The sequence below is a fragment of the Pseudorasbora parva genome, chromosome 15 (assembly GCF_024679245.1).
Source record: "Pseudorasbora parva isolate DD20220531a chromosome 15, ASM2467924v1, whole genome shotgun sequence".
NCBI classification, from domain to species: Eukaryota; Metazoa; Chordata; class Actinopteri; order Cypriniformes; family Gobionidae; genus Pseudorasbora; species Pseudorasbora parva.
In genome coordinates this window covers 9,581,027-9,636,385 of record NC_090186.1, presented here as the reverse complement: position 1 = coordinate 9,636,385, position 55,359 = coordinate 9,581,027, and the positions used below count along the sequence as shown (strand labels likewise).

General features: G+C 37.2%; 2 protein-coding genes and 1 long non-coding RNA gene across 8 annotated transcripts; 1 reads left to right on the top strand and 2 right to left on the bottom strand.

Annotated features, from left to right (window-relative positions):
• Positions 1-11,003: 11,003 nt before the first annotated feature.
• Positions 11,004-30,719, top strand: chrna2b (cholinergic receptor, nicotinic, alpha 2b (neuronal)). Of its 5 annotated transcripts, none has more exons than XM_067417040.1 (6): positions 11,004-11,662; positions 19,918-20,069; positions 22,650-22,694; positions 22,812-22,921; positions 27,959-29,111; positions 30,270-30,719. In XM_067417040.1, the coding sequence occupies exons 1-6, from the start codon at positions 11,593-11,595 to the stop codon at positions 30,393-30,395; spliced, it is 1,656 nt and encodes a 551-aa protein (XP_067273141.1). In that variant the 5' UTR covers positions 11,004-11,592; the 3' UTR covers positions 30,396-30,719. The 5 variants fall into 5 exon arrangements, with proteins under 5 accessions (XP_067273141.1, XP_067273142.1, XP_067273144.1 ...); XM_067417041.1 differs by having other exon boundaries at positions 11,013-11,653; XM_067417043.1 differs by lacking the exon at positions 11,004-11,662 and adding an exon at positions 17,899-17,945.
• On the bottom strand, positions 16,393-18,281 carry LOC137041097 (uncharacterized). The gene is made up of 3 exons (XR_010898024.1): positions 18,153-18,281; positions 18,006-18,061; positions 16,393-17,073 (listed from the first exon to the last, which is right to left on the bottom strand). It is a non-coding gene; the product is annotated as an uncharacterized lncRNA (long non-coding RNA).
• A 135-nt stretch (positions 30,720-30,854) lies between the features above and the next one.
• On the bottom strand, positions 30,855-52,811 carry ptk2bb (protein tyrosine kinase 2 beta, b). Of its 2 annotated transcripts, none has more exons than XM_067417038.1 (31): positions 52,707-52,811; positions 49,459-49,702; positions 49,173-49,351; positions 48,991-49,078; positions 48,826-48,905; positions 48,572-48,634; positions 48,434-48,488; positions 47,816-47,956; positions 47,629-47,703; positions 46,260-46,361; positions 46,035-46,164; positions 45,775-45,814; positions 45,559-45,587; positions 45,418-45,465; positions 45,208-45,302; positions 44,639-44,720; positions 43,349-43,449; positions 42,673-42,788; positions 40,019-40,119; positions 39,724-39,813; positions 37,494-37,698; positions 37,231-37,339; positions 37,074-37,133; positions 36,069-36,191; positions 35,768-35,917; positions 35,630-35,665; positions 35,430-35,454; positions 35,212-35,258; positions 34,931-35,065; positions 33,041-33,121; positions 30,855-31,786 (listed from the first exon to the last, which is right to left on the bottom strand). In XM_067417038.1, exons 2-31 carry the CDS (start codon positions 49,648-49,650, stop codon positions 31,550-31,552), a joined length of 3,015 nt encoding a protein of 1,004 aa, XP_067273139.1. In that variant the 5' UTR covers positions 49,651-49,702; positions 52,707-52,811; the 3' UTR covers positions 30,855-31,549. The 2 variants fall into 2 exon arrangements, with proteins under 2 accessions (XP_067273139.1, XP_067273140.1); XM_067417039.1 differs by lacking the exon at positions 52,707-52,811 and adding an exon at positions 52,283-52,403.
• Positions 52,812-55,359: the final 2,548 nt, after the last annotated feature.

Sequence of the window (55,359 nt, the reverse complement as noted above, 5' to 3'; positions counted from 1 at the left end):
TTGGATTCCCCGTGTCATGCCGAATCTGGCGATACCGGATATGTCAGGATTGGATGAACCACGTGACCGCCATTTTGAATTTTGTCATAAACTGCTATATCTTTTGAAATATTGGACATATCTGCACAAAATCTCGTATGCTTGACCGATAGCATGTCCCAAACGTACCTGAGAAGTTTCAGAATAGCGCCACCTAGTGTTCCAGAGATATAAGATTTTTTGCTAAAACATTTATAACTTTTGAAACCTTTGTCCAAATTTGATGCAATTTATGTCATTTTGTTCCCTGGTTTATGCAGATTCCGCCAATGTCTCATTTGTCATTTTCCAAACATGTGACTGTCCACCATATTAAAACTAATGGAAAACAGTTTTTTCGCTACTCCTCCTTCAAAATCTGTCCAATTCTGTCCAAAATTGGCTCAGATGATCTTCAGACCGAGCCGCACAGAAATGACTGAACGGATTTTTGATATTCGCTACCGTTTCTGAGAAATCAGTCTCTGAAGTTGACCTTGTCTGTGTTTTTGTCTTTATGCTAGTTAGCTTAGCATGCTAATTGGTTAGCAGACCTCTGCAGGTTTGTAAAAGAGTGCCTCCCCAGTGGCGCAACAGGATAAGCGACAGACTCCGGACCCAGAGATATAGGGTTCGAATCCCATGGAGGGGAATTTTATAAAATTTTGTGCAATGTGTTATTTCGATTCCTTTATTATCAGAGTAAGTGTTGTACTTATCTTTCTTCCTCTTGGATTAGAAATAAGTGCGTTTTTAATAATTTTGTTCATCTGAACTTCTGTTAATTTTTAGTTCATCCTAACTATACTTCTGAACCTATCTATTACTCAAGTACATTCTATTTCTGCCATTTTTTTTCCTTCTGGCTCTGCATTGCGCTACTGCCGCATCTTAGGCTTGGCCCCGCAATCGCTGCTTGCAGCTATATTTATTATTATTATTATTCTTCCTCCCCACTGGGTTCCTATGGCAGCCCTATGAACCATAAGTAGGAAAATGATGAAAATTAGCACACTTGTAAAGATGCTCATTAAAAATAATTGGACCAAATTTGGAGTCTCTACACCAACTCCATAGCGCCACCACCAGTTCAAAAATACAACATTGAAACTGCTATAACTTTTGAACCCTTTGTAGTAGGAAAATGAAACTTAGTACAATAGATTCCTCTCATTATTTTGATCTCAGTCTATGTCTTACATTAAGGCTCCGCCCATTACAGTAACGGCCATTTTGAAAAGTACAGTATTTAGTTTTTCCTCTACTCCTCCTTCAAAGTTTGTCCACTTTTGTTCAAATTTGAAAGAAATGATCTTTGGACTGAGCCAAATAGAAATGACAAAACAGATTTTTTTTATTCATCTTTGTTCAAAAGTTATGATGTTATGAACTTAACAAGGTCGACCCAAATTTGGTTCAGAGACTGTATCTCGGCCAAACTTTGACCAATCAAAATGAAAATTTGTACGCTTCATCAGACCCATGATCTGAGGGTCCATGCCAAAGTTGGGAACAGCGCCACCTAGGGGTCATGAGATATGAAAAAAGGCTATTTTTGCCCATAACTTCTGAACGCATTGTCAGAAAATCATAATCCTGGTGTCTTTGGATTCCCCGTGTCATGCCGAATCTGGCGATACCGGATATGTCAGGATTGGATGAACCACGTGACCACCATTTTGAATTTTGTCATAAATTGCTATATCTTTTGAAATATTGGACATATCTGCACAAAATTTGGTATGCGTGACCGATAGCATGTCCCAAACGTACCTGACAAGTTTCAGAATAGCGCCACCTAGTGTTCCAGAGATATAAGATTTTTTGCTAAAACATTTATAACTTTTGAAACCTTTGTCCAAATTTGATGTAATTTATGTCATTTTGTTCCCTGGTTTATGCAGATTCCGCCAATGTCTCATTTGTCATTTTCCAAACATGTGACTGTCCACCATATTAAAACTAATGGAAAACAGTTTTTTCGCTACTCCTCCTTCAAAATCTGTCCAATTCTGTCCAAAATTGGCTCAGATGATCTTCAGACCGAGCCGCACAGAAATGACTGAACGGATTTTTGATATTCGCTAGCGTTTCTGAGAAATCAGTCTCTGAAGTTGACCTTGTCTGTGTTTTTGTCTTTATGCTAGTTAGCTTAGCATGCTAATTGGTTAGCAGACCTCTGCAGGTTTGTAAAAGAGTGCCTCCCCAGTAGCGCAACAGGATAAGCGACAGACTCCGGACCCAGAGATATAGGATTCGAATCCCGTGGAGGGGAATTTTATAAAATTTTGTGCAATGTGTTATTTCGATTCCTTTATTATCAGAGTAAGTGTTGTACTTATCTTTCTTCCTCTTGGATTAGAAATAAGTGCGTGTTTGTTAATTTTGTTCATCTGAACTTCTGTTCATTTTTAGTTCATCCTGACTATACTTCTGAACCTATCTGTTACTCAAGTACATTCTATTTCTGCCATTTTTTTTCCTTCTGGCTCTGCATTGCGCTACTGCCGCATCTTTGGCTTGGCCCCGCAATCGCTGCTTGCAGCTATATTTATTATTATTATTACTATGGGAGTCAATGGCAGCCCTATGAACCGTAAGTAGGAAAATGATGAAATTTGGCATAGTCATAGATATGTTCATCAATAGTCAATATGCCAAATTTGGAGTCTCTAAGACCAACTCCATAGCGCCACCACCAGTCCAAAAATTCAACATTTAAACGTTTATAACTTTTGAACCCTTTGGAATAGAGAAATCAAACTTAGTTCATCTGATTCCTCTCATCATGCTGATCAAATTTAGCATCTTACATTAATGCTCCGCCCATTACAGTAATGGCCATTTTGAAAAGTACAGTATTCAGTTTTTTTGCTACTCCTCCTTCAAAATTTGTCCAATTCTCACAAAATTTGGTAGACATAATATTTGGACAGAGCCGCATAGAAATGACTGAACAGATTTTTTTTATTCATCTTTGTTCAAAAGTTATGCTGTCGTAAACTTAAGGAGGTCGACCCAAATTTGGTTAAGAGGCTGTATCTCGGCCAAACTTTGACCAATCAAAACGAAAATTGGTATGCTTCATCAGACCCATGATTTGAGGGTACGTGCCAAAGTTGGGAACAGCGCCACCTAGGGGTCGTGAGATATGAAAAAAGGCTATTTTTGCCCATAACTTCCGAACGCTTTGTCGGAAAATCATATTATTGGTATCTATGGATTCCTCGTGACATGCCGAATCCGAGGATACCAGATATGTCAGGATCGGATGAACCACGTGACCGCCATTTTGAATTTTGTCATAAAATGTGATATCTTTTGAAATATTTGACATATCTGTACAAAATTTGGTATGCGTGACCGACGGCATGTCCCGGACGTATCTGAGAAGTTTCAGAACAGCGCCACCTAGCGTTCCAGAGATATAAGATTTTTTGCTAAAACGTTTATAATTTTTGAACACTTTGTCCAAATTTGATATAATTTATGTCATTTTGTTCCCTGGCTTATGCAGATTCCGACGATATATAATTTGTCATTTTCCAAACATGTTACTGTCCACCATATTGAAACAAGTGAAAAACAGTTTTTTCGCTACTCCTCCTACAAATTTTGTCAAATTTTGTCCAAATTTGGCTCAGACGATCTTCGGACCGAGCCGCACAGAAATGACTGAACGGATTTTTGATATTCGCTACCGTTTCTGAGAAATCCGTCTCTGAAGTTGACCTTGCCTGTATTCGTGTCTTTATGCTAGTTAGCTTAGCATTCTAAATGGTTATTTGCAAAAAATTTCTTCCATTCCAGACATGAATTACTTCTGAGAATGATTTAAACCAAATTTTAAAAATATATAATGTTGTTCATTAAATCAAAAATTCTTCATTTTGAGTCGATTTCTAATTTAAACTATGGACATACGGCATGCCGAGGAACACGTGTCTTCCATGTGGCGCAATGAGATGAGCGTCGGACGCCAGATCGTGAGGTTATGGGTTCGAGCCCCGTGGGGGACGGCTTTATAAAGTTGTGTCATTTAGTGGCAAAAGCTGCGGTTCTGCCTTTAAAAACTTAAGCGTTTATAAAATTAAACAAGCCATTGAATGAGTGGCATGCTGTTTAAAGCAACCGGCTAAAGCTTTGAAACTTGGTCCGCTTCAGTGGAACCATGCTCTCAGGATCCATACCGATGTTGAGCCAGAATGGGTTCTGAGGCTGTATCTCAGTCAAACGTTGATCAATCGAAAGTAAACTCGGTCCGCTTCAGCTGACCCATACTTTCAGGATCCATGCCATAGTTGGGAACAGCACCAATTACAGGTCAAATCCAGTGTTTATTAAGCTTTAAACCGTTTGAACTGTATAATGAAATTCATGATGAAAAAAAAAAAACATGCATCCAAATTATCCAAATAGCCTAAGACAAAAGCCGCAGGGGCTTGGCCCCTAAATAGCTGCTAGCAGCTATTATGGTCTAGTTATTATTATTATTCTTCCTCCCTATGGGAGTCAATGGCAGCCCTATGAACCGTAAGTAGGAAAATGATGAAATTTGGCACACTTGTAGAGATAGTCATCAATAGTAAATGGACCAAATTTGGAGTCTCTAAGACCAACTCCATAGCGCCACCACCAGTCCAAAAATTAAACATTGAAACTGTTATAACTTTTGAACCCTTTGAGGTAGAAAAATGCCACTTAGTACACCTGATTCCTCTCATCATGCTGATCAAATTTAATATCTTACATTAAGACTCCGCCCATTACAGTAATGGCCATTTTAAAAAGTACAGTATTCAGTTTTTTCGCTACTCCTCCTTCAAAATTTGTCTAATTTTGTCCAAACTTGGCAGAGAGAATATTTGGACTGAGCCGCACAGAAATGACTGAACAGAATTTTTTGGACCCTTGGAAAAAAAAAAAGTTATGATGTCTCGAAGTTAACGAGGTTGACCCAAAATTGGTTCTGAGGCTGTATCTCGGCCAAACTTTGACCAATCGAAACGAAAATTGGTATGCTTCATCAGACCCATGATCTGAGGATCCGTGCCAAAGTTGGGAACAGCGCCACCTAGGGGTCATGAGATATGAAAAAAGGCTATTTTTGCCCATAACATCCGAACGGTTTGTCAGAAAATCATAATATTGGTGTCTATGGATTCCTCGTGTCATGCTGAATCTGGTGATATAAGATATGTTAGGATCGGATGAACCACGTGACCGCCATTTTGAATTTTGTCATAAAATGTGATATCTTTTATAATATTTGACATATCTGCACACAATTTGGTAGGCATGACCGTCATCATGTCCCGAATGTACATGAAAAGTTTCAGAATAGCGCCACCTAGTGTTACGGAGATATACGATTTTTTGCTAAAACGTTTATAACTTTTGAAAACATTATCTATATTCTATATAATGTATGTCATTTTGTTCTCTGGGTTTTGCAGATTTCGACGATGTCTCATTTGTCATTTTCCAAACATGTGACTGTGCGCCATATTGAATCAAGTGAAAAACAGTTTTTTCGCTACTCCTCCTTCAAATTTTGTCCAATTTTGTTCAAAATTGGCTCACATTAAATATGGAGTGAGCCGCACAGAAATGACTGAACAGATTTTTGATATTCGCTACCGTTCCGGAGAAATCCACCTCTGAAGTTGAACTTGCCTGTGTTTGTGTCTTTATGCTAATTAGCTTAGCATTCTAAATGATTATTTGCAAAAATGTTCTTCCGTTCCAGACATTAATTACTTCTAAGAATGATTTCATCCAATTTTTCACAAAAAAATATATAATGTTGTTCATTAAATCCAAAAATCTTCATTTTGAGTTAATTTCTAATTTTAACTATGGACCTATGGCATGTCAATGAACGCATGTCTTCCCTGTGGCGCAATGAGATGAGTGTCAGACACCGGATTGTGAGGTTATGGGTTCGAGTCCCATGGGGGACAGCTTTATAAAAATGTGTGTAATGTTGTCATTTAGTGGCAAAAGCTGCAGTTCTGCCTTCGAAATCTCAAGCCTTTATAAAATTAAACAAACCAAAGTATGAGTGGTCTGCTGTTTAAAGCAACAGGCTAAAGCTTTGAAGATTGATTGGTCAAATTCAATGTGTAGTAAGTAAAGTTAAGTTATGTTGTTTAAGCATGTGAATTAGGCAATGTAAAAAAGTTTCCTAATAATATCCAAAGTCCAAAAAAAGCCAAGAAGAGCCATAATGGGCTTGGCCCCGCAATTGCTGCTAGCAGCTATATTTAATATTGTTATTAATATGACCAAATTTGTTCCAGTTATATAATATACAATATTAAATATTCTAAAGAATTTAAATAAAAATAAGTTTAAATGTTAAAGCAATTCAAATATATTTATTATTATTTGTTTTATTGTCATACCACAATTAGCATCAAAAAAATATATAATCCTTATTCTCAGTAAATGAAGATTACTTATTAAAAGAAAACATTTTAAAAAATGTTTCACAACCACTCAATAGGTGGCGATGTGCACTAAGTAGGTAATGTAAATCGGCATTAAACAAAAGAAGAAGAGGAAGTATAATGCGCTCTTCTTAAGACTTTAACATACTCCGCAAGAACAAAGAAAAAAGTTTTTGCTCCCAGGGCTCCGAGAACAATGACGTCATTTTGTTCTCGCAGCCGTGGTTTGGAAGTTCTCGCAGCTTGTTCTCGACACATCGCCTGAGCAGAACTTTTTACATGCAGGTGTCCGAGAACTATTGTGTGATTGGTCATATATTTAAAGTGGGCGTGGTTAATGCGGAGAAACGCAGATGCTCGGCACCAGGGGCGGAGCGGGGGGGTGGCTAATGGGGCTTAAGCCCCGAATGTTTTGTCAAAAGCCCCGAATCTTTTAGTAAAAAAAAAAAAAAAAAAAAAAAAAAATTCTTTTCCTCTCAGTCTTTCAGACTGGAGCAGCAAAAAATGAAACAAAAGCTCCTTTACCGTGTGTGTGGCGGTCGGCAATGCGTCGCACACATAGACTGTTGCAAAATCCCCAGCTTGTTTGCCAATGCCAACTGCCAATAAAAACTAACGAAGAAGAATATACATCTTCTTCTTCGTCGTTGTCATCAGGGATTGGCGGGCTTTTGTATTTCACCGGCGTCGTAGTGAACTATAGTTAACATGGACACTCCACATTTTTTTTTTAAAGGAACACTAAACCTCACCGGCCAGAGAGAGATTCTGCGTCAGACGAGCGTGTTACAGGTTTGTGAATCTGCTGTTGTAACACTTGAGTTAAATGACTGTACTGCTGGCTAGCTAGAGTTACGTTGAAGATTAACGTTAGGTTTTACTTATTAAGGCGAGACACGACAGGTGAAAACAAAGTCAATTTTGAGATTTTGGGCCAGTTTACTCCCTTAACATGTAAGCTTTCATGTCACAATAAAAAAAAGGCAACATTACACATTTAAGGGTGTTATTTCATTATATTTTGTCACCGTGCGCCTTTAGATTTCTACCTGAAATCATCCAAAGTTATTCTAACGCGAGCTCCCGTGCCGTCTCCATTCACAGAAACATGCCATGCCTGGTATCATTATAAAGCTCTGTCTCACACACAGCGCTGTCTAATCCAAATATGGGCATTTCCTTTGTAGAACTAACCAACCGCGAAAGTTTGCAGCCGAAAACACCATCTGATTGGTCATGGATTCTGATGTATCAAATCTGTCAGCTAAGCACAAAGTAAACCAAACTGAACTCTAAAGATTAGTAATGATGTTTACACCAAATTCCAATTTCACCTATGCAGGCTAACTTAAAAATAGTCAGATAATGGTTGCCTTTTTTATTTGCCAGGGGTTAAAATTAGTCATCCTTAACATGTTTGGTGTTTTGGATTCACTACAGCTGGAGAACAGTTAAATACCAAACAGGTTGTAGGCTCTACTGGGTGAATTTTTTTTTTTTTTTTTACTAACTTATTTTCCCAGATAGTATATAGATTTTTAGGCATTCTATTATCTCAAACAGCCTGAAAAATAGTGCATTTAGCTGATGTAAATGGAAAAAAATCTCCCCGGGGGAGTATACCCCCGGACCCCCCTAGGTTTGGGCTAAGCCCCGAATGTTTACACCGTCTGGCTCCGCCCCTGCTCGGCACCTGCTTTTCTCGTGAAGAATGTCCTGGCCAGAACGAACTTTGTTCTTGTTCTTGCCACCTTGAGAAAACAAACAAATTTCTTTGTTCTTGCAGAGTATGTTCCAAGCTTAAGCGTCTTACTGCGTCTCAATTCGCCTACTTATTCTACGTCCTAAAAGTATGTTCTCTTTTTGTGAAGAAAAAGTACATACTTTAGAATGTGTAGCAGAAAAGTATGCAAGCTTCAGGACATACTATTTTGTCATCTTTAACGGACGCTTTGTTGCTTAGTTACGTGCATCCCATCACCATTTAAACTACCCTTTCAATCGTCAGATTCGTCATAGTTAAAATCCTCCACATTCAGTTTTATTTCCTACTGTATCCGAGAGAAATGTAGCCGCACGTTGATTTGCCATGTGTGGATCTTTAATGCAGAGACTCTCCTCGTGTTTTCAGTTTAAATATAATGATGCATTTAAAAGTTAATGGCCAAACGTGTCATTACAAAAGTTCACAATGGATAGCACTGAATAAATCTAATTTTGTCAGGTTAAATACTGATAATTGATCGCTAAAACCTTTATCTAAACCTTTCAACTTAACCGCCGGACTCGCACAGTCGTCATGTTTGTAGTTTTCTATCACTTTTTATCCGCGTTTTTAGTTCTAATCTAATCCTCGTCCAACTTTCAATGGGTTGTGGGCAATATCAGCCGTTAGAGTGCGCATCGATCCGCACTTCGAATTCTGACTGGAAATAGTAAACTACGATTTGGGACATGATTCTTATTTCAAATACTATTTAGTATGGATAGTATGCGAATTGGGACGCAGGGTCTGTTTCCATGGGGAATCACCGATTCGTCGCTCTGTTAAGAATGTCTTGTGTGTTAACCAGGGAGCATACTCCGAGTTGTCTAAACTTACTCCCGGACGTGTTTTTGGAACCAGCATACCTCGAGTAAGCAAGGTTTGGGTTAATCAACCGAGAGTTCAAGGTATATGTGACGGTAAGTTAACCTTGCTTTCTGGAATACAACCCTGCAAAAAGCGGACTATCTGGATAGCATCGTAAATGCTAATATTGTTGTCAGTGCATTTGACTACATATAAAGTTGGTTTTAATCATAGACCGTAAAAAAATATGGACGACTCGACATCATCCGTTTCCGCTTGGCAGATTTGAAGCTTTTAGGCGGCCTGCACGGCGCTGACATCTTGGGACCGAGTCTGCGCAGTAGCGATTTCGGGACCGGAGTTGCGCAGTAGAGCGCAGGAAGTAGAGCAGGAAGTACAGTCGCGATATCAAAAGCCCGCCCACACTCTCGCAGATGCAGAGCAATTAATTATGTTGGTGTGAAATAAACAGTTATGGAAATGTAGAAATTAAAGCTAAAGCTCCAATCTGCTCCCAAAAATTCAGAAAAAAGTCAGTTAGTGCCTCAGTGACAACTTCACTCAGAGAAGCCGTCAGTCTGAGCTGTCAATCATGACGTCACACCCCCCGTTTTTATAGCATCAGATAACTAACTCAAACTAAACTTATTTTAAAAACGAACACTTGAAATGAAATCATCGTGATGATAACTGCCTTCAGTGACATAAACTAACTTTGGGGAAAAAATATTTGAAGTGTAATTTTATTATTTAGTTTGCCTCGCGTCCATTAGAAAACACAGAGGGGCGGCTATACTGGGACCGGTCACCGGGGGGCGATCGAGGCGCGAAAGCTTCAGTAAATGAGAGGGAGACTGCAGGCTTGGTTTTAATAAGATTTTTCCAATAAATAGGCAAGAAAAAACATGGTGTCCTCCATTCCGACAACAAATTATTGTATCCATTATTATTGTAATGTTATGTGTTTTTGAGACATATGTTAATATATTGCGGTCTCTCCTCTTGTGACGCTTTGCAGACTCTGCTGTGCTTGTTCGTGTGTTTTGAAGGAGGCATTGCTTTGTGGAGCGCTCTGAAGAGAGGGTGGGATTGCATGCTTTCAAAGCTAGTTTACTATTGCTAGCCTCTCCGAAATTGCCTGACCTACCTTTAGAAAAAATTGAAAAAGGTAATGGAAACTTCTATAGCCAATAAACATTTCTTATTCTTCAGTGTAAATTGCTCTTTGTGTGTACGCAAACTCTTTAAAATTGATTAAGAATAAAAATCAGATATCACAAACGACTGAAGCCATTTGTCACAAGGTATGAGATCCCTGAAATGAAACTAATTGTAAGCTGCTTGTATTAACGTTATGTAAAAATGGCAATGAGACAGATTACTGCCAACGTGTTGGCAATAAAATAAGGCAAAACATTTTTTTTTTTTTTTAAATACAGTAGGCCTATAACCAACATACACATGTGGGCCAGTTAAATGATAAAAAGTAGCCCAATGTCCTGGTTATGCTCCTTTCTGTTTGCTTTTATTTTGACATTGTTATACGTTATTTTTTACTATTATTATTCCTGAGATCCTGCATGTGTTTAATCAGCATAAACGTTATTATGAATAAATTCTAATAGAGACTCTGTCTCTAAAAAACTGTTTATCTGAGTTCTCGCTTAGCCTTCAGCATTTATTCCGCTACCCTGACCTCTATCGCTCATAAGATGCCATAACAATTTAATAACTTTACTCAATATGTTTGGCCCCGAAAGCCCTCCCCCCAAGGTTTGTTGCTACCGTTTGAGTTCGCGCACTGTCCATTAAATGTGTGTTCATCATTACACTGTTTATATAGGCTAAACAAGAAAAAGGTGACATTTAGATTGGTTGCTAATTGAATTTGAAATCGGGTCAAGCTCGTGAACTTGTGATGAGGTCCCTCCCTCCTCTTTCTGCCTGACAGGAAAGTGGATGAGCAGAGAGAGAGAGAGAGAGAGAGAGAGAGAGAGAGAGAGAGAGAGAGAGAGAGAGAGAGAGAGAGATGCTCAGTCTGGAGTAAACCCTGGAAACAGCAGGAGCTAGGTCATGAGTGCGTCTATGTTCTTTTTGACTCAAATGGAGTTATTCTGGGATATATCTGCTTCTAAAAATCCTTGTTTTTGGATGCATATGGACATAAATAACTCTGTTGCAGCACGGCATCTGAGTTCCTGATCTTAAGCCGAACAGGTGCGCAAAACTTAAGCTTATCATCGTGCCTTTTCACGGAGAGAGCAGGAAACTTCGAGTTCGGAGAAATTTGGATAAACACTGGATTTATGCAACTTAAATAGAAACTTATTTATGAAAAGCGCCTATCCCAGCACTTAAAATACATGATAAAAAAACGAACTTACTTGAGGAGAACATCCCAGCGCATACAACCAGCCCCAGTAGTATGACACTAGAAGAGAAAACACAGATGCCATTAAAAAATACTGAATTATATGGAAACTGTCGCGAGGAATAGGCTACAGCTGGGAGAGAGAAAAAATAGAAATGTGTAGAAACTAATCGTCTGTGATGGAGCGCTTTGAGAAGCAGCGGTTCTTCCTGCGGATTACTCTTCTCTGCACTATCCTATGTGAGTCAAGTAAGTTTCACTTCTGTTTTTCTCTTTTTCCATAAACATTGCTAAACTGTCAAAACTGGTTTTGGCTGGTCAAAAAGTTGACATTTGCCCAAAATGTCATCAGGTGTATCTTTGCTGTTGGTCTTTGGTCTGTCAGTTTAAACCAGATAATGGACCAGAAACACAAAGTTCATATTTGTTTGCTTCGTGCGTTTCTGATTTAGGCATTATTAACATGACTTTGATACATTTTATTTATTTGCTTGCTCTGCTTTTTAATTTTTTTTAAGATGGTTGATGCTGGTTAGACTTAGACCATGCATGCTTAAGACCTGGAGGACACTATATTTGGCTTTCACATCCACATTCAGAGATGTGTTGTATAGGCATTAGAATGGCACGCACGATTGCCATTAAAATGAAACGTCCTCTCCACGGCCAAGTCTTCGTGCATGGCGCTTAAATCAAGGCAGATTTATTGGGCTTGCTCATCACTCTGCGTTTACGCGCGCACTCTCCACGAGCGTCTCTTCATTTATGTGGCCGCTCGCTGTCAGCATCCGCTGGACTCCTGATGAATGAATATCACTGCGGGCATCTGACACCTCCCGCGTGCGCTCGAGCTGCAGCTGGATGCACTTTAGCGCCGCTATTTGAATCGGATTTGCTTAAGAACATCCCGAGCTCTGGAAAGTTTCCAGAGTTGAAAGGAGATAGGCTACACAAAGAAGCGGGCTGCCATCCACTTTCAGGTCGAGGCTTTGTTAGACTGTGGTCAAATCCGTCCACCTGTGACTGAGAACAGACGCGCTGTTTAAGAGGCTGCGTAACTGACGCTTAACATAACCCTATGTGTATGGAGCTAGAAATATGACTAAATGATCTGAATTTGAATTGTATAAATCTGAATTATTGACAAGTGTAATCTAACAAAATTGAATATTATGTTGCATTTTACATAGTTCTGAATTTTAATTTTTTAAAATGTTGAATATAGAACCTTTGAAATTGAACACATCTGAAATGCTTTTGTGTCGAAATTGTTTAGACATGTATTTTCAAACAGCAGATATTTTGTTCTGAATTAATCGACTGGAAATATTCAGTTTTTGAAAATACAGATTCAAGATTTCAGATGAAAAAGAAATTCAGATCATCAAATTCAATATTCTAAAATACAGATCATCAAATTCAATATTCTAAAATTCAGATCATCAAATTCAATATTCTAAAATTCAGATCATCAAATTCAATATTCTAAAATTCAGTTCATCAAATTCAATGTTCTAAAATTCAGATCATCAAATTCAATGTTCTAAAATTCAGATCATCAAATTCAATATTCTAAAATTCAGATCGCAGAAATTCAGATCTTACAGAAAGTAGGCCAGAGGTCATCAGGGAAGAGTAAAGGATGTCAGAAAAATCCAACGGAGCACCATATCTGATCATTTAATTTCCTATTTGTAATGGAATAAAGAGAAAAGATCAAACAACCCCTTTATACTTTTTTGTTTATTTTAGATTAATGCACAGAAAAAGAGATTTCGGCTAGATTTCTCATTTTTTCGTGTGGTTTACCGCACAATTAAATAAGGTTGGGTACTGATTAATATTTTATATATCAGATAAACTTTTTTTTCTGTGAAACAGGTTAAGTTGCACAGAAAAGTTGCCTGATCTAGGACCTGCCCAGTACAGTTTAAGAAGCGGTAGTCTTCTACTGCTATAAGACTACTATTTTGTTGAACAGACCTGGGCTGAATCTGAAATCGCCTCCTATACCCTCAATACCTACAAACAAGTTTCAAAATCCGGCCTATCAGGTAGAGTACAGAGTAAATTGTATGTACTGTACAGTGTATTGGGGGGATTTTTGGTGGTATAAATATATTGATTTTGTAGTAATATTCTCATCAGTGTTCTATCAGCTTTTACATAGGCCTAATTAAATCTGCATATTTGTGATGTTTACCCCAGGGCGTTATGTCATTTTATAAAGGCCATTTTTTAAATCTTATTAAATGTATGCATTTCATGTTCAATTCTTACATTTGATTAATAAATGCAGTTATATTAGTAAGACACTAGGGCTTTTACCAATCAAATTAATTAATTTAAACTGCAAAAATAAAACGGCAATAAATAATGTTATGAGATTGATGTTCTAAATGTTTGAATATACAAATAAAAAAATGCAATGATACTTTTAAACATGAAACTAAACCGCCAATAGGTGGCAGCAAGTGATCGTCTTAATGAGTGAGTCATTGAGTCGTTCATTCAAATGATTCATTCAAAACGCTGATTCATTCAGTTCAAAACACCGCGCTGAGTGTTGTTCCTTTGGAACTATATTCGTCGGTGAAATCATAGTTGAAATAGAAAAAAAAAAGGTTTTTGAGTCTAAAATGTAAGTACCTAATAATGAATTATGCTACACAATTCACGATTGCAATGTAGCTATTTGAAATCGTTTAGATTGCTGCTCACTTGTTTTGATTTCTCCACGAATGTCTCACAAAGAGATAGGCAGCGCCAGCCTCAACGCGACTTTGTTACCAGAGATACACTCCATTATCAGTCGCTGTTTACATTGAATATAATAATAAATAAATTATCTGGTTATTTTAATGTTTTATTTGTCCTGTCGGGAAAGTAAAACCCTCTTTGATTTGTCCCAGACAAAGATAATGTGGAGCCCTTACAGTCAGCCCTGTGTGTTTATTCATGGTTTCTCTCGTGCTGTAAAGCGGAGGTGATTGGTTCATGTCATGAGCGCTGCCTTTTGCTTGAACTGAGGGCTACAGTTATCTGTGACTGTCACGCCATAGACTGTTAAAAAATAGGTCACGAATCATTAGAGCATTTCCCATTATTATTGTTAACAACTTCACCCCCCACCCCCAAAAGAAAACTCATTCATTCACTTGTTCGAGTTAACTGTATTAGTGGACTAAAGTAGGGAATAGTGAGGGTTTAGGGGGGCGATTTTGGATTCAACCCTGGAGAACGACAGATGACGTCAAACGCTTAGATTTTCTTCACTAATCAGCGATTTGTAAATCACGCACGAAAAATGAGAAATCTAGCCGAAATCTCTTTTTCTGTGCATTAATCTAAAATAAACAAAAAAGTATAAAGGGGTTGTTTGATCTTTTCTCTTTCTTCCATTACAAATAGTAAATGAAATGATCAGATATGGTGCTCCGTTGGATTTTTCTGACATCCTTTACTCTTCCCTGATGACCTCTGGCCTACTTTCTGTAAGATCTGAATTTCTGCGATCTGAATTTTAGAACATTGAATTTGATGATCTGAATTTTAGAACATTGAATTTGATGATCTGAATTTTAGAATATTGAATTTGATGATCTGAATTTTAGAATATTGAATTTGATGATCTGAATTTTAGAATATTGAATTTGATGATCTGAATTTTAGAACATTGAATTTGATGATCTGAATTTTAGAATATTGAATTTGATGATCTGAATTTTAGAATATTGAATTTGATGATCTGTATTTTAGAATATTGAATTTGATGATCTGAATTTCTTCTTCATCTGAAATCTTGAATCTGTATTTTCAAAAACTGAATATTTCCAGTCGATTAATTCAGAACAAAATATCTGCTGTTTGAAAAAACATGTCTAAACAATTTCAACATAAAAACATATCAGATGTGTTCAATTTCAAAGGTTCTATATTCAACATTTTAAAAAATTCAAATTCAGAACTATGTAAAATGCAACATAATATTCAGTTTTGTTAGATTACACTTGTCAATAATTCAGATTTATACAATTCAAATTCAGATCATTTTGTCATATTTCTAGCTCCATATATGTGACGCATTGTGTTCTAACCATGAACAAAAAATATTACATGAAATAGCTTAAACCCAAAAAGGAAAAACAAAACAAAAGGGGAACATGGCAACGCTGTACCACAGAGGGCTTTAACCATGATACTAGGGACCCACTGTCCTGCAAAGTGTATTTCTGTCCTGCAAAGTGTATTTTTAACAAGTGATCCTGAAGAGCTTGATCAGCTTCACCTGTCTTTGATAATTTTGGAGCTAAACTCTGCAGGACAGTGGGTCCCCAGGAGCTGGGTTGAAGACATCTGCTGTACCACAATAGAAAATGGCCATAAAAGTAGTCTTTTTTTTTTAAATCAAATTATTTTTATTTTCTCTTTAAATGCACATTTATTTCAGAAAATTATAGATGTATGTACTTTGGGACTCATTTAATCCCTAACAGTCCCTATAATTAGGCTAACTCATCCTCACTCTCGTCACATGAGCTAACACTATACTCTTCCTATTGCCCTTTCTGTAAAATATTGTTGTATTAATTTTCTGAAAGGAATAAATAATTTTGTTATTCATACATAAACACAATTGCTATAATAGACACTTTAAATAAAGAAATAACAATTATTGTTGATGCTACTATGTATAAAAAATCCCAAAGGAGAAATACATTATTGCAATTCTGCTGTGGTACAGAGTTGCAAAATGACAACATGCCCATTTTTCCTTAGTGGTACAGTGTTGCCGTTTGGCAACATTGACATTTTCTCAATTTACAGTAAAACTATGTTAGATAAAGTTGATTTGTAAATAAAAGATGCTGCAAAAAAAACAAACAAAAAAACTTGAGATGCGAGGAAACATTTTAACAAGAGGGATGTACTGACAAAAAGTTATTCAAAAAATGAAAACAGTGTAAAAGGACTCTCAATCTTCCTTCATTTTGTTTATTTCTATGAAAATGATAAGTAATAAGTAGTTAACACTTTTCCTGTGTTGTTAAAAAATAATGTTAAAAACATCTGCACATTAAACCATATTGCTGGTTGGTTATGAACACCTATTTTATTTTAAGGTAGCCTATAATTTAATCATTTGGGTCATATGGGCTGTTTGCTTTTTAAAAATAAAATTTCCCAGCCTCACAGTAATAATAGCTTTGAACCGCATGGTCTGTCCATAATATGCTTAAAAAAAGCAAGAAATGTGCCAGAGGTGACAAAATATTTTCCTCCCCATCTGCAGGCCACAGGCTGTATTCGTTAGCTGTGCTTGGGTTTCACATCATGTCCCACTGTGCTAATGCCCTGTGGTGCAGACCCTAAATCTGACTCATTAATGGCATGTTGTCATTCGCCCAGAGTGTGACTCATTGTGCCAGCATGACCCAAGGGAGCTCACTTCACCACACAGCAAATGACTGCGCTCAGAGAGCAACTCCAGCCACGCTACAGCACTCAAATAGCAGGCCTGACACATAGCATGTGCAAACACTGTCCTCGGGGTTCTGGTAATGCCTCCTCAGCTCAGAGCTGGCCGGCTTAATGGTGTCTAGGCTCTGTCCAGCATAGGTGTCAACCAAAGGTGCAGAGATTAGCAGGGCATCTCCTCCCTGAAAAAGAAAAGAATCAATCAGCATTCACACATATCATTATCCACACATATCATTAAAACAGGCTTTTTGGGTCACTGAATCATTTTCTCAACTGTTTTGTTAAAACACCATTCATTCAGGAATTAAACACCTGCTGTGTTTTAACCCGCGAGCATCACATGTGCTTCAGTCAGTGTGTGTGTGTGTGTGTGGTAAATTAAACCATTTATCCACACAGAGATATTCAGAACATGCAGGTTTCATATTTAAATAGTCTTTTGTGGTTTAATATTCACAGACACTAGTTGGCTACAGTGCACCTAGTAATAAAAGTCAGTCTGAAGTCGTGTGCTAAGATCATAGACCGTAAAAATATATAGACGACGCTACTTCATTCGTTTCCACTGAAGAAAAGTGAAGTTTCTGGAGGTCTGAATATGGAGCGGACATCTTGCGCAGTTTTGGGACAGTCTGTAGTGTTGTCACGATACCAAAATTATGACTTTAATAAAATACCTCGATACCAATACTGAATCAATACCACAGCAAAAAAACTAAAAAGTAACCTAGGCCTACTAAGTAACTTACTATTCACTGTTATGCCTAATAAAAATAAATAAATAAAAAAAGCATTGTATTGCAGATTACTAATGACAGAGACTAACTTTTTTTTTTGGGGGGGGGGGGGGTATTTGAAGTGTAATTTGATTGTTTAGTTTGTCTCACGTCGATTAGAGAATATGAATATGAACTACCGGTATTAGAATACACTGAGGGGTTGGGGTTATGATGACCTATACTGGGACAAAACACCAGGGGGCGATCGAGGCGTGTAGGCTTCAGTTTTTTTAAACATGAATGCTACAGGCATGGTTAATGCTACGTTCCAGGTAACCCGTAATCCGTGTTGTTCAACCTTCTATCTGTAAAAATTGCACAGTCAAACTTACCTGTGACTTTCCACCCGTGAACTCGTACTAGAGCGATGTCCTCCCAGTTACGAGCTCTGAAGTCACATAGCCAGCGAAACAACAATGGCAGCTCCTAATACGGATATACACACAAAGTAATATAAAATGTATAACAGCTTTTCTTACCTTATGCACCGTTTTTTCTCTTTCGTTTCCCTCAAATAAATAAGGAGTAAGCACCTTTGGCGACAGAAATAATAGTAAATAAGCATAAGCCCTGTATGTTAACATCTAGCAAACTTGCGCTCAGGCAGTTTGGCGCGACTGTGCCTGCTGTAACGCTACAAAGTGGCGTTCCAATCGTAACTTACAGGCTCAAAAAACCAGCCTGGGATGCAGCATTACTCACGGACACGTTTTTGGAACCAGCCATGTATTTGAGTAAGCAAGGTTTGGGTTTATCAGCCGGGAGTTCAAGGGATATGTGACGGTAAGTTAACTTAGCCTTTTAGAATACTGGTAGGCCTACTCCCTGGTGATTATCCGTAGGCTAGGTAAGAGTGGGGTAAGATGAGCCAGTGACCAAGTTGACCAACCTTTTTATCTTGGCAGAAACCTATTTCCCTTAAACCGTGAACCTATTTTCCTTAAAACCTTAAACTTAAAAACTACTTTTTGGTTTGTCAAAGTAAAATTTTAGCATAACAGATGAAATGGCTGCTACAGCAAATTAGTAGGCCTACAGGTCTAAAAATATGTATGATCCACATGGCGATTTAGCAATGTATAATTTATATTCAGGCTAATATATAATAATATAAATATTAGCCTGAATTGGCTTGCTAGGTCTGTTTTTGGGAAGGTTACCTTTAGTGAAGAAATATGACTATAAATTGTGCCACATGAACACTTTTTTTTAATTAAAAGGTTCTATTTTTAGAATCTTTGTCATAGATGCATTATGATAATTTAAAGTAATATGAAATATCCTGATATTACTTTCATTGTAAATCTTGAGGACCACATAAGTAAAAGAAAAAGACTCCCAACACCCCACTCTCCCCTATTCCAGAAATGCTGATGTCGTTACATTTTCAAAATTTCAGTACTGAAGTACCTGTACTTTGGACAACCCTACTGGCAAAGCATGCCATTTTCAGCTGGGATTAGCTGCAGCACTCGGCAGATACTGTACCTTAATTTTTGGAAGCATAGTACTCTTGCTCATGTAATATTGCTTAAGTTTATGCATGTGGAATAATTCGCCTGGAAACATTTTTGAGCAAATCCATTACTGACAGTCGACGGATGAGAAGTGATGGTGCATGTAATTGTATATGATTAGAGAAATGAATGAGAGTTAATCCCTTGAGAAAGAGCTTTAATACTATGTTTTACTTATTTAACATGCAAATAGTGTGGTCAGTGAGCCCTAGATAAATTAATAAACTCTCTGTCGCATTAGTTCATTAAGTATTTAAAGTTTTGCTTGCTGAATTCCCACAGTTGAATATTGATTTGTCATACCATTCTCAAATCTATAAGAACTTGTTTTAAAACCACTCGGGATGTCTTGTACTGAAGTTCACTACATAATAGATGATGGAATTGAATACTCTAACATTATATGATAACAAGGTGTGGATATAGGGCTATCAAACAATATGAATTGAAATATGAACAATATGAATACTTTCTTGTGATTGTGTATGTGTTAACCAGGAGTCACATTAACACACAGGCTAGTTGAGTTATGTGAAATTCTCATACCATGTCTAGACATATAAAATGTTTAGTCGTTGTTCACCAGACAGTAGCAGTATTAGATAACCAAAAAATCATACCAGTCTTATATGTTATTATATTGGAATTTATTTTGAAACAAATTTTTTTTAAATCTCATGTGAATGTCTGAATGTTTTTAAAAACTGAATGTCTTTTCCATTGGCAGTTTCTTGTTGTGAGAAGACTCACTCACATGCTGAAGATGATCTCTTCAAAAAGCTTTTTGAGGGCTACAACAAGTGGTCAAGGCCTGTACCAAACACCTCTGATGTTGTCATTGTCAAGTTCGGTTTATCTATCGCTCAGCTGATTGATGTGGTAAGGTGCTACAGGCTATATCTTGAAAACATTTCTTAATGAGTATGTTTGGGTCAGTGGCAGCCAAATAATCATGATTTCAACATGTTAACACCTGAAAATTCCTACTAATTGTACAGTTTAAAATGAACATGATCAACAAATTAAACTAAGCTAGAGACTTACAAACAGTTATAGATAGACTTAAAGGTGCAATATGTAGTATTTTTGCATTAAAATATCCAAAAACCACTAGGCCGGTGTTATATATTTTGTTCAGTTGAGTACCTACAATATCCCAAATGTTTCCAACTATTTGTAAATTGTGAGAAAATTGCTATTTTAACTAAGGACCGGGACGTTTCAGCATAGTGTTTGAGGAAGTCGCCTGTCAATCGCGTCATATCTGCGCTACCCTCGGTTTCGGCTTTTATTTGGCAGGAGCGCTTTACCCTTAGCAGTGTGAACAAGTGAACGCACCGAGTAACGTCGTAATATAATTTTCAACACTCTTAAATGTATCTAATATGATAAACAGAGCTGCATTTCCTCATAATCATAACCGGAAGAGCGGATCAGTGCAGGCGCCCTGCGAATGTGTCCCGTCCCGTCATAATAATAGTCCCGGTGTTTGCAAGGCGGGTATTTGTGTAACAATCGCTCCAGCAGATGTGCTCAGGTCCACAACACTCGGTCCTGCTCTGCTTCACACTACAGTAACATGCATGAACACAATTTCTGCCCGAGTCCTATTTTTCACCGGCTGAGGTGAAGACCACATGTCCGAAGATGCTGCGCTCAAACTTTGCGTCATCAGACTACGCATTTGTTTAGAATAGGTGCCCTCCACGGAAAGTTGCATAGTGCACCTTTAAAGGTTTATACACCGATCAGGCATACCATTATGAATAATTTTCAATATTTTGTTGGTCCCCTTTTGCTGAGAAAACAGCCCTGACATGGGCTCCACCAGACCCCTGAAGGTGTGCTGTGGCACCAAGATGAAAGCAGCAGGTCCTTTAAATCCTGTAAGTTGCGAGGTGGGGCCTCCATTGATCATGCTTGTTCAGCACATCCCACAGATGCTCGATTGGATTGAGATCTGGGAAATTTGGAGGCTAAGTCAACACCTTAAACTTGTTGTTGTGCGCCTCAAACCATTCCTGACCATTTTTGCTTTGTGGCAACGCACATTATCCTGCTTAAAGAGGCCACAGCCACCAGGGAATACCGTTTCCATGAAAGGTAGCTTGTCTGTTTGATCAGACTACACTGGTCTTCATTCCCCATGTGCATCAATGAGCCTTGGCCGCCCATGATCCTGTCGCCAGTTCACCACTGTTCCTTCCTTGGACCACTTTTGATAGATACTGACCACTGCAGACCAGGAACACCCCACAAGAGCTGCAGTTTTGGTGATGCTCTGACCCAGTCATCTAGCCATCACAATTTGTCCCTTGTCAAACTCGCTCAAATCCTTACACTTGCCCATTTTTCCTTCTTCTAACACATCGACTTTGAGGACAAAATGTTCACTTGCTGCCTAATATATCCCACCCACTAACAGGTGCCGTGATGAAGAGATAATCAGTATAATTCACTTCACCTGTCATAATGTTATGCCTGATCGGTGTATGATCATGTGTCTATATGAAAGAAGTCTCTTATGCTCACCAAAGTTGCATTTGTTTGATTAAGAATACAGTCCAAACTATAATATTGTGAAATATTATTACAATTTAAAATAGCTATTTTTATTTTATTATATATTGAAATACTGAATTTCCAACAGCATTACTCCAGTCTTCAGAGTCACATGATCCTTCGAAAATCATTCTAATATGCTGATTGGCTGCTCAAGAAGCATTTCTTATCATTATCAATGTTGAAAACATTAATATTTTAGTGGAAACTGATACCTTGTTTAAGGATTCTTTGACTATAACGTTAATAGAATTACCATAATAGAATACTTTTATAACATTATAAATGTATTTACTATTATAAATGTCACTTTTGATCAATTTAACGTATCCTTGCTGAATAAAAGTATTTTAAGTATTATTATTTTTTCATTTTACTGACCCCAAACTTTTGAATTGCACTGTTGTAAACATACTACAGTTTTTATGCTGTTACTATTATACGACTAATACACTGAAGAAAAAAAACTAAGTTCAAACTTAAATATCTCTGTCATTAGCGTACACAACTTGTTGTAGCATGCACTTAAAGTGCATCTTTGATCTATATTGAAGAACAATAGTCTGCTTTGGCCCAAGGCATTTAAAGCTTAGTCTACTTTGAATTACAATACATAACAATGCCAGTTGTTTTTTTGTTTTGCTTACAGATGCAGTGAAATATTCATTCAATAGAGGCAGTAACATTAGCCTCCTACAGTAAATTGTAATATTAAGGGCCCTAAAACCTTAGAATCTTGATGAATTAGAGTACATGGTCCTTGAAGGCCCCAAGTCCATCAGAAGATTAAAATAAGGTGTTTGTGACCTTTCTGAAGCAAAAGCTTTCTGCTGGAGCGTACCCAGAATCCTGACTCATCTAATACCCACTGTCCTTCTTTCTTTTTCTCCTCCACAGGACGAGAAAAATCAGATGATGACAACAAATGTCTGGCTTAAGCAGGTGTGTGAAGCAGGAACGTTAATACGAGGAATGGAGAAAAAGATCTGGCACCATAAATAAGAGAAAAGTTGGTTAATTCATGAAATGATCCTTAAATATTTGTGGCCTCTCTCTCAGGAGTGGAATGACTATAAACTACGCTGGAAGCCTTCAGACTTCGACAATGTGACTTCTATCAGGGTTCCGTCTGAACTTATCTGGGTCCCGGATATAGTCTTATACAACAAGTGAGTAACAATTTATCAAAGCTTAAACACTCTCATGCAAAGAAATCAATTCAGAGCGAAAAATGTTAACTGTGTAATGCTGTGTAGACTGTTTTAAATGCAGAGTCGGTTCTCAGAAGCACACAAGCAGTGACATGATCTATAAGGTGTATGTAATACGATGCCACTGGAGTTAAACTGAAATGAACTCACACACTTCTTTAGACTACCACCTCCTGTTTGAGTGTGGTAATGCACAGAGGCAGTTCATACACTATCTACTGCTGTATCATTATTAAAATATGGCAACAAACCTGTCCTGTCTGAAAAAGATTTCAAATAGTCAAGGAACTCCACGTGAAAGGCATAATTTATGACATAACCGCTTATAAAAAATATCTATATTGCTTGACTATATTGTTTTTCAATTTATTTATTTATTTAAAGCATCATTAAGTTATCTATTATACAGGCCCATGTGATATAAAAAAGCAAAATAACCAAAGTCTGTAAAAATCCAATAACCAAATAGTGTAAAACCTATATATCATCTATTTTTTAATGAAAATGGTGCTAAAATGCATCTTGTTACCATCATCTTGTACACCACTTGCATTTACAGCTCTGGGAAAAAATGAGACCACTGCAAAAATTATTAGTTTCTCTGGTTTTACTATTTATAGGTATGTGTTTGAGTGTTTTATTCTATAAACTAATGACAATATTTTCCCAAATTCTAAATAAATTAATATTGTAATTTAGAGCGTTAATATGCCAAAAGCAACAACTGGTCAAAATAACAAAAAAGATGCTCTCAGACCTCGAATAATGGAAAGAAAATAAGTTCATATTATTTTTTTAAACAACACAATACTAATTTTTTAACTTAGGAAGAGTTCAGAAATCAATATTTGGTGGAATAACCCTGATTTTGAATCACAGCTTTCATGAGTCTTGGCATGCTCTCCACCAGTCTTTCACATTGCTGGGGCATAATGCTGGGGGACTTTATGCCACTCCTGGTGCAAAAATTAACGCAGCCTGGATTTGTTTGATGGCTTGTGACCATCCATCTTCCTCTTGATCACATTCCAAAGGTTTTGAATGGGGTTCAGCTCTGGAGATTGGGCTGGCCATGACAGGGTCTTGATCTGGTTGTCCTCCAGCCACACATTGATTGACCTGGCTGTGTGGCATGGAGCAGTCCTCAGTCCTCAGAGTTGGGGAAAATTGTCAGAGCAGAAGGAAACAAGTTTTCTTCCAGGACAACCTTGTACGTGGTTTGATTCATGCATCCTTCACAAAGAAAATTTGCCCGATTCCAGCCTTGCTGAAGCACCCCCAGATCGTCACCTATCCTCCACCAATTTTCACAGTAGTTGTGAGACAATGTGGCTTGTAGGCCTCTCCAGGTCTCCGTCTAACCATCAGACGACCAGCTGTTGGACAAAGCTGAAAATTGGACTCATTAGAGAAGATGACCTTATTCCAGTCCTCTACAGTCCAATCCATATGGTCTCTTTCAAACCTCAACTTGGCTCTTCTTTGCTTCTCAATGATGAAAGGCTTTTCTTCTAGCTTTGCACGACTTCAGCCCGACTTCGAACCGTCCTTGCCGTGCACTTCACCCCAGCTGCCTTTTTGCCATTCTTTTTGTAGGTCACTTAATCTACATCCTACGGTTGTTGAGTGACATTCGAATGAGTTGGCAGTCATTCCAGTCTGTAGCTTTGTTGTCCCCAATGTCTGCTGCTTGACCTTGTTCTCTTGAACCGACGTCTTTGAAATTTTAAGGATGGAAGCAACTCAACACTCACTGTATCCCTCTGCCAATAAAGCCAGAATTGAACCCTTCTTTTCCTCACTCAACTTTTCTTTTGATTTCAATTACTTTTGAGGTTATACTAGCACTGTTTTTGCCATCTAGCTGGTCCTACTGCAAGAGGATCGTGATGACCACAGAAGTGTTTTTTTAATACTTTTCCTTATTAAATAAGATTTGATCACCTAATTAGCACCTCATTCATGTTGGAATTCAATAGACATTGGAATGGAATGGCTTCCATACTTGTAGAGATGCTGATTTAAGAAAAAAAATGCAGTGGTCTTTTATTTTTTCCGTATCACGTATATCGTATATTGTTTTGGTTTATTTTTATAATGCTTCATTAATCAGTTAAAATTCTAAAAAGCCTTATAACCAAACTTTGAACATTTAGTGTATAACAGTTTGGATAATAATAATAAAAATAGTAATAAAACATCTTAATTGTGACATTCATTGTAACTGCAAGCATGAAAGTTTTAATTTCTCAAAGCAAATATTACAATGTGCTAAAGGAATCTTGCTGAATTGTGTGATGCATGCTAGAGATGCACCGATAGTACATTTCTTTGCCGATACCGAATCCGATAGCAGATTATTCATAATGATATCAACCGATACAGGTGATTTGATTTTTCTTCAGGAAATCTCTCCCAAATAATGCTGTAAACTGTACAGAGACCCCTCTCATTTGGTAAATATTAGAGGTTACAATTAATAACAAAGCTATTATATTCAGCTGATTTAATAGATATAGATATTATAATTATACTCAAACTGAAATCTTTTATAAAACTCAGTTGCCTGGTAGTTTTCATACGCACTTGCTAACTAGGAACTGAGCATTGGAAAACATCCTTAAGGTACATGTGATGTTGTGACATTGTTCACAAGTTGTTTTACTCATGTCTTTCCGCGTATGAAACGCAGATTAAATGCTCACATGAGATACATAACGGTAAGTTGTACTGTATCTTTCAACATAGCTTTTGATATTCATGCCATGCGTTTTTTTTTCGAGATATAACTTGTATAAATGTGAATAATTACTTGCGCTCCATGTGCACCCTGCTGCTTGAATTGAAGCACTACAGCGATCTGTCATGTCACATTTAAAAGCGTCAAAACGCCATTTATTGTTTGAATTTTGTGATAAAATGGACAGAATTTGAAAACTTAGTTTCTTATCTGAAGTAACAAAGTACAAAGCTTTTTGTGATTATTGGATGGGAGGTGATACACATTTCCCCAGGAACTAGGGACTTTGGGTACTCATTGCGTTTTGACCATAGACTGTAAAAAAATATGGACGTAATCTCCGTGAAGTCATCGCTTGTCATTTCCGGATAACAGAAAATGGGCAAAAAAGCGGGATGTGCGTGGAGCTGAGGTGACGCAATGACTATAGACGGCGGATAAATGGCTATCCACTTGTAACCACGCCCTTAATTATGCACAAATTTAAGGCTTTATATAACGTAAACGAATGAGTTATAAAAAAAAATCACCCCCTCACAGTTGTGATGAAGATCAAAATTAGCCTTATAGGCCAAAACCACAATTTGTACCAGGCTGTAAACATGTTTTTTTCTGCTGTAAAGTTGAGAATTTTAACATAGGGCTCAATGAGATTCTGCTCCCTTCTGGAGCCAGCCTAGTGGCCAGATAAGGAATTACAGTTTACATTATTTCTGTATTGACTTTAAGAGAGATCGCTGGAGTTTGCTGCTTGGTTTCGACCAAGCAGCAACCTCCCGCAGTTTCTCTTGAAGCAAATACTGAAGTGACTTAAACTGCAATTCCTCAACTGGCCACTAGAGACAGGCTCCAGAAGGGAGCAGAGTCTCATTGAGCCCAATGTTAAAATGCCCGAATTTACAGCAGAAAAAAAGTTCTGCAAAATTAAGGTGCGGCCACTTTGATTGACAGGTGGATATAGCTATTTATCCTCTGTCTGTTCGTGTCACCTCAGCTCCGCCCACGTCTTGCCTCTTTTCCGATTTTCTGTTATCCGGGGGTGACGCGTTAACGTGCTGGCAAGATGGCAAAGGCACATAAATAGCGTGCAAACCACTCGCTGCCAGTAGAAAACAGTTTTAAAAAGGTGCCTCCACGAAAAGGCGTCGAAACCATAGGCTGTAAATAAAATATGGACGTAGTGTCACCCATAGGATTCTGGAGTGCAGTTTTGAAGCCTTAAGTGGGCTGAGCCAGCCGTCACATCACTCCCGGATAACAAAAAAAACTGCCACTGTCTTAGCCCTAGCCACGCCCTTAATTATGTAGAACTTTAAGTACCTGATCAGACAGACTGTGTTTTTTTTGCAGTGAGAGGCACCTTTTTAAAACCATTTTCTATTGGCAGTGAGCGGTTTGCAAGTTGTTTGTGTGCCTCACGTTTTTAGCCGACTGCTGCACTTAACATTTTTGTAGGAGCACTCCAAGTGCATAAAATTGAAAAAAAATCAACTCTGAGCAGAAAAGCGGCCAACGTCATTAACGTTTTTTTTTTCATTGTCAAATCTAATGAATGGAGATTCAGGCCTTCCGTTGTGTTGACACTTACCTTAATTAGACTGACAGGGCCCGGAGGTTGCCTAGCAACATAAAAAGATGTAGCGCACCGCACTGCTGTTTTCTAAAATAAATTGTCAACCAAAAATAGGCAGTGTAGTGTGTGTTTCAAACCTGGGAAACTCCTTCTGTCTGATCGCGGCCTAAGGCGTAATGTATTTAGTTCACATAGCATTTTGATTGGCTGAGCATTTTATTTCATCCACCATTTTTAAAAGTCTGTTGCGATGTGTGCAGTAAAAGTTGTTTGTTATTCAAATCAACAATAGAGTTTAAAAAATACGACAGATGGAATGAAGAGGTTTATTGGACTAAACTTCACAGTACTTTAGAGTGCAATGGTAATGCAGACAGCAACTGGTCTGAGGGAATGAAATGTAGCAAAAAAAAACGCAGACCTGGCAATCCTGTCTTAAACTACGGTTGATTCAAGGGGTAAAATAGAGCTTGCTTTAATGTCACTATTTTTAATTTGTATGAGCAGCAGTACTGTTTTGGGTGAACATCACAGTCTCGATGGCCAATAGTGATGGTAATAGCTTTTATTGGCTGATACCGATTTTTGGCCTATACAACGGTACATCGGTGCATCTCTAGCATGAAACCATTTTACTGCTTTTCCTGCCAACTTCTGAAATAAATGTTGTTGTCCTCTTCAGTGCAGACGGGGAATTTGCGGTGACCCACATGACCAAAGCCCACCTCTTCCACACAGGTAAAGTGCGCTGGGTTCCACCTGCCATCTACAAGAGCTCATGCAGCATCGATGTCACCTTCTTCCCCTTTGACCAGCAGAATTGCAAGATGAAATTCGGCTCGTGGACTTACGACAAAGCCAAGATCGATCTGGAGCGCATCGAGAACACAGTGGACTTGAAAGATTACTGGGAGAGTGGTGAGTGGGCCATCATCAATGCTGTAGGCACCTACAACACCAAGAAGTATGACTGCTGCCATGAGATCTACCCAGACATCACCTACTTCTTCATCATTCGCCGTCTTCCGCTCTTCTACACAATCAACCTCATCATCCCCTGCCTGCTAATCTCCTGCCTAACCGTTCTGGTTTTCTACCTCCCGTCAGACTGCGGCGAGAAGATCACGCTGTGTATCTCGGTCCTCCTCTCGCTCACTGTCTTCCTGCTGCTCATCACAGAAATCATCCCGTCCACCTCGCTCGTGATCCCGCTCATTGGCGAATATCTGCTCTTCACTATGATCTTCGTCACCCTGTCCATCGTTATCACTGTCTTCGTGCTTAACGTCCATCACCGCTCGCCCAGCACTCATAAGATGCCCCATTGGGTTCACTCAGTCTTCTTGGATTTGATCCCACGGTGGCTGTTTATGCGCAGACCTGCACCGGACAGCCGTCGCAGGCAGAAGCTCCTCCTCCTGCAGCAGCAGGGCCAAGGAATGACGTCACGGGTGCTCGGACCGGTAAACACAACCCTCAGTACTTCTGCCAGCTGGTTCAGAGGGGAGCACTCCGGGGAGGAGCCCCGCAGACGCTTCTGTTATAAGGACTTAGAGCTGGGAACACTGTCCTCTGCAATTTCGCTTTCACTTCAAACTACTTCGCCCTGCCCTCTTGGCTCAACTCCACCTACTCTTCAGAAATTCGGTCCCTCCTCTAGACTGGAGATGGGCATGGCTTCCAGGCAGCCCAGTGGAAGAGCTAATGTCACGAAGCGGCCTGACAACCTGATACCAGACAAGCCAGGGTTTCCTCTCTCCCCTAGTGTCCTGCAAGCTCTGGAGGGGGTCCACTACATAGCAGACCACCTGAGAGCGGAAGATGCTGACTTTAGTGTAAGTTTCTTTCAGATTTCCTTACATGGAAAAATAAAATTAAAAAAGTGAATATTACTATTCTTAAAGGTAGTGTATGTAAGATTGTGGCCAAAACTGGTACTGCAATCGCTTTTAAATGACTGTAGAGCGGTGTATCCCTCTCCCCCTCCCCTCTGACTCGAGGTTGCCAGATCGGCTGCAGGATCAGCAGGAGCGTTTGTAGCTGCAGCTGTGGTAACTACAGTAGATCTGGCAACTCGGATGCAGAAACAATACTGACTTCGTGATTGGTAGATAGGTGGAGGGCGGAGCTTCAGGCCAAAACGCAACCTGTCAAGATCAACATCAGTTGAGGGCTGCAACAACAACTTTTAAAAGACAATATCCTGGCCGGACTACTGTTGTCAGTGATATAAGTATTTAAAATGAACATGATTTCGTAATGTCTAGTGACATATCAGGGAATACCATTTTACCTTTTTCATTGAAATACATTTCTTACATACAGTTCCTTTACGTGTTGGGGTGGGTAAGATTTTATAATGTTTTGCAGTTTCTTATGCTCACCAAGGCTGCATTTATTTGATCAAAAAGGCAGTTATATTGTGAAATATTAATATTTTAATATATTCTAAATTGGAATTTATTCCTGAGATGGCAATGCTAAATTTTCAGCATCATTACTCCAGTCTTCAATCACATGATCCTTAAGAAATTATGATTTGCTTCTCAAGAAACATTTATTATTATTATCAATGTTGAAAACAGTTGTGCTGCTTGATATGTTTGTGGAAACTGATACACATTTACATCAGGATAATATAATTTTTATATGATGATATATCAAGTATAATATAAAGGTCAAATTTAACAGTATTTATTTGACACAAATCTTTGTAACATTATACATATCTTTACAGCCCCTTTTGTTCAATTTAATGCATATTTGCTTGGGGAAAAGATACTGCTCCTAAACTTTTGAACGGGATATAAAATTGTAATATCATTTTTTTTCCTATAGCTTTCAAACAACAGTTGATTAATCAAGCTTGGCACAGACCCATAACCTATTTCAAACGTTCAAGAAAGAATTTGTCAAGTCAAGTTTTTCTTTTCTAGTTACATGTTGAGTAAATGCTATAATAATCCACTCATTTGTCTTATCTCTTCACACAGGTAAAAGAGGACTGGAAGTATGTTGCTATGGTAATAGACAGAATCTTCCTATGGATGTTCATCATAGTGTGTTTGCTGGGCACAATCGGGCTCTTTCTCCCACCCTGGCTCGCAGGCATGATCTAGATAACACTCCAGTGAGAACATTTTATGAACAAAGGACTTCTAACTTATGTGCTTCCTTAGGAAGAACCAGCATGGGGACACAACGCCCTTCCTAGCAGGGAAATATCCCCTGCATGTGGTAAGATGATGCATGTTTGACATCAGGAATGTGGCAACAAACACCTTTTTTAAGACAGAAATTGAGAGAAGCTTGTATATGATAACGCTTGTATTTGAATGTAATCTATAGCCTTGAATATTATTATCCAAATTAAAAGTGCCAACTGGATAAGACGCTCTGTGACACTATAACCAATTACACAAATAAAATCACAGAGGGTTGTATGCGTCATGTCTTGTTACTCTACATATGGAATACCACAATGGAAGAAGACAGTTCCTCAGCACAGTGTGTGGCCATGGCCATACTTAAAAGGTGTCTTTTGGAGAAAGAGAAGAGGAAACGATTGGGAGAATATCAGGTGTGTATCAGAGTATAGGGTATGTGCATTCTGCCTTAAAGTGACAGCACTGGCTTTTAAAGGGAATGGGAGATGAGACTCTGGTTTATTGCACGTTACGCCTAAAACACACCCATGACTCATTATATGAATAGATGCAACATTTTAGACTATGCACTTGCCGCACCAACCATTTTTCTCGTCGTAGAAAAAGTGGATTCCTAAGTGCATAGATCATTAAAATAGATTTTCTGAATTCTGCATATAGCCCATTTAATACAGATACATATAACCGGTTATATTTGCACACTGATGTTCTCTGGTGTTTTTTTTAAAGACAATTTACTAGTAACAACATTTTAATGTTGTTTACAAAAGTAAAAAGCATCTTTGCTTATGTGATTCTCTTGTATAGTTTTGGACTACAATAACATGAAACTGAAATCAATAAGACAGTCCAGAGGAATGTTGGGTCCTGTAGAGGGTTCAGCAAGCTATTTGTTATTAACATTTATACAAAATGTGTTCTCCAAACAAAACCTAAAACATACTTAAATACTTGGATTTCTAAATCATAAAAGTTTACATGGAGCACTTAAATTGTAGCCTGAATTTCTATTGGATGTTTCATGTCCCATTCTGCTGTTTGTGTTGCCCAGTTATAACATGATAACTCAATCTTATACAAACAGGTGATTCGATCTGCCCTGTTCTCTAGTCAGTCGATGAGTCTGCGTCCTCAGGTTTGGGTCTGGCCAGGTTTGAGCGCACCCGTGCCTGGTCTACAGCATCTAACAGGTTCTTGGCATCCATTGCCAAACTGTGGGCAGCTGTCAGCATCTGTTTCTTGCACTCTTCCTTCAGAGAGGTGATGGCGTTCTGCTGGGCCAGACGCATCTTACTGATTAACTCAGCCAAGTCCTTATTCAACAACTTCTGTGTGCCTTCGATCTGAGAGCAGAGACAAAGAAATTAGTTCATCTTAGTGCTCTTAACATCTAATTTGTATTGAAGATTAAACTCACTTTTAGCAACACTAACTTGAAAACTGCTAAAACGTATATGGACTAGGGGTGTCCCCGACTAAGGATTTACACATTCGAATCAGAATTGTCGAATCATCTGTGTGTGTGTGTGTGTGTGAGTGAGTGAATGGGTTGGGAGGGGCACGACGCAACGCTCGGCGCCGCACCACGCCACATCTTTAAAATATTGAGCACCCCCATATTGCCAAAATGGTATGATCCTCGTTTCATAACACCCTCAAAGATTCGACCGTTAGATTGGTGGTCGAATACAGCTCCGCATGTCGATGCATTGAATCTTTGACTATTCGGGGTCACCCCTAATATGGACCGTTATATTGTTAAAGAGTTAGTTCACCCAAAAATGAAATTTCTTTCATTTATGACTCAATGTCGCTCCACACCCGTAAGACCTCGGTTCATCCTCGGAACACAGTTTAAGATATTTTAGATTTAGTCCGAGGCCTTTCTGTCCTTCGAATGTAAGTGTATGCCCACTTGCTGTCCACATCCAGAAGGTAATGAAAACATCATCAGAGTAGTCCATATGTGACATCAGTTGGTTAGTTAGACTCTTTTGAAGCATCGAAAATACATTTTGGTCCAAAAATAACAACTACCACTATTCAGCATTGTAATATAAAAATAACAAACACTATGACTTTATTCAGCATTGTCTTCTCTTCCGTGTTCCTCAAATAAAGTTTCAAACGATCATGAATCAGCGGATTGATTCATGATTCGGATCGCGTGTCAAACTGGCAAACTGCTGAAATCAGGTGACATTGGCGATCCGAATCATGAATCAATCTGGTGATTCATGACTGTTTGAATCTTTATTTGAGGAACACGGAAGACAAAACAATGCTGAATAAAGTCATAGTGTTATTTTTGGACCAAAATGTATTTACGACGTTTCAAAAGAGTCTAACTAACCAACTGATGTCACATATGGACAACTTTGATGATGTTTTCATTACCTTCTGGACGTGGACAGCAAAGTAGGAATACACTTACATTCAAAGAACAGAAAGCCCTCGGACTAAATCTAAAATATATTAAACTGTGTTCCGAGGATGAACCGAGGTCTTACGTTGTGGAACGACATTGAGTCATTAATGAAAGAAATACAATTTTTGGGTGAACTAACCCTTTAATTTCATGAAATCAGGTCTGATACCTCTGTTCTACAGGAATCATGTAGAGTTGGTAGTATATCATCCACACTGTTGATCAGATTTCTTAACGAGAGTCCAACAGTCTGCAAAAGAATAAAATAAAATAAAGTTAAAATAACAGTATGTGGATCCACATAGTACAAATCTTAGACCAAAAATTTTAATCCGGTTTAATTCTAGGCTTTTTTGTTCTTGCTTCTTTCCCAGATTGTCATTAGGCGTGGAGATATGACCAAAAACGTATTTCACAATCAGAAAATTTATATCACTATTTATGATAGTTATTTTGATTTTGTTATTAAAAATTAGGGCTGTCAAATGATTAATCGTGACCAATCATATCCAATATAAAAGGTGTGTGTGTGTGTGTGTGTGTATATATATATATATGTATATATATATATATATATATATGTATATATATATATATAATACTGTATATAAATATAGAATTTATATATCATTTTTTCTTATGTATATTTTTTATGTAACACTTTTTCAAACTGTTATTTTGGATGTGATTAAATCGCAATTAATCAATTTGACAGTACTATTAAAAATAAGAAAACTATTTAAATGTTTTTCAGGTACAGTAGGTTTACTTAACATGTAACAAATATCACAAAAATCGAATAATCAAATGTAAAAATAAAACATTTAGGCCTAAATTTAAGATTTATGTATTTGAATTACACATGAAATTATCATCCGTTTGGATTACAGTTTTGCCAGAAATAAACTTAAATTTCATACATTTTGACTAATTGAATATTGCTTGTTCCTCAGCTAACAATATTTGAACCATATTCATACTTTTTAACAGATTATTTTAAATAGTTTTTATATTAAATAAATTGATGATTTGAATAAATGCTATTTAATAAAATAAAATAGATTATAATAGTTAATAATAAACTATGCCATAATCTTACCTGTTTAATTTATATATAACTGACAAACATGCATCACATTAAAGGCACAATATATAATTTTTCGCCGCTAGAGGTCACATTCAAAACAAGGGCGCAGCTTGATGATGTCTTGATTTCGCAGATCTTTTGTGTGGTGTTTTATCATATTAGACACATTTGAGTATGTTGAAAGTTATGCTATAATGCTACTCTGTGAGTTTGCTCGGGGGCTAGTATGAGACATGTTGCACATTGCAGTGAGCTAGATCGATATTAGACATGGTAAATCAAGAAAACCAGATTCAAACAATATGACTAACTGTGTTGAGCTATATAACAATGATTATTTCACTGTAGATGAATGTATCCAAACAGTTGCTCACATGTCTAATAAAACATAATATACTAAAGTGTCTGGTGTTTCCATAGTTTGTACAAAATAAAGCCTGAAATCGAGGGTATGATGTCACTGATAGGCGACACACGGACAGTATCCTGGTTAAAATTATTACTATTCAAACATTGTTGGAAACATTTGGGATAATGTAAGTACAGATGTCAACAAATATATATAACCGTTCTAGTAGATATCTTACTTCAAAAATCTTACATATTGTGCCTTTAAGTTCATGAGTGTATGCTAAAGCTGTGAAGTCCAGATGGATGTAAATGTCAATGATTTGATTTAGTGAGTGATTTTCTCTGTCTTTTGTTGTTTTATTAACATTAATGATACAGATGGAAACCGGTATATTAAGTTGTCAGTCAGTGTGAGTAATACATTTAGTTCTTTTTTCACAGCTTATTGCACTTAACTCTTTTTAACATCACACACCCGTTCTTTATTTTCTCATTCATGCATGTCTCTTCATCACTCTAAGTGTCCATAAATTTAAGAAGTACTTAAGTTGAAAAATCTCTATATAGACAGTTTATATTGTCACTGTGATATATCCTCATACCGTCCAGGTCTAATCTCACCTTGACAGGAGAGATGTATTCAGTAGATGGCAGTGTGTTAATGTCATTTTTCAGCTGCACCACCACTTTCACCAGGTCCATGACACACTGGTACACATTATCCTCAGAGCGGTCCAGCTCTGCTGTTGGTGTCGGCTGAAAGAGAGAGAAGAAAGAAGAACAGACAAGACATATGAAACTGAATTATGGTTACTATCATTGTCCTGGGAAAGTGGATGTAATTATTTACACATTGAACATATACAAACTGCATACTGTGCTAAGTCTAAATGAGTCTTTACCTGCACTGAAATTCTAGGAGGTTTTGTAGGAGGATGATGCAGTTCAGCTTAAAGTGGATACAGGAAACGGTCAGTATAGGAGGTAACTGGTTAATACGAAATCCAATATATCAACAGATATAAATATATGCAATATCATTTGCAGTCGCTTGACAGCTCTATCTTGATTTGAAATTATCACTTTGAATGTACTTTTATCTAGAAGGCAGGGGACTTACCATAACTTAGTGGCGGTTCAGGTGCCTGGTAATAAATAAAAAACAAATCATTATTGGGGTTGTCAAGTTCCTGATCGTAACATTTTACACTCAGGTTGTAGTCATTTTTTACACAGTACATTGTGATAGATTCCTATGAGCTGGAATCTGGAAAGAAAATATAATTGATAAAACATGATTAAAAATAAAAGAACACACACCTCGGGAATTTTTGTGTCCTCATGAACCATTGGGTCCTGAGAAAGAGCAGCAAGCATGCAATGTGAATCATAACAAAAATTAAGGACAGACCTATATTTCCATACATAAGAGATGAGTAAAAAGGTTTTCCTTCTCACCAGAAGCTTCTCCTCCTTTTTTAACCATTTTGTGTCCTCCTCCATCTGTTCTTTTTGCATCTTCATAGTATCCTGCATGCGCTCCTTCTCCACCTGCCACAGCCTCTGGGCATCTTCCTTACTGGATGGCCCGAAGCTGAATTCGCCCTCCTACCCCACACACACACACACACAGACAAACCATATAGCTTCTAATGAAAGTCTACAACTGTTTTATGTTATACATTTTTAAACGCTAATAATAATAAAAATTAATAAAATAAAAAATACATTTAAAATAGACATCATGGACTAATTTTACCCCAAGACTGAGGCGTCGGGGCGAGGCCTTTGGAACGGACAGGACGTTGGTTGAGTCCACAGGTGACTGGTAATCACACGGGCTGGCCAGGTCTGGTGAACTGGCACATAAAGCCTCATTAAGCTGGTGAAAATAAGAGCAGAATAAATTGCATTAATATAAAATTAATAGTGGTGTCAAAATTAGCACGTTAACGCATGCAATTCATTTTTTTCAGTTTAACACGTTAAAAATATTTAACGCAACTAATGCACTCTCTGTTTTTTATTGGTCATATTTTGGCTAGTATTAAATAAAATGATCACGCTCTTATTCATGCAAATGCTTTTAAACCATTCAAGTGCAACAAGACAAAAGTGAACACACTGTGAATGTCCTGCCTATGTGACACACACGATGCACAGAAAGACAAGCGCCAGTATCGAGCTCTTTCGCCCTTGAAGTAATAAAAACATACAGAATCATTATTATTATTATTAAGTTAACTTGTGAGAGAATAAGATGCGTGACATCAGATCACATCACAGTTGCTGTGATGTCTGTCATTAATGTTAATCAAAGAAAAAAGGTAACAAAGAAAATTGTAGTTTTAATAAGGAGTTATTCTATATTTAATACAATATTTATGCAGTGCAGACTGTTTAATAACTTTTTAAAATGTCTGTATATTTCCTACCTGTTAGACATAAGGCCACAGGTAAATATAACATTTATTATAATGGGTTTATGTGAAGATTGTTTTAAGTTCACTTAAATTAAAAGTAATTTTTTAAAGACTAATAAAGGTTGATTTAATTTCAATTACTGTAATTTTGAATGTCTATCATTAATGTTTAGAAAAAAAAATGTTTAATAAGTTTTTAAACAGCACAAATGTTTTTTTTAATATATATACACATAAATTAAATAAAAAATTAATATAAATTTATAAATACATTTGTGCTGTCATATATATTGTAGTCATGCCTTTTCCTTTAGAACATTTAAACAAAAAGAACACATTACCTGAAGATGCAGGCCGATTCCAAGGGTATTTCCAAAACGGCTAGTATTGACTCTGGAAGGCTGGAGGTGTAAACAAAACACACAGACTATATTAAGAAGAATGTGCTGCTGTACCAGTGTAAGGGCAAACAAAAAGCAAATGAAAGCTGACAGCTACCTTTGGTGGAGGTTCACTAATGTTAAACTTGGGCTCCAGGAACCGGGTGTTCCGGGCTTTATCTCTCTCTCTCTCCGCCTCCGCCTCCTTCTCCATTTGGTGGACGTCACTGTTAAAAAAAAGAGTGTGTTAATTACAATGAACGTAAACACAATGGAAACGGGATGAATGATACATCAGTTGACGCAATGTTCTCACCATCAATTGACAGAAAAACAAACAAGATCTCATATCAATAACAGTGATTGTAATAGGGCAGAAACCTGATGTTGCAGGCTAGTTCAGTGAAGGTGGGTCTCTCACGGGGGTCGTAGCTCCAGCAGCGGGTCATGAGAGAGTATAGGGCAGGAGGGCACTGCTCAGGTTTGGGCAGCCTGTTGCCCTGTTCCAGCTGGTTAATCACGTCACGATTGTCCAGCCAGTGGAACGGCTGTTTACCTCGGTTCATAATCTCCCACACGCACACAGCTGGATGGGAGCAACACGAGAGAAGAAAATGGACATGAGGAGGAATCACATTTTACTCTTCTCATCCTCAAATTTACTTATTTCATTTGTAACTTAAAATTCTTTAGATTTTTTTGTTGTAATTTAACATCATAATGTTTCTTTGTTTTAAAAAAAAAATTTAAAACTTTGTTTATTTCCCCATATGGTCTCAGATTTTCAGCCCACTGTACAGCAACAAACGGCCTGTTTACACCTGGTCGCTTCATGTGTTTTCTGTGATCAGATAGCTATCCGATCGTGAAAAGACCAGGTGTAAATGCCCTCCGAAACGCATTTAAGATTGATTTGAATCCGATCGCTCAAACCCCTTCAGGCGGTGGTCTGGGCTGCATTCCAGAAGGAACTGTACAAGTCTAAATGCATCTGTTTGCTGAAACCACATATGTAAATTTTACTTCTTCCAACAATGTTACAAAATAAACATGTGAGAGCGTGTCATAGGCTATATTTCACGTTATAGCCAGATATAACAGCGCTACTCCAGCATGCATATAAACAATATGCATGATTTCCCAGAATGCTCTGTGTGACTTAATCTGCAATTCATCGACTGGCCACTAGAGACAGGCTCCAGAAGGGAGCAGAATCTCATTGAGCCCAATGTTAAAATGCACAAATTTAAAGCAGAAAAAACATGTTTAGAGCCTGGTACAAAACGTAGTTTAAACCTCAGCACCTCAGCTCAGCTATGTCCCACCTTTTTGCCCATTTTCAGTTATCCGGGAGTGACACACGATCAAAGATCAAAATCAAAGACGCTTCAAAAATGTTCTTCAGAAACCTACAGGTGGCGTCACAGACAATACGTATATATATATATATATATATATATATTGTCTATGATATAAGCATTAGGTAACTTTATTTTACCCTTTTACCTTTTCCTTTTTTACACTTGTAACATATAGTTGCTATAGTAATAACTATAAATTATGCATTATTGCATTCTTTGGTAACACTTTACAACACGGTTTCATTTGTTAACAACAAAAATACTTCTAAAGCATTTATTCATCTAATTTCAACATTTACAACTAATACATTTTTTAAAATCTAAAGTTTATCTGTTAAGTTTATTTAATGGTTCACATGAACTAACAATCAACAGTTGTATTTTTATTATTTAATGTTGAGAAAGATTAATAAGTACTGTAACAAATTAATTGCTCATTGTTAGTTACTAATGAGACCAAAATGTTAAGTTTTGCCTTTTTTTTTTTTTATATATTAATACTTACTATTCAGCAAATATGCATTCAATTGATACAAATGAACATTTAAGGCATTTTATGAAAAAGTGAGGCCAAAGCTTTAGTAACTGCGTTGGGGTAGCACTCTTATGTGAAGCCATAAATCAGAGAGACTGAGTGAAAGCTCATGATTCACAGAACATGGCAGCTCAGGTCCAGAAACAGAGGGGTCTCTGTCTCTCTAGTCATGTGTTAATTACCCAATGTGTCAGTGAGGGGCTTCAGAAATAAAATACAATCTGTTGACGCCTCAAGCTCAATATCAGTTAATCAAAGACTAATATAGATACAGTACAGAATAAGTATTACAGTTGTATTTAATACCAATAAGATTATTTTAGTAATTGCACCAAGAAATTAGTTTTAAATGAACTGGCAAATTGATGGGAAAGGAAATGAAAGTAAGTTATTGCATGTTAATTTATATAAATTACGTTTGATAGTGGGCCTGGAGCACTGAATAATGTTTTCAAGCATACCAAAACAGGAAATTGGATTCATAAAAATGAATTATGTGCCCTCCGAGCACTTTACGATGACTAATAACGGGAGAGGCGATTTTAGAAATATTTGTTTCTAAACACTAATCTAAACTTAATGAATTTAAAGTATAAATATACAGTATACAAACAATGGGCAATATGCATTAGTGAATGTGTGTTTCAATTATAGTAACAGTAGTTGGTACACTGGCCATGTGTTCAAATCTGATGATTTTCTTCTGTTTACTCACCATACATCCACACATCACTGGCTGCGGTAAAGCGTCTGAAGTTAATGGATTCGGGAGCCATCCATTTGATTGGTAAACGAGTAACAGAGGCTGAAGACATAATGCAAGGTAATGAGACATTTCTATGCTTGCTAAACAAAATATAAACCAACACAACTTAGAATCTTTTCGCTACTTATATAACATGGCATTAGATGAGTTTAGATGCAGTTTCAACAGGGGATGAAACAATAAATTATGCAATGATTATGAAAAAATCACAACTTTTATGAGTGTTTAAAACAGCTGAGGTAACCTTTGTAATATTCTTCATCCTCTATGTATCTGGAAAGGCCAAAGTCACCCAGCTTCACCGACTCAGGGGTGGCAACAAGCACATTTCGTACAGCTATGTCTCTGTCAACCAGATGACAACAATTTAAGATTAATGCATGGATTTCAGAATGGATTTCTTAGCATCTGACAGCAGCACAAGCTGCATTATCTAATTTGTGTAAAACCTGATGATTATGTTCTCCAGCATTTATGGAGATGATCTTAAGAGCATCTTGAGCTTCAATGGAATCAAGAGCATCTGACCATCGTACTAAGAGCGTTGTATGGACAGTAACAAATGTATTTATTTAATTAGTGACTTAAAATAGTACTGATGTTTTTTACATCATAAATTTCATTATTTAAAACGTATAGACCCACTGTACGTGCAGTATATAAAAAACAAGTGACTTCCCAGAATGCTCTGTGTATTAAAAATGTAAACACATTACTACAGTACATGCATTAACAGTTAAAAAGTTTAGGGTCAGTACGATTTTTTAATTTAAAATAAATGCTGTTCTTTTTACCTTTACTCAAACTCAACTCTACTCAAAGAATTCTTTTCAGTAAGGTCGAGTAGATTGTATATATATTTTACATTTTTAATGTATTACTATTTGTTATATGTTGAATTCATGTTTATAAAAAAGACACTTCGAGTGACGTCATATCACAACCTTTGCCGTGTGCAAAGAAGTTTCGCATGGTCAAAGTCTAGTATGTCCGCACGAAAATTCAGCTTTGCCAACGCAGGAATTAATTACATTTTAAAATACAGTAAAATTTAAAACTAGGGCTGAACGATATATCGTTATCATATCTATATCTAGATATGAACTTTCAAGATATTACTATTGAAAAAAGCAACGATATAGCCGATATAAATTTCCCCTCTCCGTGCACACCCTGCATACAACTCGCAGTCACAACAACATCAGTTTTACGAGTGCCCTTGAATACACTGCTAAAGCCAGCGCACACACACTACCAGGGATGTGGGAACTATATTGTGAGAGGGGGGTGGCGTTCCCATGGTGACGTGTCATTGCTGGTCACGTGACACACTGCAGCAGCAACAGCCCTGAATGAATGATCTGCTTTTGTAATTTTTCCTTTTTTATTCAGAATATTCACAAATGCGTTAGCTATGACATGAAATATCTGATATTCCGATTGTCAAATACATGCAAGTGGAAGTATATTGTTGTTTAAACACCTTTATAACAATTGCATTAGTTTAAGATTAGGCGCCGCATTAGGTGCCGCCGTGTTAAGTTTGTGCCGCAGACGCAGTTCAGAGAATCGGATCTGTTGGATTTACAACCTCTATGTTTACAACATTCGAATTCATCCACTTCTCCCGAAATACTTAAAAGTAAGTGGATGGTGAACTGGGAATAGAATAGAGTAAACATAAAGTTACTTATACAATGTGTATCTGATATGAATAAAACGTGTCGAATTATAATGGAAAGGATTATTATTATCTCTTCCATAGACATCAGTGTGTATTTTAACTCTAAATGTATTGTTTTTTTAGTACTTATGTGAATTTATATGTTTGAAACCAAGCCTGCAGTCTCCCTCTCAGATACTGAAGCTTTCGCGCCTCGATCGCCCCCCGGTGACCGGTCCCAGTATAGCCGCCCCTCTGTGTTTTCTAATGGACGCGAGGCAAAATAACTATAAAATTACACTTCAAATATTTGTTCCCCAAAGTTAGTTTATGTCATTGAAGGCAGTTATCATCACGATGATTTCATTTCAAGTGTTCGTTTTCTAAATAAGTTTAGTTTTAGTTAGTTATCTGATGCTATAAAAACGGGGGGTGTGACGTCATGATTGACAGCTGAGATCGACGGCTTCTCTGAGTGAAGTTGTCACTGAGGCACTAACTGACTTTTTTCTGAATTTTTGGGAGCAGATTGGAGCTTTAGCTTTAATTTATACATTTCCATAACTGTTTATTTCACACCAACATAATTAATTGTTGTGCATCTGCGAGAATGTGGGCGGGCTTTTGATATCGCGACTGTACTTCCTGCTCTACTTCCTGCGCTCTACTGCGCAACTCCGGTCCCGAAATTTGCTACTGCGCAGACTCGGTCCCAAGATGTCAGCGCCGTGCAGGCCGCCTGAAAGCTTCAAATATGGCAAGCGGAAACGGATGATGTCGAGTCGTCCATATTTATTTTTTATATACGACAGCTCTGTCTCTGGCTAAATTCAACATTTGAATTTAGCAGTTGATCATGCATTTGATCATACACTCCGCCTCAAGGGACCAGCCTAGACTGATTTACACTTGTGTGATCGTACGTGCGAAAGGCTTAAAAACAATACATTTTCTGAAACAAATTTTTTAAACGTAGGCTTAAATCTTTTTATTTTTCTGAGAAATGCTTGGTTTTCACCGAACACGTAGTCATATCGTATTGTATCGATATCGAGATATCTGGCATGAAAATCGAGATATGAAATTTTGTCCACATCGTTCAGCCCTAATATTAACTATATTTTTTATCATATCAATCCAGCCTTGGCGAACATAGGAGACTTCTTTCAGAAACATAAAAAAATAATACCAACCCCAAACTTTTGAAATTAAAAATACTGAATTGAATGTCATACCGGTGGACCATGTTCACTCCCTGCAGGTAAACAAGAGCTTTGCAGATCTGTAGGCTGAAGAGAACCAGAGTCAAGCTGGTCAAATTCTGATGATTTTTTGTCAAGTACTTCCCCAGCTGCAAGCGCAAAATAAGTACATTTAGAGCGGGATTAGTGTGGCAGAATTTCCTCTTTATTAAAGTGGAACATTACACATAGGAATACAGGCCTATATAGGCCCTATTATGGTTTTAAAGCATTTAGTTACTGTATTTAAGCACACACATTTGTGCTTACCACTACACGACTGCGGAAGTAAGTCATTCTGTACTTGACAAGGATTAGTCATATTGATTCATAATACTGAACTTTCTGTGAGTTTGTAAACAGTTTATGATGGTTTTACAGAAGCTGTAAATGTTAATAGAGCCATATCAATGGCATTCACTTAATTGAGTTTGCTACATCAATCACAGCCATTCTGGCAAATGGAATTACACTATGGATTGAAAGGGAATTTTATTGATTTAATTTAAAAGTTACGTAAACCCCTCTATCTCATATAATGCATTACCACCCTTGCCAAAATAATCCCTCATAGTGACAACATTATTGGCCCTGCAATTTTCCAAAAGAAGTGTTTTGACATATAATAAAAATAAGAGTGATAGCATCCAGCGTCAGAGCTGTTGCTTACCTCTCCGTGCTGACACAGCTCCATGACGATCCATACCGGGTCTTCCTCAATCACACCAATCAACCGCACTATGTGTGGATGGTCCAGGTTCTTCATGATAACTAGACGGATGGAATTTTATAATGTTATAATGCAAAAAAGAATACAGTTACATATTATTATTTAACATTTACCATTGCAACATTGTCTCATGACTTTATTGTTTATATTTGCTAGATTCCAAATATGGCTGTATATAGATGGACCTAGAATATGAAAATCTATCGTTAAAACTTATTTTTTAAATCCATCATTAAAAACTTCAAAATCTATTGTGTAAAGACGATTTATTATATTATTGAATAATTTAAAAGTGCACTATGGAACTTTTCGTCCACTGGAGGGCGCCTATTCAAAACAATCTCATCTAAGTGTGAGCGCAGCATCTTGGAACATGTGGTCTTCATCTCACAGCCGGTGGAAAATAGGACTCGGGCAGAAATCACATTCATGCATGCAGTTATTAACGTTACTGTAGTGTAAAGCAGAGCTGGGCCGAGTATTGTGGGCCTGAGCACATCTGCTGGAGCGATTGTTAAACAAATACCCGCCTCGCGAATACTGGGACTTTTATTATGACGGGACGGGACACAGTCGCCGGGCACCTGCACTGACCCGCTCTTCCGGTTATGATTCTGAGGAAATGCAGCTCTGTTTACCATATTAAATACATTTAAGAGTGTTGAAAATAATGTTATGACGTTACTCTGTGCGTTCACTTGTTCACACTGCTAAGGGTAAAGCGCTCCTGCCAAATAAAAGCCGAAACTTAGGGTAGCGCAGATATGACGCGATTGACAGGCGACTTCCTCAAACGCTATGCTGAAACGTCCCGGTTCATTAGTTAAAATAGCAATTTCTCACAATTTACAAACAGTTGAAAACACTTGGGATATTGTAGGTACTCAACTGAACAAAATATATAACACCGGCCTAGTGGTTTTTGGATATTTTACTGCAAAAATACTTCATAGTGCACCTTTAAATAATAAAATATTTAGCTTAGTTTGACAACTAGAAATATGTATATTATTTATTATAAAAAATGTAATAAAAAAACATGGGGAGTTTAGATTGTATTAATTGACTTGACTTTTTCACTTTTTAAATTAGGCTTCCTCATATATCACATAATTATGTGGCTCTTCAAATGATGATAATTGTTTTTATTATTTTAAAATTATTGTCCACAGGTCCAAAAGTGCCCACAGTTGAAGAAACACCCATCTCTTAACGTTTTCATTCATATACCTGCTTCACCCACAAACTTCTCTCTGACGTCAGGTGCACACTCCTTACAGGTCTTCACCGCAACATTGATCTTCTCCCCATTCTAACCAAGGCAAATATTGAGAATTCAAATTATTCAATGAAAAATATTCATAATCATGTTAGTTAAGTCACTGATTTATTAAGATTTATTGTGAGACCTCTAACAACATTATGTGCATGTTTTGGTTTGTTGTGTGTGTGCGTGTGTGTGTGTGTGTGTGTGTGTGTGTGCGTGCGTGCGTGCGTGCGTGCGTGTGTGTGTGAGACAGCGCAAGACTGAAGGGAGTTGTTTTAACTCTTTTTAACATCAAGCAAGTCACATAAGTAACAGTCATGTGCCCAGTCTATTCTCTGCTATATGCCGACCTAAAACGTACACTTTTCACAATGTTGAAGCAGCCTATAAAAATTATTCAGATATTGCGTATCATTGCGATATGCATACTGCGATGTGTACATTTGCGATATTTCAATAATTTCGATATATTGCCCAGCCCTAGTATTTGTTGCATCATAACACATCTAAAGTGTCTGAAAGTACTGCTTGCCTTTTTCTGGTAAACTCCTTCATGAACCTCCCCAAAGAACCCTTCGCCCAGCATACGCTTCAGGACAATATCTTTCCTGTACAGGCCAACCTTTACTATTGCAAAACACATGAAAAACTATGAGAGGAATTGAACATCAATACAAAACATCAATACAGTACAAACAATAATGATTTTACAGCAATACAAAAAAACAATTCCCTTACATACCAGGTGGTGGTGGCTTTTCATCTGGGATTTCACAGTATATATCAGAGCCTGAAACATGGCATATTTAAGATGGTTATTCACATTGTCGATAAGATCATAGAATAATACAGTAAAAAAATCAAGCTGGGTTCTGATACTCACTGCTGTATCTGAAGTTTTCTGTCTGCTTCCTAACAGCAGGAAAGTGTTAACATTGAGGACAATGAAATAAAGTATTTAAAAAATGTCATGGGTTAATCAGCATGTCCAGATCCATTTTACTTATTGTAAATTATTCCATATCAGATTACTAAAGTGTTTAATTAATATTTGTTCTGTGGAGAAGAAAACAGATTGAGGAATGTCGAATGTACTCACTCAGAAGGAATTTCAGGAAGAGAGTTGCGCAACTGCACACCTAAGATAAAATCTCAGTTTACAACACAGAGAAATATGGCAATTTCCAAACCCACATTAATCACAAAAGTTATGATTCAAAACACAACATTCAGACAGCTGCAAACCTTTCATTTATATCACTGGTAATGGCCTCTGAAACTGGCTCACACAAACTCTTTTAGTTGACACTTTGCCAGATGACTATTGGCATTTGCAGACATACATTAAATGGGTCTTACCTTGAGATTTACTTTTATTTGGTCCAGCTATCAAAGATGAGTCGGTGTGGTTAAGCAACCGACAGTAGCCATCGATCAGATCAGCCATGTTCTCCGCCATGGCCAGAGACGCCACGCTGACAGAGAGAGGCTATGAATTGAAAAAGGTCACGGCTAGTTTAGTACAAGAGTGGATTGTGCATATAAAGCATAAACAACCTAATACTGGAGTGAGCACATCCTTACCTGTTTGGAACCCTCAATATCAATGAGTAACAATGTTCTTGCATCACTTTGTGTGTTATACTTGATACTTCGAATCTGTTTAAATTCAGCAAGGCAGACAGCCTGGGGAGAGTCAAGTCAAGTCAAGTCAAGTCACCTTTATTCATATAAAGCTTTTTACAATGCCGAGTAAGAGAATGAACATGAAACAATATTTGGACACTATTTTGCCATGGAATAAAAACATAAAGGTAATTGCGACTTTTTATCCCGCAATTCGGACTTTCTGAGTTTATATATCACAATTTTGACTTTTTTGCAAGTTTATATCTTGCAATTGCCAGTTATATATCTTGCAATTCATACTTTTTTCATAGAATTCTGAGTTTACATCTTGCAATTCTGCCTTTTTTTTACTGAGAATTCTGCATGTGCATGTGATCAGGTGTGTCTAAAAATTATTGAACTCTTAATTATTAAGATTATTGAGAGAAAAAAGTCAGAATTGCAAGATGTTCATTGAGAATTCACAGCAAATCTGTGATAGTTTACATTAAATAACTAGCAATTGCGGGATACATACATGTCATTCTTATTTTTAAAAAGTCAGAATTATGAGATAATTCGATATTGTGTGAAAAAAGGTCAGAACTGCAAGATAAAAACTCACAATTGTATTTTTATTCTGTGGCAGAAATAAGCTTCCATTGACAACTGACATGAGAATGAAAATAAACTGATCACAAATAAATTAAAGGTCCCGTTCTTCGCGATTCCATCTTTCAAACTTTAGTTAGTGTGTAATGTTGCTGTTAGAGCATAAATGATACCTGTAAAATTATAAAGCTCAAAGTTCAATGTCAAACAAGATATTTTATTTAACAGAAGTTCCCTTTCAAAGCCTACAGCGAACGGCCGGTTTGGACTACACCCCTGCACTTCCTTCAGGAATGACATCACTAGAACCGTTTGTTGACTAACCCTCCACCCACAAGAACACGCAGAATAGGGGGCGTGGTCTTGTTGCTCTCTCACGTGGAGAAGAGCGCGCATTCAGCGCTTGCATCTCCCCGTTATGGTAAGAGGCGGGACCTTTCCGGGCAAAGCGCGCTAAGCTGCTGTCCAATCACAACACGGGAAGTGCTGGCCCAATCAGAAATCGTTACGTGTTTCTGAAGGAGGGACTTCATAGAACAAGGAAATCATCAGGCCGTTTTTAGGACAGAGAAAACAGCGCTGTACAGATAAGTAAATTGTATAAAAAAAACAGTTTTTTTATACACGAAACATGAACTCATGTTATTTTGCACACTGTAAACATAATCAAAGCTTCGAAAACACGCGAAGAACGGGATCTTTAACGACTTTTCCAAGTATGCTCGTTGCTCACCATGGAATTTGCTTTGGTGCGTTGACGAATGCCTTTGGGACCAATGACTAAATCCACTGCTAAACTCCAGCCTTGCTGTGAAGATTAAGAGGGACTTCAGTAAATTAAGTAGAAAATTAAATCTGAGTTCAATTTTTAACATGGCCACAACTCTTTGAATAACGTTGGGGAACTCGTGAAAACTTACCACTAGCTCACAAGGGAATATTTCCTCGTCAAAATTGGAGAATTCTCCATAGGTCTCAAAGAACTTGACCATACACTCGTCCTCTTTTAGTGTAGCATACTGCTGAAACGTCTGCTGGATCAGTTTCCGAAGTGGCTTAGGCTGTTTGTTTGTTTTTTAAACAATCGGTAAAATGCAAACAATTGGTATTATCAGTTGTGCCAAAAAGCTGGTTATGAAGAAATAATCACTAGTACTATTTAAATGGATAGTTCACCCAAAATTGAAAATTCTGTCATCATATTCTCACCCTCAAGTTGTTCCAAACCTGTATACATTTCTTTGTTCTGCTGTAAAGAAAGGAAGATATTTGGAAGAATGTTAACAACCAAGCAGATCTCGGCCTGCATTAACTAGTCAATGTGGGGTGAGATCTGCTTGGTTACAAACATTCTTCCAAATATCTTCTTTTGTGTACAGCAGAAGAAAGAAATGTATACAGGTTTGGAGCAACTTGAGAGTGAATGATGACAGAATTTACATTTTTGGGTGACCCATCCCTTTAATACAGAAAATGTCAACGTTAACTTGGGAAATTCAATTAACTGTCACCTCTGAAAAGCAGAAAACAAATCTAACCTTCATACTGTCAATAAGTCCCCTAGGAAAGAACAGGTCCAGACCAACATCTTTTCTAAATAAAAAAAGCCACAATATTAACAGACAAAATCACCTTTTTAAAAAGCCATTTTGTACAAATTAAAAATATGAACTTACTCTAGCAAGTCAAAATTGGTCTTTTTCTCTAGACCTTTGGCATTCATGTCTTTATAAAATCTCCTGAAAGACAGAACAAACCACATGATTCAATGCTCTGACATTACCAATTCACCACAGTTCAATAACATTATTGTTCTGTTGTAGAATAATGTAAATTGAATTATAACTGCTCATTTTAGTTCTGCAAATACAGTTGTTGGTCACAAAGTCCTGCAGTTATACTCAACAGACAGAGTAGGCTGTTCTTTCACCTGATCTCTAAACAGCCAAGCTGAAGTGCCATGCCGTCGCTAACTTTGCTAGCATGATGCTGCATGTAGTCACTTCGCACCTGCCACAAGAGAAACAGTATTGTTCATGGACTGAGCAACAAAAGTTGACTACATACAAACAGAGAGGAACCAATGTTAGCTGACCTGTTGATAAAAATACAACAGGAAGGTTCTGTCTTCTTTTAACCTCTTCATGAAATCAACAGGAATGTAGCGAATTCTAAGGTCATATCTGAAATAAAACACACATGTATATGCAAATTGGAATAACAGCCAGTTTATTGGTGATGTGAGTGGGCGTGATGACCACCGTCATTGTCCCTCACCTCCACTCTGCCTCAGCATGATGGCTCTCATAGCGTTGCTCAACCTCTGCTACAGTCAGGTCTGGGTGAAGCCAATGGAGCTCCTCAGATTTGAGGTGTTTGAGCCTCAGCCCAAAGCAGCCTGCATTCTGCACATTTGGGCCCAAACGCCCACTGATTAGAATAGATTGGATGATGGTCTGATGAATAAGCAAAATACCAAGTGTTCAGATAATGTATTCCAACATTTGCGATATTAATATAAAAATACCGTGACTTTGTTTTGCGAACAGCAGTGTACGTATACCTTGATCTGCCATGAGCTGTCACATTTGACCAGTTTGAAGTTTTTGCTGAGGTTGTTGCTGCTACTGAAGCACACTTTGATAATCTTCACAGGGCCGCCATCTCCAACAGGACCCAGGCCAGGGCTTCTGATGCCCCCATCCCAGTCCTGTGTGGGCACCTTCCAGGCAAGGGTGCTTGCATCGCTTGCCATGTCCAAGTAACGTCCTCAAAGATATTCACACACCATTACACAATCATCTCATCTAGAAATAAGCCCAGTTTGGAAAAACAAGAACAGGGTTTATAGTTAGATTACTAATTTGTAGCATGTGCTATGGCTTTAACAATTAATTACATTGGTTAAATATAATACTTAGTAACAGAATAATTTCATTAGTTAACATTAGTTAACTACATTAGTTAACATTAACTAATAATGAACTGCACTTAGAAAGCATTTATTTATCTTTGTTAAAGCAGCACTAGGTAACTTTTCAACCTTCATAATATATTTTTTAAGACTCTTTGTGATGATACATCGACTTACAATAGGTTGAATGACACGTCTGCCATAGCCTGATGGGGTCTGTATCGTTTTTAATCATACTTTTAAACTTCGGGTTTCGGGTAGTAACCCGAGAACAAAAAGAACTACAAAATTCGACTGCTTTACGGCATATACGTCACTTCCACCAACACACACACTTCCTTAAATTCAGACGTGCGAGCCCAACTTTGTTCGTCGGATAATATAGTCATGTCCAAAGCAGCACAGACAAAGAAAGAAAAGGTTTTGTTGGAGGAAAGCAATAAGAGGAAACGAAAAAGTGATGGGATTAAAGGCAGGATGAGAATCAACATTGGACCAGCGTTTGCTCGTTGGCGTGAGCTGAAGGAGGCGTACCCGACGGATGCTGTCATGCTTGTTATGGTGATTACCTACCACTCAAACATTGAATTGAAGTATCATATAGATTCTGTAAAACGATAACCAATAGACTACTATAATGACGCTGGCTTGTAAACGTGAGCATCGCGATTATTAGGCGTTTGAAAAAAATAAAACCCATGAAATTATATTCATATGACATGCTGAAACATGCCACTGACTGTACCTGGGATGAAGACATTTCACACGCGCCGCCCAAAGAACACCTGCATGTGAACTCCTCCTCCAGTGTTCAGGGTAAATATTAGTGCTGCACCAACCCGCGGGGCCGCTTTTATGAAGTTATTTGGCCCGCCCCGCACCACTGTATATATTTTTACAACCCGCCCCGCGACCATTAAATAGACATACGGGGTCCGCGGGTTATGAGACAACCCTCGCATCACTAGTTCAGGGCTATCAGGGTTGTCATGTCAACAAATGCACGCGCGATGGCATCCCCTGTTGTAGGATAACAGAGCTTACGACAGTAGTTGAGGAGATTATTTTTTCCCAACTGTAGGGGGACCCAAGAGCAAAAGTTACCCAGTGCTGCTTTAATATTCATTTTAACATTTACTAATACATTATTAAAATCTTGTTAACATTAGTTAATGCTCTGTGAACAAACATGAACAAACCATGCACAGCTGGATTTTTATTAACTGACGTTAACAAAGATGAACAAATAAATACAGTAACAAATGTACTGCTCGTGGTTAGTTCATGTTAGTTAACTAATGTTAATGACCATTATTTTAAAGTGATAACTAATACTTTTATAACACTTTTACTTGTAATTGTAGATGAGATTTGCTAAAGATTACATTTAACAGTGTTATTAAATTATTAGTGTTTTTTATCTGCATGATATGTTATTTCATAATGTTAGGGGAATTCAAATGTCCACATCCTCAATCTCCTAATCCGTTTTCTTCATTGTTTTAGAATTTAACACCGTGATACTTTTTTCAGGTATTTGAAAACGCTGTTTGCATGTAGAACTCCTCCCTGCTAGCTCTGTTTTGTGTGATTTGTTGCTTTTAAGCTAGCGTTAGCTTGCAAAAACTATAGCCTCCAGAGGTCAAATCCCACATACTTGTTATCTGTGTTAGATTAACTATTTCATAACAACTAGTCAAGTCTTTCTAGTTGCTACACAAATGTTTTAATCGTTTTTTTAAACTAATCAGTATTTAAAAACTGTCCACTTTACTCATGTGACACTGAAACTTTAGCCCTGTGCAAACAAATGATTAGTCACTTGAAACAAAGGCTTAACGGAAAGCAAGTAAGCTGGCAATTATTATTATTTATTTTTTTGTGCACTTCATGACTCATTTTGTAATATTAACTACAAGGGATTATAATTAATCTCAAAGTATTTAAAGAAACAGAGCAAAACAAAGTTTGTTTCATGTGCCTGTGCACCAAATACAGGTAGCGTGGCAGTCGTGTTTAGATGAGTAAAAAAAATCAGTTAACTTCTAGGAATTCATTGCCTTAGGCAGACAAACAGCAAGACAAGCACTAAAAAGAAAATACACAGATGGACGTATTCATAAACATCCATTTAAACTAGAATCTTGCTGTGCCTTTAGATTTTTGTGGTCAAACACCAGCTGATATTCTTAGAATCCTCGACACCACACTGCAAATTAATCATTAATATTATATCAGATCTCTAGAAAATACAATCACAGAGAGTTGTGATTAGCAAAGAAATACAGACAGATTATTAGTTTGTTTATGTTGACATTTTTTCAATTTCACTTGTATATGATTACTTTATGATTACTGAAGCATATATGCCCTGACTGGGAGCAGAAAGCAAGAATTAATTAATATTTATAAATTGAATTTATAAATCATTCATTGCGCTACAGGCGTGTTTTGGTGTTGTTGTTTTTTTTACCTTGTAAACGCCTATCAAAGGGTGAAAAACTTCGTTAAGAAACTGATAACAATAAACTCTGCTAAAGACGAAATAAACACCGGGTTAAGGCAGACCGCGCTATTAAATCCTAGATAGCAGGAGGGAGACACTGGAATGCGCGTGCACATAACCGTACCTGCGCAGACTTGCCCTCCCAAAACACCACACCACAATACACTTACGCATGTAAGAGTTTTACTATAAAATTGTGTTTTAATTATTAGCATGTACATATATTACAACACATTGAATTCTATTGCATGTTTTGTGATTTTAATAAGTAACTTAAATAACTATTAAAAAAACACTTTGGCGTGACAGTAGCCTACTTGGAAAATAAACAGCGCGTACGATGTGTTGCCCAGCTCCGTCAACACTGCATTACTTTAAGTTATTCACTAACCTTGCAAAGTTGCGGTGTTGTTTTTTTCTTATTTCCTTTAAGTTCCCCAGTCAAAGTCCAGCTCTCAGAGTCAGGTAGATGAGACTGTTCAAGCCACTCCCTTCGCTCCAGTGCACTTCCTACTCTTGTCAGGCAAACGCTATCCGTTAAAGGTGAGCGCAAACTGTCACCTCTAACATGTTCTCACATTGTTATATGCACACATTTGATTTAAAACTGGGTGGCAGTTAGCAAAAGTCATAATATGTTTTAACGGTATTTTATAAGCAACGATAAAAAGGTAGGAATAAATATATATATTTTAAATATATATTTTTTTGTCCATCAAAAACATTGATCCTGTTTCACATTAGACATGACTGACATCTAGTGGCCAAGACCAAGTATAGAAAAACTACTGTAGACTTTGCCCTGTAACTCAAAACAATAATAAAAAAAAATCACCTGACCTGAACTTAGATGCTTTATGATGTTTTCATCGTAAATTCATTAAAATAACCATTGATGACACTGTAATTTTATGTAACACATTTGAATAAAGGAGGGACTATGTAACATTTAGCATTCTATAGATCTAGAACTTTATAATCTTAATATTAGGTCTTTTCCCCCCACAAAAATTCAATTTTAAAATTAAAATAACGCTTGAAATCTAAAAACAAAATATACCTGAAACAATTAATTTAAACATTATGGTAAATAGGGAATAATAGCCTAATTCAGGGGTTTTCAAACTAGGGTCCCGCAAAGGAGTGTCAGGGGGCCGTGGAAAAGTCTAGAGAAAAAACATGAACAATGGAAATAAATACATTGATAAGTTATTAAATTATAAAACATGGAAGAAGAAAAAAGAAGAAAAAAACATGAATCAAATTAATCAAATAAAGAAATTTGCTTTATTATAAATTGCTAAAACAAATAAATTAGATTAAATAAATACATAAATAAATGATTTAATGTTAAATTACCATATCATACAAATGTAAAATAATAATAATAATAATAAATTAGATAAAAATAAATATTTTGAAAAGCCTAACCATAGAGTAAAACTGTAAAAATATGACAATAGTACTAATGATGTGTATTATATATATATATATATATATATATATATATATATATATATATATATATATATATATATATATATATATATATATATATATATATATAGTGATATATATAAGTGATTTAAATGTTACATATAATATAATAAACATAATAAAATGTACAGAAAAAATATATTAAAATAAATAAAATAAAAAAACAAACAAATAAATAATTAAATAAAGTAACCTAATAGAAACTAATGTTACATTTTTAGCAGGTGTTTATTAATTGAATGTTTATATGAAGTAAATATTAATTGGGTGTTTATAAAAGACTTACATGAGGATGTTCATATTTGGGCGTCCGTGGCAGCTAAAAAAGTTTGAAAAGTGGCCAATCAGATTACGGCACATGTTATTGATTATATATTAGTTTATAACTGTAATATCTGTGCAAAATACACCACAAAAGTTATGCAACAAATGTGTAATTGAATTTGTCATTGAATTATAAAATGTCTGACTCAGTAGATGGCAGTATATTCACAGCAGCCCTGGGGGCAGCAGCAGAGTTACCGTCAGCCATTGTAAAACAGCTGAACATAATTCTTTGTGCAGTGTCTAAAATGACAATACGGTTGATTTTCAGGTCACACAAACGGCATGGACCTTAAACTTATTTCTGACAGCTTGACCCCTTCAGGATGAATGAGCCATGCGTGATGGACTTCAGTGCTGTGGGCAGATGGAAGTCGCTCTGATCAGATGTTAATAATCAGACTGTTTAATGTGCAGAAGAATCACAGTTTAGACACACACCAAGAGCAGACTCGTTTTACAGAGCTTTCCTTTACAAAAAATAAGTAGCCTATACTTCAAGTTCATTTTATTAAGTATTAAGTAAGGTATTAACAAATATCATTGTACTAGAAGTATAGTTGTAAGTTCTTGCTTAATTGTTAGTATAGGCCTATAAAAGTATACTTTGTGAAACAGTGAGTTAGTAAACTTCGAGTACACAACTAGTTTAGGCTACTAACAGTGTTGGGGGTAACGCATTAACTGTTACACGTAACTGGGTTAGTTCACCCAAAAATTGCTTTCATTAATGACTCACCCCAATGTCGTTCCACACCTGTAAGACCTCCGTTCATCCTCGGAACACAGTTTAAGATATTTTAGATTTAGTCCGAGGGCTTTCTGTTCTTTGAATGTAAGTGTATGCCCACTTGCTGTCCACGTCCAGAAGGTAAGTAAAACAGTGCATTGAAGTTGACGTTAGACGTTTGATATTCGCAAATTTAGGGACCGTCTCTAAAGTTGCATACGACATTGGTATGCACGTTTCAAATTTCAATAACATTTGAATGGAATTATTTACAGTCATAAATCCAACTGTACAGTGTTCATCCAGGTGTCGGCTATCACGCACATCTTTTATATTTTTGATTTATATTAAAATACACTGTCAAATCATACTTAAATATTGCTGTTTTTCACTACTGTATATTGGCTTATACATAAATATACATGCCAGTAATGAAAACATCATCAGAGTAGGCTACATAGTCCATCCATATGTGACATCAGTTGGTTAGTTA

Bases quoted from the DNA above. Each gene is read 5' to 3' on its own strand.
- chrna2b (XM_067417040.1), top strand. From the start codon at position 11,593: ATGGAGCGCTTTGAGAAGCAGCGGTTCTTCCTGCGGATTACTCTTCTC. The intron at 20,070-22,649 runs GTAAGGTGCTAC...TCTCCTCCACAG, and splicing joins TCGCTCAGCTGATTGATGTG to GACGAGAAAAATCAGATGAT. The intron at 22,695-22,811 runs GTGTGTGAAGCA...CCTCTCTCTCAG, and splicing joins CAAATGTCTGGCTTAAGCAG to GAGTGGAATGACTATAAACT.
- ptk2bb (XM_067417038.1), bottom strand. From the start codon at position 49,650: ATGGCAAGCGATGCAAGCACCCTTGCCTGGAAGGTGCCCACACAGGAC. The intron at 48,635-48,825 runs GTGAAAGAACAG...TCTGTCTTTCAG, and splicing joins CTTGGCTGTTTAGAGATCAG to GAGATTTTATAAAGACATGA. The intron at 46,362-47,628 runs GTGAGCAACGAG...GACTCTCCCCAG, and splicing joins GCACCAAAGCAAATTCCATG to GCTGTCTGCCTTGCTGAATT.